The sequence below is a fragment of the Galleria mellonella genome, unplaced genomic scaffold (genome assembly GCF_026898425.1).
Source record: "Galleria mellonella isolate WM207_F2 unplaced genomic scaffold, CSIRO_AGI_GalMel_v1 utg64, whole genome shotgun sequence".
In the NCBI taxonomy this organism is placed as follows: domain Eukaryota; kingdom Metazoa; phylum Arthropoda; class Insecta; order Lepidoptera; family Pyralidae; genus Galleria; species Galleria mellonella.
Window position 1 is genome coordinate 719,356 of NW_026442133.1, and position 72,089 is coordinate 791,444.

General features: G+C 32.2%; 1 protein-coding gene across 1 annotated transcript; it reads left to right on the forward strand.

The window, feature by feature from the left end:
• Nucleotides 1-10,847: 10,847 nt before the first annotated feature.
• LOC113512622 (sodium-dependent dopamine transporter-like) lies at nt 10,848-41,266 on the forward strand. Its single transcript, XM_031906943.2, has 10 exons — nt 10,848-10,996; nt 28,568-28,811; nt 29,612-29,754; nt 30,654-30,694; nt 31,244-31,336; nt 34,239-34,502; nt 36,775-36,982; nt 37,684-37,900; nt 38,273-38,529; nt 39,387-41,266. Exons 1-10 carry the CDS (start codon nt 10,916-10,918, stop codon nt 39,852-39,854), a joined length of 2,016 nt encoding a protein of 671 aa, XP_031762803.2. The 5' UTR covers nt 10,848-10,915; the 3' UTR covers nt 39,855-41,266.
• The last annotated feature ends 30,823 nt before the right edge of the window (nt 41,267-72,089 follow it).

Sequence of the window (72,089 nt, forward strand, 5' to 3'; positions counted from 1 at the left end):
AAAACGTATTTGTGATACTAAAACAAGTAAATAGAGAGACAGGCAAAATTTATAAAAAAATAATATTATTTTATTATTAGGTCTTATTGTTTATTTTTCTATATATGTATCTATTATAAATATAGTGACAATCGTTGACATATAAAGATATCCCAGGTTATATACAAGTCTCGAAAATATTTAAAACAAACAAGGAAAATAATTTTGGGGCTAGCTCAATAAATGTGTGACAAATTTTGTCCGTCTATATTTATTATTATTTATTATTATTAATGTAGCAGTGAAATTACGCGATAGTCGGATAAACACAATGAGCGTCACAGTTTATTTTCTAATGTCCATTCACTATACTCGTAATATATCATATCTACCTTAAGGACTTCTATCTGAGCAAGATGTCATATTCGTAATTTGTGTTAGATTAGCATACTCAACTCAAATTATTTTTATAACTACATATATACTAATGTATTTTTGTATTTTTATACAAATATGTGTGTGCGTGAGTGCGCGCGTGCTTGCGTGCGTGCGTGTGTGTGCATGTGTGCATGTACGTGTTTTCGTGTGCGTGTGTGCGTGCGTGCGTACGTGAATGCGCGCAGGCGCGTGTGTTTATTTCTGGATGGATTTATTTAAATATGTATATACTACTACATCAAAATAGTAATAAAATTACGTTTCATAGAATCCTCATTTAGAATAAGTCTATTTTATTGGTTTTCCTACTTTTGAATACCACGCGGACAAAATAACGGGCAAACGTTAGTACTAGTACCATTACATACTGGTATGGTATGCATTGGATTTACGAATACAAATTTAAATAATCCAAATAATATCATAAAAAAATAATGTGTTCTCCCAATATTAGTTGAGGCATATACATGCCAACCTCATTTCTTAGTCATTTTTTGTTTGCTCAGGTGATAAACACCACAATATGGTGTATAACGTTATGTTTGTGACTCACGTATCAAATGTTCCTTTTACACTTTAAAAGTAAAGATTTTTAAACAATGTATTTATAAACAAAGCGCGACATAAGGCAATATTACACTCTCTTATACATAGATTTGTGGTCGTGAGTTCGAATTTGACGTAACAATTTTATGCGTGAATTTATACGATGCGTATCTAATTATCATTAAATCTATACATTTACAATAAAGCAATTAAGAAATTACTTAATTGCAACTTACAGTAATTTATTTCATGTTTAAAGTTCTGACGATATTTGTTTTAGAGATACATTCGCTATTTTGTTTTATTATTATTATTTTTAGTTATTTTTTAGTTTACCATAATGTTAACAGTCAGTCATTGCATCTGACTATCCCATATATATATATATATATATATATATATATATATATATATATATATATATATATATATATATATATATATATATATATATATATATATATAATATATGTATGCGTGACCTTATGAGTATAAAAATATATACAATTTCTATCCTATCTTACGCACTTTCACTGTTTGTTTATCTTAATCATTAATCTTTCATTACTAATTCGTTCTACATATTCGAATAGCGTACTTTAATTTCTTCTAACCTGCGTTGTTTTTATTTGTCATTAAATATATAAATATAATATAAATGTAAAAAAAAATTAGAAAAGACGAATGTCTCTCATAATTCGATCAAGAATTACAGATTTATATTTTTATACTATATAAAAAAATAACTATGTACTTTATTATTAATGAATTATTCAAAATCTACGAAGAAAAGTACTCATACATTTTAAACATGAATATAATATAAATAATAGCCGTGTGGTTTCGGCATAGAACAGGCCACCCCTTCCTTTTTCCGTATGTGTCGTAAGAGGCAAACAAGAGAGGGCGAGGAATGGGCAGCAGTGTTTAAAACATCTCTAAAGCCTAACTGCGGTTGCCAATCCGCTTATTACTACTGGCAAAACCCTCTAAAAGGGAATGTTATGTCCAGCAGTGGACAGTTAAAGGCTGTTATGATGATGATAATATAAATAAACAAATGATTTTTTTATCAATTGTTACTATTATATCTAAATATTAAAATACATATAATATATAAAATATATTATTTAGTTTTATATACTATATGTTATAATGCAATACTTAAATAAATAAATAAAATAATATAAGAGGTATACCACCCATAATAGTCCCGGCATAGACTGCCCTTACCTTTTTCGTGGGTGTCGTAAGAGGTGACTATGGAAATTTAAGGTTCGAGCGCAGCAGCATTCCTTTTAAAACATCAACAAATCTTTACTGCGGTTATCAACAAGACTGCCAATCCAAACAACTAATTGCCAAACCCATCAAGGAGGAGCCCTATGTTTAGTAGTGGATAGTTGACGGCTGACATGATATTGATGATAATGATGCATTCATTTATATCTTCATATTAATGTAACAACTATTTACTTGTTAATCAATTGCATTACGCTTAAAAATAGCAATTAGGTAATAATAATAAAAAAAAATATAATAATAAAATAAAATAATAAATTTGAGTAAAAATTAAAAAATAATAATAAATCTTTATTTTCAGGTATATACTCATAGTTTACAGTTACATTATTAATTATACAAACTATTATTATTTTATTTTAAAATACACATTATTTACAAAATACTAATTTAAATTATTTCATTATAAAATCTTTTGTCGTCAGGTATGCAGTGAGGAATACAGTCTTTACAATATGATTATTTATTGTCATTAATCTTTCATTAAATTTTGCCTTACATTTACGTAAAATACCAATAATTACCAAGTCCTTATATGCATTCCATCTTGACGCTAAGTACATAGTCCAAGACACGTATCAGTCAAATTAATATATTGCTCAGTATCGTCAACATAATATATAGTTACAAATCCAATAACCACAATACGAGTATTGCGTCAATATGTTAATTGATACTAACCATTGAAAGCAAATAGAACTGTGAATATCTCAAGTGTATGAAATATCAATGGCAATATGATATTGTAGTGTAAATTCTACGCGATAGTGATATTACTATGTATTGTATTTGTTACATACTGTCTATATTTAGTGAAGTAGATTCCAAAAGGAATTGAGTAAATCGATTCATAATTACTGACGTATTATTTCCATAATTTTTCAGATAAATTATTATATATTTTTTTATACCACTGAGATGGCAAAAAAGCATACGGCCCATCTGATGGTAAGCCGTTTCCGTATCCTATAAATGCCTTTAATACCAGAGGAATAACACTTGAGTCCTCAGTGTCAACGCATGGGGGGTATCATAAGCGAAACAGTATACTCTGTTATGATCATGGTACTGCTCATGTCTATAGGCGACGGTTACCACTTTCCATCGGGTGAGTCGTCAGCTTGTTTGTCATTCTAAATTGTATAAAAAAAAAACCTTTGCCGACCTTAAAGAAACCTCTTTACACCCCTTTTGACGAACCCCATGCTGTAGTCTCTTAGGAAAACTTTAATTTATTGAATTAATTGATTGATTCAACTGCTTGTTTTGTTATATTAAAAATGCAGGCACTAATTTCACTTTTATTGTCTATTTTCAACCGACTTAAAAAAAAGTAGGTTCTTCAATGTTGTTTTCTTATACTCTATCAATTGTGAATAGATTTCGAGAATTCTTTTCTATCTGAAAGCATTTAGACACTTTGGTTTCGTGGAAATTTTATGAAAATTCGTTCAGTAATTTAGTTTTTAAATCAAAGTAATTGGTTTTGTCGTAGTTGCTTTTTTTTATATTATTTTTTGTTAATAAAATAAAGGTTATTTATTAAATACCTGCTTCCACAAAAAAAGGCCGGCAGCACGCCTGCAATGCCTATGGTGTTGCGGGTGATCATGAGCGGCGGTAGTCACTTACCATCAGGTGAGCCGCATGCTCGTTTGCCTCTGTGTTATAAAAAAAAAATGACAAGTATGTACATTTGATCAACCATTTTTTATCTATATCTCTCAGTATTTCTATACAATAAAACTGTCACTAAATTGTATGTACCCAACATACAAAATCTACCTACTGAACAGATTGTGATGGATTTTTATCTAGTGATAATTTAGATAAGATCACTCAAATAATATAATTTCAACCGTGTACTACTAAATGGTCCCTCAGTGTCCCTCTTAAAACATCACCAAAGCCTAACTGCAGTTGCCAATCTGCCTACCAAGTGTGGCGACTACTGGCAAATTATATGGGAACTACTAGGTTTATATCTTATATTATATAGATAGAGCATTGAGCCCTAAAAAACTGGTCAACTTTTATCAGCTAATTGTCAAATTAGCTGTCCCTTTTTTTATCAGTGTTTTATAATATATATACTTACGCATTAAATGGATCTGGACATATTATTTCATAAATAAAATAAGTGTTTACGCATTAAATGTATCTGGACATATTATTTGATAAATAAAATAAGTGTTTACGCTTTAAAAATATGCAGAAGTTATAAGACACAATAAATATAGAAGTTATAATGGAATCACTCATAACTTTTTTTTTTAATGGATTGGTTACTACGCCCGCGCTATTGGTATACACCGACGAGGCATCAGTGAAAGATGATAGGTGAGAATGAATGCAGGTCAGTTGGCCCACCATGGTGAATTCGACAAGAATTAAACATGATGGTTTCCAGGGGGAACCGCGTGGAGGTCAACCTGAGAGGGTATATTGTAATGGGGCTATTAGACCCCATTACTAACAATCCCTTTTTCCCCCCTCATAACTATTTATCACGCAAAATCGTATGATAGAGTTGACCCGTTTTTTTCGAAGCATTTCTATGGAGACACTGTATCATATAATCTAAGGTTTATACATAGGTTATTGAAGATTGGGAAGACGCCGGTGCTTCTGATTAAAAATCTAAAGCAGTTCAGAATGAGCACCAAATCCCTTTTCATAATGGCGATAGATAAAAGAAAGATCGCTATGTTGTTCGCCAACTTCCGGTAGGAGATGGCTACTTAAGAGGAAGGTTTATAACAAGGCCACTTTGTTTACAATTTGTTGATTGTTCTTCACAATTTATAATAGATATTAAATCATTAATACATGTTTATAATACACCTAGTGCCTAATTAAGCGCCCGTATTTTATGATAATGCTTCTAAACAATGATATCACGTGTTGAGGTACACGTCGTTTGTTGATAATTTAGTGAGAATTATTTTTCTATTACTTAAAAATTGTCATAGTTTAAAAAACGACCATGATTAAGGTTATGTCTTGTAATATTGTTACCAGAGAAATAATTTTTAATGCCACTGTGAATATTTTTTTTTATACAACTTAGAATGGCAAACAAGCTGACGGCCCACCTGATGGAAAGTGGTAACCGTCGTCTTTAGACATGAGCTGCACCATGGACATAACAGAGTACCTATACTGTTTCGCCCATGATACCCCCCGTGCGTTGCCATTACTGAGGACTCAGGTGTTATTCCTCTGTACTTTGTAAATTCACGCCATATCCCACTCTTTAAACCGAAACACAGCCATGCAAACACAACTGCTTTACGGTTGAAACACGAATGGGACAGATGTATCTAAGCAAACGATTTTTGTACAAAGTCTCACTTTTGGTGAAATATATAAAAAAACTTAACGTTCAAACAAACAGATTAACCTATTATGATATGTCTGACCATGCTCTATGTGAAAAAGGAGTCAATGCCTCTGGATGTAGCTACATGTCTGAGAAGAGTTATGAACAAACCGAAATACAGCCATAAAAATACAACTGCTTCACGGCAGAAGCACGAATGGGGCAGAGGTGCCCAAGCAATAGACTTATGTACAAATTCTCCCTCTGGTAAATATATGTAATGTAATGTAAATGGTGTATGAACCACTACTTGCAACCACGTGGTTGCAAGTAAAGGACAGAAAGTAGTATGGATATAATAATGTCTTTGACCTCATTATTCTTGCTTTATAAACCATAGACTAAAATAGTATCTATGGTATTTTCTTTCTAGGTTAAAAAGTAATAAAACGCGCGGTATAATTTGTGGTAAAACGCGTAACCTAGTGACATGAATAATTGATTTAATTACATGGGTAATCGGTATATTCATTTTAATTGTGAAATTGCTATATGTAACATGTTGATAATGTGAATTAATATGGCCATCATACATAAAATATGTTTAACTTATATTACAAAAATTATGCCACTTATATTAATTTGCAGTTGTCTTTTTTTTGTGACTTTAACACGACCTTATACGGTTGTTTCATTTTGTGTGTATACGTACTATGAACAAAAAGATAAAATGCTGGGCTACCTTATACGACATGACAATTTTTAAATAGCATCCTAGAAGAAATACAGAGGGCAAAAGAAGAACGGGAAGTCCGAGTAATAACTACATGAGACATAAAGAAAACACTAGATGTCATGTCGTATAGGGAGATCAACGTTATAGCTTAGAATAGAACTGGCTGGAAGAAAATGCATGAATTAGTTGCACTGACAAGAGGAAACTTCAAAGAAAAGAAAGAGACGTACTATCTGTACATTGGATATTGTATATATATTCGAAAATTTTTGAACTTATTGTTATATATTTTTTTTACCCAAAGTACATAAAATGATCTCATACTGTTGCAATCGTGACAGTGTAATCAATACAATATTATATAATTGTAAAGTTAGTTAATTTGACAACTATCCACAACATAATCTTAACGTAATTAAAAATATATTTTAAATATTTTTTTTTTTTATAACACAGGGGGCAAACGAGCATGCAGCTCACCTAATGGTAAGTGACTACCGCCATCCATGCTCACCCACAATACCAGAGGTGCATTGCAGGTATGCTGCTGGCTTTTTAAATAGAAATATACTCTTTTCTTCAAGGTTATGATGTCGTGTCGGTTTGGATATACTGCTGCTGGAAATTGATTCCAAAGAACCACTCTTTACGTGGAAGAAGGTGCCTTGAAAAACGCACGGTGTAAGACTGCCACTCATCTAGATGGATTGGATAGAACTTCAGTTTATTTATTTATTATTTAAATAATTAAAAAATTGGCCATTATGTTTACCAAGATCAATAACATTAATTAAATATTTTTATTAGAAAAACATCACCAAAGGAAATTGATTTATCTTTTTCTAACGCCCACTAACTTTACGTTATCACATTAAATTTGATCAAAGTTTTTATTACGTTACTTGTTAATTTATAATATTTGCCGTCCATTTATTATCAAGGGTACACAGATTTAATTTATTGACTTTATTTTTAGCCACACGAGAGTAAAGTTTTAGCTCGAAATTTATGAGTATTATTGGTTTTAATCCCAAATTGATACTCTTTCCAAAATATAGATTGTAATTTTATTCTTTATAATTTTTTTTCTTATATACTGAATTTTCATTTTAAAGAAACAACAGATGAGTTGTTCTTAGCTGGTCTCAGCTTAAATTGCATTCCAAATTGAGCGGTACATTAATAAAGAAATGACTATTCATAAATCTTTATAATTAAGTATACTTGAATATTTATAATATATTTTATTGAACTATAAGTGAATGAAATTACATTTGTATGAATAAACATTTTTATTTATTTAAATGCTGAAGGGAATATACTTTTGATATGGATTTGACAGGTGTGCAGAAGATTCTTAGTGATGAGAGCCTGAGAGCTTTATTGCTAGCAATATACATGTTACCACAGGGAGACTTTGTATAAAAGTCGATTGCTTGGGTACCTCTGTCCCATTCGTGTTTCAACCGTGACGCAGCTGTGTTTGCATGGCTGTGTTTCGGTTTGAAGGGTGGGATATGGCGTGAATTTACTGGGTACAGAGAAATAACACCTGAGTCCTCAGGAATGGCAACGCATGGGGGGGTATCATGGGCGAAACAGAATACTCTGTTATGTCCATGGTACTGCACATATCTATAGGCGACGGTTACCACTTACCATCAGGTGGGCCGTCAGCTTGTTTGCCATTCTAAGTTGTATAAAAAAAATGTTAGGTCAACCTCCATCTGCAACTGCAACCATTCAAGTTAATTTTTAGTAAAATCGTCAAGTTTATAAATACTCCTTTCCATTCAAAGGTTGCTTGGAAGAAATCGCTATCTTAATAAGTTTACTATTGTAATCTTTTGAAGGAAACAATATATAATATATATCTATCTATCGATTTATACTAAGATTAAAGCAGGATTATCATTCATTAAAACATAGATTAGTCCTATAATTATTGGTCCTATAATAATTTTATAGTTGTATCGCACCAATCAAAGTGAATTAAAGGTATGTATGTATGTATGGAGAATTTTTTAACGACAGCTACACGAGCTTATATCGCTGACGCTAATTATATCTGTTTCCCCACATATGGAACTTGGAATATTAAACATGTTGACGGATTATTCTAATGGAAAATGGTGATTGCCCCTGTAGATATGAACATCACCACGGACATTTTTTTTTTATATAACTGAGAATGGGCAAACAAGCTGATGGCCCATTTGATAGAAAGTAGTTACCAATCGCCAATGCGCAAATAGCACTACGAACATTGCAAAATGCATAGCAATGCTCACAGTGCCCTTATGCGTTGCTATTACTGAAGGTTAAGATATTATGTCTTTATATCATGTAATTTTACTACCATATCACACCCTTCAAACCGAAACACAATCATGGGATACTATAGTCATGCTTTGCCATTTCTGAGAGTTCAAATATTATCTAACCACTTACCATCAGGTGGGCCGTATGCTTGTTTGCCACCTCAGTGGTATAAAAAAATATCTTCTTATCCAGGAAATTTTCAACTAATCCACTTATTTCTCTCTTCCTATTATTCTAAGATATCAAAGTCGAATGTAAAAAGGCATGTCTACAGATGGTCAAGATGATAATTTTCATCACAGCAGAGTTCTTTATATTTGAACTACATTATCCGCTTATTAGATGGTTGGGTATAGTTACTTAAATTAACTATTAAAATATATATAAAAGTTATCTAGTCAAATCATATTAGGCGCATAACAAAAGATAACATTAAAATTATACTGTTACAGATATTATTGGAGAAAAGAAGGTATTGTTAATAATGCAGACTACCAGTCCCATTACTAACAGTATATATGTATACCCTGTCAGATCGACGTCCACATGGACCCCTCTGGAAACTGTAATACTGAATTCCACGTGTATTCATCACGATAACCTAATTGACTTGTGTATCAAAAGGTGTTTGATTCTCACCTATCATTCCTCACTGATACCCCGCCAGTGTATACCGTTAGCGCAGGCGTAATCACTATTCTATTATTATCCATAAAAAAATTTGTTACAAATATTTATTTGAATTTAGTACGGAGACCGTTTTGACATTTTTTTTCAACAAAAATGTGTCCTATTTTATTGAATCAGAACGAAACTATTACATTATTATATATCTATTATATTATTAGTCCAAAATTTCATTTAGATTATTTATTACCACATGTTTATTAAATTAAGCTTTTAATAAATGGATAAAGAAAAAAAGAATATTTTCTTGCTTAAACAAAAAGTCGAACCAACGTTGGTGTCAAAAACCGGAAGTGTCTCATTCTCTTAAATCTGTTGCACCAATTCCAAGACCCTACCGATGGTGTCCAGTGACCATAGCGATGATAATTATCAAGTGTTTTTATTTTTACTTAGCCGTTCATTATCATAACAGAGTGGAAGCGGCGTAGCGTAGCGTGCGCGGACGCATCATAGTGATGGGATCGCACGATAGACTGGACTTCCGTGTTTAATTTTCACAATTCTACTTAGTATTGATTAATTATTTTATTTATATCAGGGATATATATTATATTAGTAATAATATCTATATTTATAGCTAAGTATGTCACAGATTAATAAATACGAATGTATATTTTATTATGAATACATAATAAAATATAAATTTAAACTTCATACAAATTTTATAGACCTCTTTTATAGTAAAGGGAGCAAGTTAGCATACAGTTCACCTAATGATAAATACCTACCGCCGCCTATAAGCACCCGTAACACCAGAAGAATCACAGGTGTCCTACCGGCCTTTTAAGAAAGAATATGCTCTTTTCTTGGCCTTAATTAATTTCTTTTATTATCTCGCAAAATTGTATTTTATGCGAAAGTCGTTGTATTGCAAAGTTTTTTTTTATTATTATTTTTTATATTGCTTTATTGTTTTATAAATATTTTACTGAACAAAGTATTATTTTGCAGAAGTCCATATCAATTATTATTTGATTAGAATTATTTTGTTTATTTCTGCTACCATTAGTATGTGTGTGACTACTAACACTTGAAAATTTACCACCACTATTATTACCAGAAGTTCCACAAACATTTCGTTCACGCAGATTTTGCGATACGTGTTTCACCTCTAAACCAAACACCTTTACTCAAATTATTAAATCGCTGCTCGGAAAGTAGTGGTAACCGTTCAACAACTATGTGTATGCCGAACGCAAAACGTGCGTGAATTTAATGACAGTCGATTTCAAATACGTAATGAACAGGTAACCACATTTTGTTAGAATAAATACAGAAACATGCTCTTCAATTTATTTTTTATTTGTATTAGTGTTGAGTGACTTACGGTTGGGACGATTATTTGTGTCTTTACATTTTCATTGGGTTGAAACAAACTATACACTATTATTCAATATGTATTACATTCATAGATCAATAAATTTATACAGTATAATAATATCGATTATCGATGATCACAAATGACACATCACTTCACTCTCTAACTCGCCTTCCTTGACAGCGATCAGTGTTACGTGCCGAGCGCATGCGCGCGATCGTCTATTTCAGTGGGTTTACAGTTGTTATAAAATTATATTTATATGGCAGTGGTGATAAAACCGTGTAGTGACTTCCATTGTAACAGGAATAGAGGCTGTTCGAGGTCCACGCAACATGGCTGGGTAATATTCCTTATTATAATCCTGTAAAATTGAAATGACCTTGTTATACATCGAAGACTACAATGTCTATTTAATATAACTTATACAATTGTCGTGTATAACAAGTTAACATATAAATGGGAATTGTATCCTTCCAATACATAATTCAAGTACCGAGTGTCGGATTTTTATATAACCGAACTCATACGGACTCGATAGCCCAGTGGTCGGCGCGTTGTTTTGAGTACACGAGGTTTTGGTTTCAGTTCTCAATGAAATCAACTTAAGAACTATTGTATATTGCCTCGTATCCAAACTACTTGAGTGTTAATATAAACTAAGAACGTTGTTTTGGGTTCGACTTTTGCTTTAGGAAAATGCAATTAAATCTTAAAATCACATTATATTACAACTTTACTCATACGACTTGGGACTAAAAATATATTGCTCAAGGATAACATCGACTTCTGTACTAAATTTCATTGTAATTCGTTCGACTGTTTGAGCGTGATTAAAAACAAAACAAACAAAACTTCCATACTAGTAGTAGAACTGATCCAACCCCTTAACATTGTACTCTACCCCTTAAATAATACACTATACGCCCAATATAACAGGCAATCCGCTACCCGTATCAAATATCGAGAATGCCTAAATAAACGCACATCTAACTTAAAAAATAAAACTATATTACTTTTTATCCATACTAATTATTTTAACATTTAACTTTCCTTATTTTTTTTATACCACAAACATAGTAAATAAAGCATACAGCCCGTCTGATGGTAAACCATCACAGTAGCCTATGGACGCCCGCAACACTAAGGGTGTTACGTGCGCTTTGCTTACCCTGAATGTACCTTATTATATTCATTTTGAAGAATAGAAAAAGAAGAAGTATTTGACAGGACGGAAAGGGAATAACCTTTATACTTCATCTGCATTTATATCTTGTTTACACGCCCTTTCTGGAGGCTTTCAACTTATCCATATTTGAGGGAAGATTCAAAATTATGTTTTTGTTAATTGATAATTAATCAATTGATAATATTTCACTATAAAATCTAACGTTATTAGTTAAAATTCTCAAGTAGGTGTATATATTATTGCACGTGATTTTATAGAGCAATACCTGATGGTATGCTGTTATTTAAACTAAAGGCTTGATTTATGAAATAATAATACACAAAAAATTTTCCACGTTCATATTTTTATGAACGTGCACTATCTGCAGGAGGAGTTAAGAGTCTCCGTAACCGTCACGTATTACCAGAGGAGAGGGGATTGTTAGTAATGGGGACTAGCAGCCCCATATTTATATTGTCAGGTCAAACTTCGCGGTTGTCTCTGAAAAACGCAGTCGTTAATTTCTGGTGCATTCATCAGGATAGGGCTACTAACCTATCTTCACGTTTACTTACCATTCCTCTTTGCTACCTTATCAGCTTTAACCATTTTTAGGCGGTATTACTACTTCTTTTCTATGGTATTATATGGTATGGTGCGCCGCCAGCATATAGCGTTAGCACAGATGGGGTTACTATTCCATTATCTTTTTTGATAATAAAAAAAACTTCCTTTTTATCCATTAAAAAATCTGCATATGTGCATAATAAGAGTTATATAAGTCGACAAATAATTTGTGTAAATTGCTTTGTTACACAATCCTGTCTACCCCATAAAGGTTCTGGCGTGAAGATATTACATATATACTAAAATTAAACAGATAAATGTTATTGATTATGTAACGTCAAATTAAGTTATACTCAAGCAGCATATAGAATGGCAATTTAACGGCCATTAGCGACATATATTTTACTCATAATAAATTTATGGGGGCAAATAAATTATGCATTTTGTATTATTAAACACTGATAATAATATATTATTTAGAAGTATTTATTATTAGAAGAATTTATTCATTATTATTTTATTATGAAGAATTGAAGTTGACAGTTGAAAATAAAGTTCTGACTGTAGTGGTGTAGCGATTTAAAATACTGCCTCATTTTCTGATAGTTACAGGTTCAATACTTGCACGATACAAACATTTATATTCATGGGTATATTTGTTTTTAATGATCTGGGTGTTTATATGTATAATATGTATATACTTACAAAATTTCAAATATGTATCTAAGTATGTATATTAGTTATCAAAAAGCAAAATAACCGACATAAGCCCGAAGAAAAAGTAAGCTGAAGTGGCAATGAGCTGGTCAAATAGCTCGAAGCATCGACAACTGATAGGAAATAAAGGTTCTTGAATGGCGACTCCGTACGAGCAAACAAAGACGCCCCCCCCCCCCTCACTAGATGAAGTGACGACCTCAAATGCATTTTTTTTTATGAATGAAAATGGTATGGTAACTCCGTCTGCGCTAATGTGATACGCTGGCGGAGCACCAGTGCAGGGTGATAGATGAGAATGAAAACAGATCAGTTAGGCCATCATGATAAATTCATCAGGAATTAACCATGATAGTTTCCAGGGGGAACCGAGTGGAGGTCGATCTGGTTGGGTATATTGCTAGCAATGGGATTCTTAATCTCCATTACTAACAATCCCTTTCCCTCCTCAAATGCATTGCAGGGAGTCAGCAAATGCATGGCTTAGGACCATCCCTTATAGCAGTCTATGGGGGAGGCCTATGTTTAGCAGTGAACAGATAATGGCGGAGATGATGATGATAGCAAATAGCAGTATCCCATCCTGTACTAATTTTGGATCTAGACTATTTACTATTCATTAATTTGACAGGACAAGTAGCACTTGCGTTGAGCTATAAATATTATGTAAATGATTTGGAATACATCATTAATTTTATACCGTCTACGTAATGTCTTTAGCTTGAATAACTGACACGTAAATTTCTTGAGTAACTATGTCATACAGAGAAACGTAGTGTAGGAAGAAATCTCACTAGATGAAACGACGACCTGAAGTATATTGCAGAAACCTAGAAGACAATTGATACAGGTGGCGCATACATTTTCATAAAGAATGGTCCAAATTATAAAAACACCTTATATAGAGAGGTACATTTGATATGATTACAATGACAGTATTAGAACTTAGTTAACCAATGTAACAGAAATAATTTAAGCCTAAAGATATTGCTGATTTCCAACTATATTCATTAATTAACATTATGTAATGCAATGACATAAATGCTCCATTGTTTTACTGCGAATATTAACTTTAGTATTAACAAGATATTGGTGATGACGCATATTGGTTGGGACAATTTTTTTTTATACAACTTAAATTGGCAAACAAGCTGACGGCCCACCTGATGGAAAGTGGTAACCGTCGCCTATAGACATGAGCAGTACCATGGACATAACAGAGTATACTATTTCACACATGATACCCCCCATGCGTTGGTATTCCTGAGGACTCAGGTGTTATTCCTCTGTACCCAGTAAATTCAGGGTGGGAACCCTTCAAACCGAAACACAGCTATGCAAACACAACTGCTTCACGGTTGAAACACGAATGGGACAGAGGTACCCAAGCAATCGACTTTTGTACAAAGTCTCCCTCTACAATACAATATCATTGACAAATTAGTTACTCGTAATATTTAATACAAAGGTCGTCAGTTGAACATTTGTTATTGAAGTATTGAACTTATTGTACTAAATAGAGGGTATTTTACAACTACCGTTTCAACAACTTACTAGTCCCACCTGGTCACAATACTAGGCAATAGTCTTTCAACGCTAAATAAAAATATTTGCAATACGACTTTTAAGATTAAGCCTTTTTAAAAGGCCGGCAATGCATTGGAGACTCCTCTGTTGTCGTCAGCATCTATGGGCTGCGGTAGTAAAGAAATGCCACTTGCCATCAGATGGACGACAACTCAGGTTATGGAATGAGCCCTGCCGAGGTTTTCCCAAGAGACTACAGCATGGGGTTCTTCAAAAGGGGGGTAAAGAGGTTTCTTCAAGATCAGCAACGCGCGCGTAATACCTCTGGTATTGCAGGCGTTCATAGGCTACGGTAACCGCTTACCATCAGGTGGGCCGTATGCTTGCTTGCCACCTCAGTGGTATAAAAAAAAAGATGAATCGCATGCTCGCATTATTTGTCGTTTTTTCAATTAAAAAAAAAAATGTTATTCGAGTTTTTCTATTATATACTGATGTATTTTGCTTTATTAACAATATCATATTATGATATTCTAAAACAAAAAACGAGTGGTGGCATTCTTATACCATAACTATAAGAAAAACAAATTTCTGAAGTATATTGTTTCCCTCTTTTTTTATCAATAAAGGATTCTACAGTTGAGTTTGATACGATCTGATTAAAAATAATGTTAAATGGCTGTGTTTCGGTTTGAAAGGAGGGGTATGGCAATGAATTTACAGGATACAGAGGAATAATACCTGAGTCCTCAGGAATGGCAACGCATGGGGGGTATCATGGGCGAAACAGTTATACTCTGTTAAGTCCATGGTACTGCTTATGTTTATAGGCGACGGCTACCACTTTCCATCAGGTCGGCCGTCAGCTTGTTTGCTATTTTAACTTGCATAAAAAAATTCAGAGAAGAAGTTTGCTGGCCCATGAATAGTTTAAAATGTTTAGATTACGTATTTGGAATGGCAATATAGATAATATAAAATTTTGCTCAATAATAAATAGTCACAAGGTTTCAGCAAGGCTGTGTGGTCCATGCTCTTCGCCTGTCCAATTTTGGACGAATTTAAGTATTTAATTTAATAAAAGTTTAAAAGTAGAATTGTCGGAGTTGTAAAACACTTCATACCAAATGATTATCCAATTTCACTATTAAGTCTATGTAACCATTGTTCTTCAAACTGTAATTTTGCTTCAATGAATGATTCCAAGGTCATTCCCACTGAGCTATAGTAAAGATACGCTGTAAGATTATAAAATACTTGTACGGAAACAAATTATACTTGAATTCTAATCGATTTTTTTTTACGTAACTAATACTTTATGCTTCGTTTGTTTCGCTTGGTTACCTGGTAATATCAGTGAAATTGTAGTTTTATTCGTATTATCGTTATCTAAAACTACAAGGAAACCTAACGCGTTCGACCGCGCGGAACCAGTATCCCTTATTCCAGTGGAAATTTTCGTAGATAATTTTAAATTTGGAATATTACATTTTAGAGATTGAAATCTGAAATATCAGTATCTATTTTGGGGAGTATTCTATTAGCAAATCTGAGAGTTTGTTCATCAGGAATATGAATTGAATAACTTATTTTCAATAGACTTCAAAAAGAAGGATTTCCTCAATTCGGCTGTATTCTATTTATGTTCGTTACCTCATAACTCTGTAATTTTTAAAACGATTTGCCAAATAATTAAATAAAATTTGCAGCAACCTTTTGCCATCAGACAGACTGTATGCTTGTCACCTTCGTGGTTTGATCGCATAGAAATTTTATCAAAATCGGTTTAGTATTTTAATTTTTAAATCAAAATAATCTGGTCTGTAGTCCTGTCGTAAGTTTAGGTTTTTTTCTGTTCTGACCGAAAGACAGCTACTTAAACACAGGTGCTTGCTGACAAGAATACATGTAGGACACAAATCTCCCTTTGATATGTAGAGATGTAACTAACTCAGAGAAAATATATATTTATGTATTTTATTATATGGTTTGTTACATCAGCATATCTAATTGTTACAGACGACAGAGATAGATTAATATATTATTTTTATACTTGAAGTTTATCATAAAATTAATTTGCGGTAATAAAATAAATAAGAAATTATAAAAACTTTATTGCGTAATAAAAATAATAAAAAGTGAATATTTTAAAAGATTATGCTATATAAAAAGAAGCTAATCATTTTCATACAGACAATCTCGTAGACGTACACACATTTGTTTATTATCAAGTAGATAAGCGAACTGATGCGACGGTCTACCTGACAGGAAGTAAATTAACGTCGCTTATGAGTACTTACGTATACCATATCAGCCCTTAATTGTCCCCAGCTGAACATGAGCCTCCTCTGTGGAAAACGCCCGCCAAGCATGGCAACTACTGGCAAAATCTTCCTTAGGTTTTGTAGTAGTTGCCACGCTTGACAAGCGGATTGGAAACCGCAGTTAAGTAAGAGGGACATTGCTGCCAATCACACGACCATTAAGTTCCCTTAGTCACCTCGTACGACATCCACGAAAAAAGAAGTGCCCATTCTATGCCGGGACCACACGGCAATTTATCAGTGCATTATCAGTAAATGTATTAACTAAGAGACATATTTTCTCCCAATTTTTTTTTAATGGGTGAAAATGGTATGGTAACCCCGCCTGCGCTACCGGGATACGCTGGCGGAGCACCAGTGAAGGGTGATAGATGAGAATGAAAACAGGCTAGTTAGCCCATCATGATGAATTTATCAGGAATTAACCATGATAGTTTTCAGGGGGAACCGCGAGAAGGTCGACCTGGTTGGGTATATTGCTAGCAATAGGATTCTCAGTCTCCATTACTAACAATTCCTTTCCCCCCATTTTCTGCCCATTGTTTACCCCTTTTAAAACTTCGATACACTAAATTGAATAGAAATTTATACATAATAAATTTAAATCAATTTTTAATATTATACTAAGATATTAGTAATATAATATACGGTAAATCAGTAGGTGGTTTAATTATTCAACCCTTATCATTAAATATCATTGAATTCTAAAATGCCAAGGTCTCGAAGTGACGCAAACTCTTTGATCTTTACAAGCAGTAACAATTCAAAACTATCTCCAACTTTAGATGGACCATTATACCCTGAAGGTCTCAAAGACTGTGTAGTAACTGTACACAGTAAAACGCTCAAGATGTCTAAATTAATACTTACGTGCTACATTTGTAGTATTAAATCAAACAATTAATATAGTTCTAAATTCTGAAAATACGTGCCTCTAAAAATAATTCTTGGATTTGTTTAATTATAGAAATACGCGTAATAATATATCACGTGCAAAGTTTCAACACACTTTCTTGTTATCTTCCAACTTTCGCGTCACAGTTTGAATTTTTTTTTTCATTCAGCAATTTACTTTAAAACATAGCGGGTAATTTATTCACGCAGTGTCATAGTTACGCCTCTTTAAAATTAAAGACACGCTCAAATTTAATTAAAGATCCTCTTTCGACATCTGATATGCATATCGTTTCGTACATTGAGTGCGTTACAGATATTTCATTCTATTTGTTTTTTTTTTTTAACAAATAGGTTTATAAGAACTGGTGATTGGTAAAAAGGGGTACAAAGTTTTTGATTCACGTATTAATATAACGATTTTTATATATATAAATTAGTTTTTATATATATAAAATAGTTTACGTATGACATCTCGGGTTCGATTGTCAAATCGACCAATTTTAGGAAACAATCTTTTAAAATTCAACTTTATTTACGTAACTCTTTTTTGCACCAAAAACATAAAAATATACAATGGCAATTAGAAACTTCAAGTTATTACTAGTCTCTAGCTGCGACTTTGTCTGCGTGACTGTGTGATTGACTGAGACAAATAGTAACTTATTTCCTTCTACATCTACGTGTATATATTCCATTATTCAAAGTGATTAGCTATGCTTAGTTAATGGCTGTTAAGACGCTTAAAGGTAACAAACAAACAAACAAAACGGACAAACACATTATCACATATATAATATACCTTTTTAATGGATGACAATGGAATGGCAGACCCCTCCTGCGCGATCACAGGCAAAATCCCAGTGAGGTATGATGAGTGAAGATGAAAAGACAGGTCAATTAGCCCATCGTGATAAAAATTAGGCACGATGATTTTCAGGGGGGACCACGTGGAAGTCGACCTAGTTAGGTATATTACTAGCAATGGGGCCCTTAGTTTCTATTACTAACAAGCCCTCCCCTTCATTTAAAATATTAGTAAGGTTAAATATAACTTAATATATTCATAAGTGATTATTTTCGAGGCTCAACTATTAGAATTATTATGTAAGCACTTATGTTCTTTTCAAAAGTCGACTTTAAAAAGAATTATATTGTTAATTCTACTATGTTATGTACTACTGTATATTATGCGATATCTCTAATAATAGTACTCTACTTATCCCGCTTTGGAAAATATTTTAATGACGTCACATCTCCGCAAACAAAAGTCTCGCTTGAAAGAAGTCCCTTTGAAAATAACTTGCAAGATAGTCGAGAAACAGTCGTTGATTGGAAGCGTTGAAATGTTGAAAGATCAAATAGTTCCTCGGAAGGTGAGTAATAAGACAAAACAGATGTAATAACAATAATCGGAGATCGATGATTAATATTGTAGGTTATTGAACTTTTATTAATAATTATCATCATTATATCAGCCATTAATTGTCCACTGTTTAACATAGGCCTCCCCTTATTGGGGGGGGTTTAATGGATGATAATGGAATGGTAACCCCACCCGCGCTATCGGTATACACCGGCGAGGCACCAGTGAAGGATGATAGGTGAGGATGTAGTAGGTCAGTTAGCCCATGGTGACAAATTCAACAAGAATTGTTCACGATGATTTCTAGGGGGAACCACGTGGAGGTCGACCTAATAAGGCATATTGCTAGCAATGGGGGGGGGGTTACCAATAGATGCTTGGTAGACGCGTTAATAGTCAGGTTTTTGGAGATATTTTAAGAGAAACGCTGCTGTCCATGCTTCGCTCTCTCTCTAAGTAGCTTCTTACGACACCCACGGAAAAGGACCACGCGGCCAAGTACCATATCAACTGTCCACTGCCGAACATAAACTCCTCTTGGTGGATTTTACCAGTGGTTGTTATGCTTAGCAGCATCCACTGGTAAAATCTACCAAGTAACCGCAGTTGGGCTTTATTGGTGATTTACGAGGGATGCTTCTGTTCATCCTTCTACCTTTAAATTCCCTTAGTCGCCTCTTTCGACACGCACAAGAGGGGAAGAAGTGGCCCATTCTATGCCGAGACCACACGGCAATGTAACACTCTAATCAAAAATATTAAAAAAAAAGTGTTCGATTTTTATTGTTTTTATTACTATAATATATTTGATGATTGAGAAACAGACAAAGTTTTAGAAATGTGACCCATTTAATTTGGCATAGCATTAATTAAAAATAACTCGACTACATTTGATTTCTCGGAATTCGTTAATCGATGAATTCATTAATTACATATCAAGTTACTCATTGTAAGACAATACGATACAAATGAACGTTGTTATTACTTATAAGTTTGTATTCTTGTTTTTAGACAAAATAATTACGTACTTCAGAATACGGTCTCAGGTTCGACTTTTAGTGGGTTGAATTTTTCTTATAAACACATGCACTAGTTAATTTTAAACTTTCACGTTGTTTACACATATTTTATGTACACAATCGGAACTTAACGAGATGTAAAAATCTTTACACGTCCAAGACCAGGTCCTATCGTGACTACGACGTGGTACAATCCACGTTGAAATGTCGGTAATAAGAGAAGCCGGTATGTATATAATATTTACCTGTAAAGGTTTTTTCATCGCGTTAAGTCCCGATTGTGTATTTAAAACATATGTACTGTAAATGGCATCACCCTTTAATCACCGTACCTCTCGCCATAGAGCTAGAATGCACCACCATGTCTTGGGTGCGTGACACACTACCAAAGTCCCCGTATCTAGTTCATTCCTAACTCATACATCTGGGTTGTAGACTGAGGTATCTCTTTCAGTTCTCCCTTTACAATATAATATTGGGCTTTTTAAAAAACGTGCTTATAAACATATAAAATGCCGGCAACGCATAAAGAACTCTTCTCGAATATTAATAATAATATAATCTCCTATATATATTCAATGTTTAAAAAAGATTTTCTAGATTAATCACCTAACAGTATGAAACATACTTTACGACCTATTCTCAAACCTACCAAATATATATATAAAACTACACTACTACTACTACTACTAGTAGCACGACTACAAATTGTAATATGAAATTTATATATCTCTAATACATAAAATTCTCGTGTCACGGTGTTTGTTACCAAACTCCTCCGAAACGGCTTTACCGATTTTTATGAAATTTTGTGTGCATATTGGGTAGGTCTGAGAATCGGCCAACATCTATTTTTCATACCCCTCAATGATAAGGGTGACCCACCTCTAAATATATATTTTTTTTATTTTTTTAACAATTTTTTTTAATTTTATTTTATTATCATTCAGCATTGAAAAATACACACAACTTCAAACTTTCACCGTTTTACGATCAATCCCTGTTTTTTAATCGCGGTTTTTATATTTCGCAATAGAGTTGCAAGATGGCAATCGAATATAATAATTGTAGTATGAGAAATTTTCATGTATAGTTCTACAAATAATGTATATGGTAAAACAACGTTTGCCGAGTCAGCTAGTACTAACTAACTAGCTTTCACAATACTAATATCGTTTTCTTTGCAGACCAAAGTCTGCTTACTTGTGATGTGATATCTCTATCAGTTTTGAAATTATTAAGTTCAATAGGGTAAACTATATTGAATACACCTAAAAGCGAGCCGTATGGCGTCCTAGTATTATAAAAAGAATCTTCGTGTAACATGTAAGGTTGCCAGTAATTATATTTCAAAATAGGCACCTAAGTATCTTATTGCAAATTACTATGCATAAGCACTAGTCAAGGGCATTTAATAGCAGGTAATTACCATCGAGTCATGGTTACTATGGTGCAAGACAGTAATATAGTGAAATACTTATAGAAGTTATGTATTTTCAACCGACTTCAAAAATGAGATTCTCAATTCGGTCGTATTTTTTATATTTGTTACCTCATAACTTTGTTAGTGTTACAGTGATTTGGAAAATCCTTTTTTCATCTAAAAGGATATAATACTTTTAAATTGATGTCATTAAAATTAGATCAAAATTGATTAAGTAGTTTAGTTTTTAAATCAAAATAACAGATTTTGTCACAATTAATAAAAGTTGTCTGCTTGGCTATCTTTTTTTTTATACAACTTAGAATGGCAAACAAGCTGACAGCCCACCTGATGGAAAGCGATAACCGTCGCCTATAGACATGAGCATACCATGGATATAACAGATATATATACTGTTTCGCCCATGATACCACCCATGCGTTGCAATTCCTGAGGACACAGGTGTTATTCCTCTGTACCCTGTAAATTCACGCCATATCCCACCCTTCAAACTGAAACACAGCCATGCAGACACAACTGCTTTACGGTTGAAACACGAATGGGACAGACATCTTTGTTCCATTCGTGTTTTTTTAATATTTCGAAGTAGTTGTGCTTGCGTATTGCATTTATTTATTTATATATTATTTTTGAGTGAAGCTTACAACTGTAATAACTTAATAATCAACTATACATGACAACAATAAGCTGATTAAAATTTGTGGGTTGAAGGGAGGCAGTGAAATTATATGGTATAAAGGCATAACACCTTAGTCCTCAGGAATAGCAACACATTAAGGGTATCATGTGCAACACAGTATACACTGTTATGCCCATATTACTGTTCTATATTTATAGGCACAGGCTTATTTGCCATACATAATATGATATACTAAAATATAAGTATATAAGTTACATATTAAAAAAAATATAAAGTCCTTTTTTGTGAAACAGAATTTTAAATTATTCATAAATAATTTTGAATCTTAAATAATTTTGACGTTCCATTATTTTGCATATTTTATTTTATATAATTTTTATCTCTATTAAATATAAAAATTAAATAAATTAATTTATTAATTTATTCATGTTATTTTTTTACTTTATTTAAAATCAAAATAAAATAAAGGCGAACAAGTGATCTATTAAAAACTGGTTGTGTCGTCGTCTTAGATTTCAACGATAAAAGTAAATATTTAATAAGTGCTTACAATACAGTTAGTGACAACCTCCGTAGCGCAGTGGTGGGTCTGTCGCTTTACGTTGATAAGGTCCCGAGTTCGATTCCCTGTCGAGCCAATTTAGGAATCGAACTTTTCTGAATTGGTTCAAGTCTGGGTGTTCTGAGTTATGAGTAGTATATAGATATTCTATATTTGTTTCATAATAACACAGGGTAGCTTATAGCATATCTTGAGGATCAGGTACGATTATGTGGCACATTAGAAAAAATATATTGTATACTTATTATACGATACTTGCATAAGTCTACATAAATATTTATTTATTTATTTATTTATTTTTTGGAAAACGTACAGCTGAATTACAGTCAATACATAATCAAATTTATATCTATGTTAAGCCATGAATCGTTTTCACATTTGCGTGATGACAATGATCGCGCAATGGCGCAGGCGATATGGCGCAGGTAACTAAACATTTAGAAAAAATATCCGTATAAGTTAATTCTTGACAGCAAATCTCCTCTTGAAAAATTGTTTTCCTTGATTCTCTTGATTTTTTTTTATTTGACGTTGGAAAACCGAATCAAAATTTTGTCAGTCAATAAGGTTTTATTGGTCTACCTCAAAATATTGATATTCTATGACTGTGTTTATTATTAGCTGTAGTATGACTCCACTCGTGGAATGGTATTGTAGAAAAACAATATAATATAGTAGTTTTTACCAGCAACTTTTTAACTACATAACCACGATTGACTAGATAAAATATAGCGTTTGTCCTTTTCCAACATATTTACGTAATATGTGTTAAATTTTAGGACAATTGGTCGAGCTCTTAAGGCACCAAGAGGTAACAAACAAACAAACTCACTTTCACATTAATAAGAAAAACCGTTACTATTTTTTTATTATTATTAAAGGATGATAATGAAATGGTAACCCACCCCGCCTGCACTAATAATATAATGCTAGCGAGGTACCGGTAGGGAATGATAGGTGAGAATGAAAAGGCAGATCAATGAACCCATCGTGATGAAATACACTTGTAATTCAACAAGATGGTTTCCATGCAGGACCGGCAGGACTGACAGGTTATATTGCTAGCAATAAGACTAGTAGCCCGCATTACTAACAATCCCTTTCCCCACTACTATTATGTTGTAACATCAAAAAAAAAAAACATAAGGACAGTGCATTCAACGAAGCGACAAAAACTTAGTAATGAATTCATAAACCTTGACCGATAGAGCAGTAAACATTCAAACAACATTAAAGTCTCCATTTAAAATGTAAAATTATGAATAATTATTATAACAGCACTAGTGTTCTTTTATTTCAATTTATTTATTTATTTATTTAATTTTTCAGTTACAATTTGAAATGATATGGAGGAAAAGGATTGTTAGTAATGAGGTTTAACAAGCCCATTGCTAACATTACACCCTCCTCCAACAACCTCCAGGTCAACCTCCACTAAATAAAATAATATATATATATATATAAAATAAAATAGGTTGTGTAAATATAAATTTATATTTTATTAGACACCGGAATATAAATCGTTATAATCTTTTATTTATTTATTGAAAATAAAATAAGAATTTGTTTTAAGTTTCATAAATACTTACGTTACTTTACATTACTTACAACTGCGTTATCCAACCCGTCTGCCAAGCGTGGCAACTATTGGCAAAACCTCCCAATTGGGTGAGGCCTATATTCAGTAGCTGATAGTTAACAGCTGGTATGATAATGACAGAAGTTATATTAGATATAAAAAAAAAACAAAATAAATAAATAGAAATTTACAAATTTTACTGAAATAATTGTGCATTTGATCTAATAGAAATTTATCAAATAGATGGATATATAAAATTCTATGAACTACACCGGGCCCGTGTTTCCTCCATTACAATGGAATAATGTGTCATTTGATATCTGTATCATATTCGAAGTTTAGAAAACATTGTACTTCCAATGAATACGAGTATACGTTACTTGATCTATTGTGGGATGAGCAATACCATTCTACAGTTGCACATTGTAGTGCATTGTAAAATCTTTATTGTACATATTTTACATTGCACATTAAAAAGATTTAATATACAATGGTAAACATATCCCATAAAGAGACCTCTTGTAGTCAACCTTTGAGAAGCTGAAAGGAAACTATAGAATGTATATATATATATATATATATATATATATATATATATATATATATATGTGTGTGTGTGTAGATACATACATATATTCATAATTGGTTTGATGAAATAAGAGTTTCAAAATAGAATTATACGATATTTGCTTTAAAGATCTTCATATATATATGTATTACTTTATTATAGATTTGCTTGTGCGAAAATATTTAGTTTTTGTTTCCATGTAAATGCGTTTATACAATATATGCAGATCGTATGACTGCCTATTTTTATTTATAAAATAACACATTAATATGGAAAAGTTTTGCTGGAAGAAATCTCTTATTAGAGATAAGCTCGCCTTTGTACATTATGTTTATTATAAACATAATGTACAAAGGCGAGCGAATTGTAATTACCAGTATGTTTTGTGTACAATAAAGAATAAAGAAAGAAATAAAAAAAAAAGTTTGACCAACCATTTAATCTGTATATTAAAAGAATATTTATGTTTATTAATATTATAATATTATTAATTATTTTTAGTGTAAGCAAAAACTATAGACAACCCTTTGCCTCTGTCTTAGTATACCTTCCCAGAATCTTTATTTTATATCTCTTTTCAAGGTCACCGGTTCCATGAATAAAAACATCTAATTTGGCTTTTCTTTTTATTTGAATAAATATATCTTAATCATCAATCAACAGGAAAATTCAAAAAAGAAAATACCAAAGGCATTGAAGAAATAAACAACATGTTTATTAAATAATTTATTCCTGTAAATATTTATTGATTAAATTTTATAATAAATATTTATGTAGATAACAAACAGCCTCCATATTTTTCATATGATATTTCTATCGACTGACTTCAGAAATATGTATGTATTTAGAGTTTTCTCGATCAAATTACAAGTAAGTTGAACGTTAAAAAAATAAGTTAATTTATAATACGTAATACTAGAAAATATTGTTAAGAGAAATGATGCAATTGTAGTAGCGAATCGAGAAGTTGCAATGGATTATAAACTGTTTTGCACCACTGCATTCCAATTTGGTTGAGATGTTTATTTTTTATTCCACGTTATTATGGTGTAATATTATAACTTACTACGATTGTATACTAAGCATTATTATTTTACTGCAGAGGTGTACAACATTTTTAAATAACCCGTAGGTCATCCAAATGGTTTTGTCGTTCTATAATCAAATATTTTGGTCTACAAAAATTACGTCTAACTTGACATGAACAGTAATCTCTCTTTCTCTCTCTTCGTCCATTTCATTACTGAAGGTCGTGCCCTTGAAAGGTGTCTTTTGCCTCTCATAAATAGTATATATATAATAAATATATATATAGTCAAACTAAGGATCTTCTATCTGTATCGATTAAAATAGACTGCGAGTTTACTAAACTTAATATTTTTTATGTAACATAGATCGGTAAATAAGTGGGACATTAATACATCGTTATCGTTATCATCTTTATCATACGAACGCTTAACTGTCCACTGCTGAACATAGGCTATCCCTTTGGAGGGATTTTCTCATTAGCTGCCATGTTTGGCAAGCGGGTTGACAACCGCTGTTAGTCTTTGGTGATATTTTAAGAGGGACGTTGTTGACCATCCCTTTACCATTAAGTTCCCTTAGTTAGCTGTCACAAAACCCACGGGAAAAGATGGGGTTGCTCATTCTATGCCGGGACCACATAGCAATGTATTGTATATATATATATAATAAATTGCTATAGTCGTAATGATATATGTATATTATAAGTAAAAAGCTTGCACAATATGTTTTTTTCTGGAAATTTTTTAAATAACGTGACATTGCTTAAGAGAGGGCTTTTGGGAATTCCCACAGGACGGAAAAAAACGAGTTCCACGTTTGCAAAGCGGCAAGGTTAAGAGGGAGGCTACGAAACTTTTGACATCAAAGGTTGACGCCCTTGTATCTCACTTCAGTGGTGATTGTTCACACACAAAATTTTATATTTATAAAAATAATATTTAAAAAAATGTACTAATAGGATTATAATTAGTACTAAATAATTATTACATGTTTTTAGAATACCCAAATATATAAGTTACCTATTTAAATATTTACAAATATATGTAGTGATGTTAAATATATTGTATGTGGTAATCATATATAATAAAAGAATAATTTCACTAATGATATATATATATATATATATATATATATATATATATATATATATATATATATATATATATATATATATATATATATATATATATATATATATATATAATCATTAGTAATATAAGTACCTTAACGGCTCAACCGATAACTATGGAATTTGGTATCCACGTGCTAAATGATATAAAGAAGAATATAAATTGTTTTTTTAATCCGGTTAGTAAACATATCCCGGTCATGTGGACAAAGTCGCAGATAAAAACTAATAAATAAATTAATATATAAAAATTATATAAGTTATACAACTATGTTTTAATTTCTACATTACTAAATACAAGTTGAATTAACAAAATGACTATCGACCTCTGTTTGTTTCTCAGTTTATTCCTTTTAAACTACGTAATGGACTTTGACAAGGATTTCATTGTAATTTGGATATTTTTTACGAAAAAATGTATATACAATTGCACATTAAGAAAAGTCGGGGCATTTAGTTAATTATGTATAATATAATGCAGAAATCAAACAAGTACATAACAAATAAAGTAATTTCAAACTATTAATAGAACCGGCGTACATTAAAGAAGGTCGAATCACAATTACCTGCAAATATGAATTTGATAATAAATTAAAATTATCATTATTAACCGACATCAACAAAGAAGATTGATGTTTTTGAAACAAATGGGCTTATTCCCGAATTGTTTTCATACACTACCCATTGATATATCCTGCATCATGACCTCATATACTGTGACGCTTATAATACCCTTCATAAATTACATTTTCGAAGGATTACAATGTAATACTTCCTAATCGTATAATTTTATGAAATATATGTTTTTAAAGGTACAAAATATCCATACAGCCCGTTTGATGGTAAACAGTCACTGTAGTTGTCACGTGTATGTTACTTACCCTATAAAAGTACAAAGTTTTTTTAATTTACAATAAAAAAAAATAAGGAATGTATGTAAGCGCATTACTTCAGAGCGGTTACACCTGGTTTTATTTATTTATTTATTTATGTATGGTTGCCTTCCCTGTCCTCAAACGCTTTCTTTTTTTATCTAATGATTAGTAAAAAACACCACACGGCATTAAATTTGCTATTTGCACAAATTTCATTGGATAATAAAAAAAAATATGCAACTTAGAATGGCAAACAAGCTGACGAACAACCTGATGGAAAGCGGTAACCGTCGCCTATTGACGTGAGCATTACCATGGACATAACAGGGTATACTGTTTCGCCCATGATACCTCCCATGCGTTAGCGTTCCAGAGAATTTTGGAACAAATAATAAATATACGAATGAAAGAGTGTGGGTTACATTGTAAAGGGGAGACTTGGTCTTATTTTTTAAGTTAAAGGGAGCGGCTAGTTCTCTTGATAATACTGTTATTATTCTTTTCAGACAGTGAAATCAACATGCGACTGCATAAAAACTCAACTGAGCACATTAGCCATTTCGCTGACGCTATTCAACTCGGTGCGTCTCCCGAGAGAGGCGTTCAGATATGGAGCTGTTCCGTACCTGGTGGTCTACTCGTTTTGGCTGCTCGCAGTCAGTATGCCAACAACGCTGCTGCAATTGGCTATGGGACAGCTAAGTCAACAAGATCCTGTCGGCGTATGGAGAGCTGTTCCGATATTAAGAGGTACGAGTTTTATCATAGATTGCTTTATGGAGGTAGAATATAAAAGGAAAATATAATATTTATTTATTTAAACTTCAATGCACAATTATATAAGTGAATGTACATACGGCGAACTTAACACCTAATAGCGTTCTCTACCAGTCAACCATGACGCAAGCGGAAAATTAAGTAGGCGGTGCATTTATTACTAAAATATATATTATAGCAACAATATTTATATATATTTTTTATGACACAGGTGGCAAACAAGCATACGGCCTATCTGATGGTAAGAGTTACAGTAGCCTTTGAACGCCTGCAATACCAGGGTTATTAGGTGCGCGTTGCCAACCCTGAAGAAATAATCTCTTTACCCCCCTTTTGAAGAACCTTATGCTGTAATCTATTGTTAAAATACTTAATAAATATTCACAAAATTCGCAGTATTGTAGCATACATAACATGTATGTATATACAGAGAAAATATTAAACACTGTTCAAATATTATTTTATTATTTATCGATTTTAAAAAAATATAGATGTTCTCAATCCGTTTTTCTTTTTTTCTCTTTTATTAACCTTATTTTTAGAAATTTTTTTAACTTCTAATGTTCCAGTAACAATCTAATAAGGATCTTAATGCATTTACTATAAAACACTTTTTTCAAATAATCCTTTTAAATGATTAAATAATTCTTTAGAAATATTAAACATAATTTTTTTATTTAATTTGACATGTAACGCATATACTGCCATGCTACCACAGTTCGGAGTGCGTTTTATGTTTTCCAATGAATTAAGCTTAATTTTTTTTTATCCAGGTATTGGTCATTTGAGGCTACTAACATCATACGTATGTTGTGTATTCAACATGATGTATGTAGCCCTGTCATTGGCCTTTTTACTATGGATAGGAAAAGGCACATTCCCACTGAAAGACTGTACGAAACTGCACATAACTCCGGTAAGTTTGAATTTTTTTTTTACAAATATTTATTTCCTGATACCAGCAGCGTATATCAAATAGCGTAGATCGGGTTACCATTTAATTTTAAAATCCATTGTAGTAATTAAACAAGTATAATAATGATATAGAAATTGCTAGACAATTTATTTAAGTAAAAAATCTAAAAAAAATTTTTGTTACTTTAGTAGCATCTCTGCAAGATTGACGATAAATAAGGTCATCACAGAATACACTGTGACTCTCATATATACCTTATAGATATCTCTCATCCATTACTTTTCTTATATATATATATATATATATATATATATATATATATATATATATATATATATATATATATATATATATATATATATATATATATATATATATATATATTATGCTACGATAATAACAAGCAAGCATACCACCCGTCTGAAGGCAAATGCGGTTACACTAGCCTACGGATGCATGTAATACTGGGAATGTCACTGCGCGATGTGGACCTTTAAGAAACCTTAATATAGCATTTTTTAAGAACCCCATATAGTAATCTCGGAAGATCATTCCTGACCTGAGTGATAGCTCTGAAATCATTCTGCTACTAAGGTGTGGTGTAAGGTAAACGGTACCATGGTACTATATGTATATATATGCATTACTGAGATGACTGGGAGTCGGTGAATGCAGGTGGCTCACGACCGTTCTAGTTTTTGACCGTTCTTATGGCAATCTATGGGAGAGGCTTATGTCCAGCAGTGGACGGATCCATGCCCGCATTTCATTAAGTTCCACACCCTTTTCACGGAAACATACAATTTGAAATAAAATTGAAAAATTAAATCCTACCTAATATTACCCTTGCATATTTGTTTTGTATACAAAATTAAAACGATTTTGTTTGATTTTTTCAGCACGGGTATGAAAACAAAATGAGTGCAGCTGAATGTTTTAAGTTAGTATGTAACATTTCTTTATTTGAGTTTTTGTTTTTATTTAACTGATCTCCGTATTTAAGTTGACCAGAGGAAGACTTTGTACAAAACTCGTTTGCTTGGACACTTCTATCTTATTCGTGTTTCTACTGTGAAGCAGTTGTGTTTGCATGGCTGTGTTTTGGTTTAAAGGATGGAATATGGCAGTTAATTTACAGGGTACAGAGGAATAACATCTGAGTCCTCAGGAATGGCAACGTATGGAAAGTATCATGGGCGAAACAGTATACTCTATTATGTCCATGGTACTGCTGAAACACAACTGCTTCACGATTGAAACACGAATGGGACAGAGGTACCCAAGCAATCGACTTTTGTACAAAGTCTCCCACTGGTATCTGCGAGATGACGCTGTATAATTTTATTTTTTTTATTATTGTTAGGTAGGCAAACGACCTGATTGAAAGTGGATACCGTTGCCCATTAATACTTGCCTAATGTTACATATGTCTAATGATAAATAAATACTTAATAATAATTCTTTTTAAATAATTGTCGTTTTGTTTCAGCTCAACATTCTTATCATCATTCACAGATAACCCTCAGTACTTTGGTCTAATGGCGGTTTTGATATTTATTTTATGGTTTTTCGTGCCAATACTGTGAGTAATATTGTTAGTACTATTTAAAACCAATCGTTTTTGCATACGTGAATTAAGTCTCAAGATTTAATAAAAAAAAATTTTACATGTGGACTCGGCATAGAATAGTCCAACTCCTCTTTCCCCGTGAGTGTCGTTAGAGGCGACTAAGGGAACTTAACCCTCTGACCGTGTATTTTTTGTCACAACATCGCTGTGAGAACAAGTAGCAGTATTTATATATATATATATATATATATATATATATGTATATATATATATTCTTTTTTTCTTTCTTTTAGTACGAGTATGCGACCATTTAGCGAGATTTTGAGAAACAATATTAATCTACCAAAATAAAAAACGCGGGATAACAACGTCTATAAACATAATAAATGTGAGCATGTCGAATTCGCTGGATGCATAAATTAAAACTACATAGTAGATAGTGTATGCCGAAATCGCGGGATCTCCGGTCAGAGAGTTAAAGGTCGAGGGATGGGTAACAGCGTCTCTCTTAAAACATCACCAAAATCTACCTGTGGCTGTCAACTCGCCTGCCAAGCGTGGCAACTATTGGCATAATTCCTCTCATGGGCAAGGCAGGCTCAGCAGCGGTTGAAGCTGATAGCTGATGATTTAATTAAAAAATCTCTATTATTGTATTTAAAAACAAAATTCCCCCTTTGATGTGTTCTATCTATAGATTTTCATACTACAAACATATTAAATTCAACAAATTTAATATTTTCCCAAATGCATTGCAGGGAGTCAGTGGATGCAGGTGGCTCAGGACCGTTCTTTATGGCAGTCTATGGGGGAGGCTTATGTCCAGCAGTGGACTGACAATGGCTGAAATGATGATGATGATGATGAATATTTGTCCTACTTCTGGTACAAAAAGTTATTTTGATTTTAAAACCTAAATTATTAAACTGATTTCGATATTTTTTTATTGGACGAATTCTGTCAGATAGAAAAGAATTTTCCAAAATAGTTTATATATTTATTTATTTACATATATATATATATATAAAAAATTGAGGTAACAAACGTTACAAAAAATCATTCGAGTTGAGACTTCAAACAGAAGTAGGTTGTAAATAACAAATAAAATTAATCCGAGAGATGGCTATAGGCTCACTTCGCGCCATGTTAGACTCTAAAATGTTCTACGAAATGTTATAAGTTTAACATTGAATATTATAATTGCCACAATTGTGATAAATTACAAATGCCTATTTCTACCTCATCAGATATTATAGTCGTGAGCATGTTTTTTTAATAGTATAATATTTACCTATAATATGAACTGTTACCTACGGAAACAACGGAACGTGTCATATCGTTTTCGTGTTTAATTAAATTCGTTTACCTAAAAATAAACAGCTCTTAATTCGCTTTATTAACATTAATTGACCCAATTTAGATAATCAATGTAATTAATGTGAAAGTTGAAGCAATTTAGAGTTTTAATTAGGTACATTATGTTTTGGAAAAAATATATGAAAATATATAATTATATTATGGAACTATTTATAATAAAAAATTCGTTTGCACAGTATAAATGCCGTATGGGCCCGGCATAGAATAGGCTACCCCTTCTTTTCTTTAACAGTCGAAGGATGGGCAGCAGCGTCCCTCTTAAAACATCTCCAAGGTCTTACTGCGATTGCCAACCCACTTGCCAAGCGTGGCAACTATTAGCAAAACATTTTAATAGAGACATGCCTATGTTCAGTAATGGACAATTAACGGTTGATATATAATAAGTACATAATTTATTTGTATCGCTTAATTACACAAATAACAATAAACACAGATAGACATGCACAAAAGAGTGAGAGAAAAAATAAAAATACAAGAAAAAATGGAAATACATTAAAAAGTGACAAATTATTTTCTTCATTTCGTATGTGCTGAGTAACGCAAAAAGTTTCAAGAAGTTTAAAAAAGTGGAGGAAAGAATATTCCCAGAAAATTCACTGATTTTTATAGGAAAAAATAAATAAACACTTTAACATTTTACTTTTCAAAAAAAAAAAAAACACCAATTTCGATCGTGACTTAATCTGTATTATGGTACTAATGTGAAAATAAAACAAACGTAATGTTTTCGCCAGAACAATGCATGCTTGTTCTTATGTATTACTTTATGCATTAACATATAAGTATAAATATCATATTATCTTTGCTATATATAATAGCAAATCTTTACTGATACTTACTATAAATATTAACATAAGTGTGTTTGTTACTTTTTAGCGACTTAACGGTTTAAAAAATTGTTATGAAATTTGATATACAGATATTACGTGAGATATAGTAGACCATAGGTTACTTTTGATTACAGTATAGAAAGAACGTATCCTGGTTGCGAAGTTATGTGAAAAAATTAATCCACTAACAAATTTAATATATATAAAGGAAATAGAATATAAATATATTTTATTACATCTACAAATATATATGAAATACATGTCCTGTGATGACATATCAGCATAGTACCTCTCCATTTTTGTGCAAACCGATTATGTACTTTTAGAATAATAAGAAACCTGTTATTAGTTTTAATGTTTTAAATACTATTCTGTAATTATTAACTGTAACGCCGTTGACTTTTAATAAATAAATTTAATATCATCTTGGGGGGTTTTGCCAGTAGTTGTCACGCTTGGCAGGCGGATTGGCAACCGCAGTCAGGCTTTACAGATGTTTTAAGAGCTAAGCTGCTGCAGATCCCTCGGCCTCCCTTAGTCGATTCTTACGACATCCAAGGGATTGGAAGGGGTGATCTATTCTATGCCGGGATGATGCAGCCAATTTACCGGCAAATTTAATATATTAAATATTAATTTAATTGTTGTAAAAAATTCGCAATTTGTTAAATCGTTCGTCATTAATTTTCTTCTTTATTTTTCAGTTTATACCGTCTACACAAAACGCTGAGAATATCACTGGCAGTCATTGCTCCCATTGTGATCATCATGACAGTTGTTATGTGTACATTTCTATCTAACACCGAGTCGTTAAGAACAATGTTCGAGTCCTGCGAGGAATGGATGCCGATATCTCAACCATATATCTGGCACAGTGCATTGATACAAGCTTTACTGTCCACTCAAATTGTAGGTGGTTATTTAATTAGTGGAGGGGGAACTGTGTATAATTATTCGGATGTGAGATGGTAAATATAGCTCATTTTTTTAATTTCATTAATTCTCTACAATTCTCATATGGACATCGTTAATTGCCCATTATTGATCGTATCCATAGTTTCTATAGATTATACTGGTCGATTTTAAACCACCTGTTTTTTTTTTTTTCTTAAATTAATGATTAAAGATTGGTAACCTGTACTGTGTAAATATGCTAGCGGCGACCAGTGAGGGCTGATGATAGGTGAGGATGCCAGCAGATCAGTTGTTCGTCGACAGAGGTACGCTGCTGTCCATCCCTCGTCCTCCCTTAGTCGACTCTTACGACACCCACGGGAAAAGAAGGGGTGGCCAATTCTATGCCAGGACTACAGGGCTAATTTTCATTTTCAAAAAAACACGTTCATGAACTATTGATGTCTTGATCTTACTAGAATACAGAGAAAATCTTAAGAAGCACATTGTGATTTATGGGACAGATATAGAAGTTTACGACCTTCATATATAGATACACCCAAATATTTACGTATTAACTTACGCACACGCACACACGCATACATACGCACACACATACACACGCACGCACGTACGCACTTACGCACACACAGACACACACACACCCATACAAACACCTATGCATATCCAAACTCACATTCAATGTCACATTTAATTTAACCCTGTTCGCCGCACTATAACTGTTAAATTTCTAGCTTTGACTTCCACGAGACACACGAGGCTTTGCCTAGTGTGGGGTCATAGTTATATTGTACTACAGGCTAATTTTGTTTAAGGAAATAAAATTTATTATTATTAATAATAAAGAGTAATACTATTGTTTAATTACATATGTGTGTGCATGTATATATAGTGTGCATACTATTAAATCTAGCTCTATCTACGTCTAGTTGCCTGGTTGATTGGAAACTTTGCAGACCAATTTATTTTGGACGACAATAGGTTCATTATTCAAGCGTTAAACTACGGTGAAACTTCGAGAGTTGCCCGCATCGTGTACCTTATTAGCTTTTACCGATATAAATTTATTAGGATGTAATAAATGGATGCTCGCCTACTTCGATGGAGCTATGCATGAATGAATGGCTGATTGAAATTCCGGCTAAATAAACCCTGTGTGATAACACCAGTGGCATTGACCTTTAGAGTTTACGCTTTATACTCGTAGGTACAGGAAAAGCTAACCCCTCTTCACCTTCCATGCGAACAAGCAATAACTCGGATATTGTTTGGATCGAAGCTGACGTGATACAAGCAAATATGTTGTTCATAACTTATATAAAATAATAAAAATCTATCTTATTAAATCACATCATATACATCCTTACTAATATTATAAATGAGAAAAAGAGTTTGTTTGTAATGTAATGTAAATAGGATTCTATTTTCCAAACTTAGCATCTCATTTGGGCTGTTGTGCGTATGAGTCGTGGCTAGTACAGCCAACCTAGCTCCGCCCAGAAGCACAGAAGCTTCCTGGGATCTTCGCAGGCCTAAGAAGTGTTTGTTTATTACCTTATAGCGTTTTAACTACTTAATTAATCACTATGAATGTATTGGTGTACACGTACTATATGGGATGAAGAAGGTCTTTTTATCCCGGTTCGTTAACATGTCCCGGTCACGCGAACGAAGACGCGGGTAAAAGATAGCGTTTAAAAATTTATTTTTACTATTGAATTAATACTACTGGGCATATGCAAAGCGCCATCTAGTTACAGGTTAAAAAAACTTATAGTATAGATGTTAAATAATAATAATAACTTATTAACATATAGACTTAGACATCTATAAATGTAAACAGACATATTAATGTATACAAATTTTATATTATGCATAGATTAAGCATAGTATGCATTTTTTATGCAAAGACCAAATTTGCAACTACGAAAAGTGAAGGTAGTGTGATAATTACATTACTAAGGTTATCATGTAGACTATCATCATTGAAATATAGCCACGCAAGTATAGCTTAGCGGCAGAAACATAAGTGGGTAAGAGGTATCCGTGTAAACGACATTTGTCGAGTGCCCTCATTTCCACTGGCATAGTATAACGTATTCTTAGATTACCAGCACTGCCAGATTGGATATTGCATTTGCAAATCTGTGTAAAAAAATTTATCATTAAAAATGTTAGAGAAATTTTTGGAGAAAAAATTTCGATTTTTGGGTAAAAATTAATAATCGCATCTGGTAACCTTGTTCATATGTAATACCCTCCTATATTTGGCAATCGAAATAATAAGTCTTAAATTTTAAATAATTGTAAAATTTCTGTTTATAGGGTGTCAACATCAGTTATAATTACAAATCTGATATCTGGCTGGCTGTGGGTTTTGGTGTGGGAGTCAATTGGTGGTGATAGCAAGAAGGATACAAGTTTTATAGCAATTCTAGTCTTAATATACCAATCTAATGTAGCAGGAAGAAGGTCGAAAGTATGGCCAATGATTGCCTTTGGGATTGTTACTGTGTCTGGCATAATAACACTGGTTAGTGATAGCTTATTTACTATACTAAGTAAAAATAAATTTCTTGCCATCAATATAAGTACTAGTATAGTACTCAGTCACTTATGTTATCAGCTATTTGGCTTTAATGATGTTTAAAATATTTAAAATTTATATACAAGATCAAATTTATACAACTATCATAAGGTAGTGTAACTACTAGTGTAACTAAACATTATTTCTTCTTTAAAGAAACATGTATTTCACTAAAAACTATAAAAAAAAAAACTAAAAAATATTTGAGTCTTCACACTAATACGGAAATTCTTATCTTAATAAAAATTGCTGTAGAAATTTCCTCCTGCATTTAAATATCCAAATTAAATTTTTTTTTAAACTAACCTATCCAGTGATGTGACGTTGCAAGTAAGTATCTCTATAGAATTTATTTTTCTGTTTAATTTATTCTACCCTCCAAAAATAAACATAATATTGTCTGGTATACATATTGGGAATCTAAAATTGGCTAATTTATGGTGTAAATATAAAAAAAAGAAATATTCTAGATATTGTAGTTGATTCCAGATGTAATATTAAAATAAAAAAAAAAATAGCCTCAAGATTTTTTGTCACATATCATATTACTTATGTACCTTTAATTTTACTAATACAATATACACTTAAAAGGATTCTAATGATCTTTGTCTCATCATAACTCAAAATTACTTTATTTTTTTTTTCAGCTGACTCTCCTGTTCCCAGTATATGATAAACTACACCGTATCGCTGGTGGTAACTGGAGACTTTTCGCGGCAGCATCATCGGCTGTTGGCACCATACTGACCGTTGCCGTTCTATCTAAAGGTCTCGAAGTGGCCACTATTTTGGATGACTTGGTGTTACCAATATTAGCAGTCTTCACTACTGCAGTTGAAGTTGTCGGTTTCGTCTTCATCTATGGTAAGACTTGCATAACCATAACCATTCATGTTTCAACCGTGAAGCAGTTGTGTTTGCATGGCTGTGTTTCGATTTGAAAGGTGGGATATGGCGTGAATTTACTGGGTACAGAGGAATAACACCTGAATCCTCAGGAATGACAACGCATGGGGGGGTATCATGGGTGAAACAGTATACGCTGTTATGTCCATGGTACTGCTCGTGTCTATAGGCGACGGTTACCACTTTCCAATCAGGTAGACCGTCAGCTTATTTGCCATTCTAAGTTGTATAAAAAAAACCTGATAACCGTTTATTATAAGGCTATCCATATATTTGTTTTCTGCTATATATTTCATGTCATCTAAAATAGTTCTTGTATTTACTTTACAGGATGGTTCTATCTAGCAGTGGATATAGAATTTCTAACGGGGAATAAATTACCTTGCATTTGGATTGGAACATGGTGGACAAGTCCAATTCTTCTACTGGGTACGACAGGATGGTGGCTCCGTGGTATACTTAGAACTACATGGAGTTATACACAAACACTATGGCCTTTGCTCGGAGTATTCGTGGGGATATTAGTTATCATGATTGTAATGGCAGCCATAGCTGTTGCTAAGGAGGAACAATTTAATTTTGTAACGGTAAGGTTTATTATTGTTGTTGGTATTGTTATTAATTAACTCATTATTATTATTACATCGTGAATGGTGTAATAATAATTTACTAATAATAACGTAACGTAATAAGCACGAAGAATAGAAAAGAAAAAAAATATATAGCAGAAAAATACAGGCAATCACATGAACAAAGTTTGCGTAGAAGAGAAATGACAAAAGGTGTTTTCTAGGTGGCCTTAGAAATGAACTAGCATAATAGTTGTTTAGTTTATAAAGCAAGAATTTTTTATGTAATAAAATTAATATAGAACCAATTTGAGAGTAAATTGTATCAATTGCATAAAGAATTATCAAAATTGGTTTAGAATTGATGATGACACAACAAATAAAAATAGTATTGGTATTTTCGTTACCTAGATTAGGCATTAGTTTGAATTTTTTTTTACCAGAGGGAGACTTTGTACAAAAGTCGATTGCTTGGGTATCTCTGTCCCATTCGTGTTTCAACCGTGAAGCAGCTGTGTTTGCATGGCTGTGTTTCGGTTTGAAGGGTGGGATATGGCGTGAATTTACGGGGTACAGAGGAATAACACCTGAGTCCTCAGGAATGGCAACGCATGGGGGGTATCATGGACGAAACAGTATACTCTGTTATGTCCATAATACTGCTCATGTCTATAGGCGACGGTTGCCACTTTCCATCAGGTGGGCCGTCAGCTTGTTTGCCATTCTAGTTGTATAAAAAAAAATTTAAATTGAAACGAAAAGTTTTTACCGCAATTGGTTTTAAAATCATAAATTAAATATTAATATCAACAACATGCTATCAATAAATAAATAAATATTAATATCAATAACAATATCAACAACTTATTTTTCAGAAACTAGCATCGGCTTTCAGTCCATCCCGGTTATGGGGCCCCGAGGAGCCAATGGCGAGATACGTATGGATGTCACAGCGTTACTCTCATGAAGTTACAAGCTCCGATAACGATATCAACTCCGAACCAGTTAATTACTCCCAAATAATATTTAGTAAAGACAACGAAAAGATAAACAACGATAACTGGGCAAAAAGCAATAGTATATACCAAAGAAATTTCAATAGTATTTATAACAAAAATATATATTTAAATACAAAAGACGTAGAATACAGTAATCCAACTATATATACTACTTATTCTGTACCAAGAGGCAAGAAGAAGAAGAGAGAAGAAGAGAAATTTCGATCTCCAAATGTTTGTATAGCAAAAAATGAAATAGGTGGTCCGTTAAGTTGTAATTGTAATAGACATTTTACGTTAAATGTACCAGATTTAAAAAAGAACGAAATAACAACTAGTCTATAAAATTAATGTCATTAATAAATGTAAGGACAATAACAAGAGATCGTTTTGGTTGAACTCTGAATAAAGAGTTTCAAATTTCGCTCGGAGTTGCCGTGGCGATGAATAATTTTCAACAATTGGTGACAGTTGCCAGTGATATACTGAGTTTGTGCAGAAACACCAAGTTTTGTTGATTGCGGTGTTAGTTTTAGGAGTTCAAACGTACAACGATGGTCTTGCCTAGTCTAATTTATTGTTATGTTAATCTAGAATTATAAATAAATATCATACAATTAACTAATAAATTAATAAAGTAATAAACTGCTTTTAAATGAGTAAACATGCAAATCTTTTGAATAAGTCCTGCTTTTTAAGTTTGATTGAATAACATATACCAACACCTTTACCATTGTAATATGCCTTTTTCTGCATTATATAGTAAATACCTTATGAGTTAATCTAGAATAGGTTTGTTTATCTCTGTACCCAATTTTGTTCAAATCCGTCCAGCTATTTAAATTATGCGTTCAGAAAACTAAACCACATTTTATTTATTTAACTTTATTGCACCTAAATAGTGTAAATGGCTTAATACCATATTGAGTTTTTTATCAGTTAATTATTAACAAAATTAACAGAAAATATAATTAACGATGTAGCATATTCTTATTCAAAATACCTGAAATATTTAATCAGTGCGTGTTGCTAATGAGGACTTATGGAACCGAACATGGTCCTACACGGTTTTCTGTATCCAAAAGTTTCAAGTTACTCAGCGAGCTATGAAGAGGACTTTGCTCGAAGTTCTTTGCTAACCAACACCAATGGGGAAGAAAGGTTCTTAAAGAACGACCTCATAGGGGTAAACGCAATGTAAGGCGACTTCTTATTAGACGAAGTGAGAACCTCAAACACATTTTAGGGTATTAGTAGGTGCAGGTAGCTTAGTGACTGTTCTTTGTATGGGAGTGGCCTATGTTCAGCAGTGGACAGATAATGGCTGGTATGATAATGATGATGATTTTAGTATTAATGTATAACAAACATCTACACAAACTTTTTTATTTATAATATTACGAGGAGTTGTATGAGGAATAATACATTTGTATTTTGAAAAGTTTGTAAATCCATTAATCCTACTTTTTGTTCTACTCATTCACTTACAAAAGTCTAGAATTACATCTAGTGTCCATTTTCATAAATTTTCATAGACCTATTTACAAAGGTGCTTGGATTCCTTATTTTATGCTCAGGCCTCGAGGAGCACGGAGTTCTAGCTTTATTATTTTCATTAAGGACAAAGCGTAAAATAATGACCAACACGTGCCTTATCCTAATCAAGTAATGTAAACTGTACTTAAGCGTTGACAGAGAAAAACTTGAAACATCTTTGAGAGTCAAAATATACTAGCCATCTTATTTGGTAAACTTAATTAATTTTTCATTTAGTATTCAGTATATTTATATTGCCGTATGGTCCCGGTATAGAATGGCTCATCCTTTCCCTTCCCATGGGTATCATAGGAGGCGGGAAAGGGAACTTAATGGTCGAGAAATGAGCCTCTCTTGAAACATTTCCAAAGCCTAACTGCGGTTACTGACTCGTCTACCAAGCAACTATTGGCAAAATCCCCCATATAGTGGAAGCCTGTATTCAGCAGTGGCAGTTAAAGGGCAGTGAAGGGGTAGCTCATTCGATACCGGGATCACACGGATAGTTTTTTGTTTACATATTACATACAAACAAATACAGAAATATGAATACGAATGTTTTATTACGCGTGAATCGAACCCGTGATCATTGGAAGATGAGAGAGCGTGTGAAATTGCTACACCAACAAGATCTTCAGTTAGATAAATAACCAAAATTAATGGTGCTATCCAAAAATTCTGACCGCTACCACCGACACCTACAAAGTTAGGGTGCCCATCAAAATAACTACACAAGTACACTTGAAAAAAACGAAGGGGAGATCCTCACAAGTAATACTTTTCAGAGTTTTCCACGAGATTTATGTTAAAAACTTGAGCAATTTTTCATATTTTTTTCCCTCGACCCGCGTGCTCGTTCGCCGTGTAAACGATGATCATTTTCTTATTTTTCCTTGGGTCAGAACTAAGTTTTCATCTGTCAGTTGTACTCGCTTGATATCATGATCTTACTGTGTTAGGAAAAATTTATCCTATTTTAAACTTATATCAGATATCACCTTTTACACGTGATTATATTGGGCAAAGTGGCTAGCAAGAGATAACTCGGTCGCAGAAAAAAGGCTTGGCTCTTCAACCATCAGAAAGGACGAGCATTCTGAATACAGCCGAATCATTCTATCACGCAAGAGGCAAGGACAAATACCTAGTCCTAGTAGCTTTAAGTCAATTTTTACTAATTAGAGAGGTATTATAAGGAGTAAGGACGCTTATATCACAGTTTATAAATTTTTTGATCATGATATTTTATTCTGATAAGATGAATTTTAACCAAGCTCGCGGTAGATTACCTTGTATCATAGTAAGAGCTTGTCTTCAGAATTCAGACCAAAAATTATAAAAATGTAAGAAAGGTTTAGTATCTAATTTAGTTTCTAAGTTAGATTAACTAACTAATGACAGGTGATATGTGTGTAGCATGTTGTGTATGTATGGTATTATGCAAGTGCAAAGTGCGTGATATTTAATTTGATATCATTGGCCTAAATTATGTCTTCTCTTCTTCTGAATAGGACTGGTCTCGGTTTACCTGATGCCCCGAGTCTAATTTTTAACATAATTCCTGATTGCGATACAAAACTTTTATTTGGTACGTTTTTATGGGGTTCCGGCTTAGAATGGGTTATCCCTTCCATTCGTGTCGATGTTGTAGAAGTCGATTAAGGGAATTTAATGATCAAGGGATAGGGAGCAGCGTCCGTCTTACAATATTACCCAAAGCGTAACTGCGATTGCCAACCCACCTGCGAAGTGTGGCAACTATTGCCAAAACTTCCCTTATGAAGAAAGCCTATGTCCAGCAGTGGACATTTAACGGTTAATAATTCAGTGGTATTCCAATTAACCTTCTGTTTGTTACAAATTATTAATGCTTCGAATTTGATGATGATTTGGTGCCACTTTGAAATCACAGAGCTTCCCATCTCTGTGATGCCACGCATTAGAAAAGAGTTTACTAGGTTCTCTCTTAGACCTCTGAATCCCCCTAGAAACTCGGTACTCGAGAACAACGGCCGACTTTCCCCCCATCATCTTCAGAGTGGTACTCTTCCCGAATCGTACCCTGCAATTAGAAATAACGTGACATCTATGGATATATGTATATGTTTCTGGATGAAAATGGAACGATGCGTATGTCTATATGAATAGTATTTCTATATATAATATTTAAATTTAACGCAAACAATATTTATATCCTAAATAAAAAATAAAGTAAACAGCAAGTGAAGCTGTAGAATATATAAGGTAATAAAAATTATAAAAGTTAACAATATTCCTTTTTAAAAGGACGGTAGCAACTATGGTGTTGTGGATGATTATGGGCGGCGGTAGTCACTTGAAATCAGGTGAGCCGCATGCTCGTTTGCCCCGTATTATAAAAACAAAGATGCGAATACCCGTAACTGACAGATTTGTATGTAGATAAAACAAATAATGAAGATATGGTATATATAAAGTAAGCAATATAGATAAGTATGTTATGATTTCCAATAATCTGTAATAACGAACGTACACGAGAAGACACGACTCTTGCCTTTTTTAATATGAAAATAACTCGACTGCAGCAATTTGAGTAATACTTTTAAAATTTTAATTTGTCTTGAACAACAGTGATAAATCCTCGAATAATCCCTAAATCAATCGTGAATTCTAAAAGCAGATAAAAACTTCGCTACGAAATAAATTGAATGATAATTTGTTCAATGTCGGGACATAAGGAAAAATAGCGTTTAGAGACCTGAAAACAAGATAGATAACTGGAGATAACGGTCGAGACGATGCCTCCACATCGAGTCTTTCAATTGGAAATTTTATCGATTCTCGATGCGGGACGAATTACGATTTTACTCGGGATTTTAGTAAACAACTAACTGATTTGAACTTTAAAAAGCAAAGTGGATTTAATTTTATAGTTAGTAAACTAGAGGATTTTAAAATATTTAGGTAAAATAGTTTCTTAATATCTGAGTACAAACATTTCCCCCAAAAATTGTACGAAAGAGATGATACATGATCATTTGTATGGAGACTATCTCGACGTTTTGACTAGATTACACAGCTCGTGGTCACGAGTTGATAGGTTTAATTCATCAAATGAATGATTTACAGGAATTTCTAGGTGAGAATATTGCCTCCGTATTGGTTATTGGGTGTTTCAGTTGGAAATTGCATCAATACTCAATGCGGAACGAATTATTATTTTGCTCGGGATTTATTGAAATATAATTGTGACTGTAAAATTTCAAAGAGATTTCATACGATATGTAGTGGCAAACAAGCTGAGGGCTCACCTGAATAAAAGTGGTAACCATTGCCTACAGACATAACCAGTACCATAGATATCACAGAATATCCCATCATGCCCATGATGCCCATTACGTTTTTTTTTTATTTCAAGGAATTAAAATATGCCTATATACCTTCAATCCAAAATAACGAAATGAGATGAGTTTTCGAAAAAAAAATAAAGGAAGTAAATCATTTATTACTCGTATTATACAATGTTTTAAATAATAACACTAACAACTAATTATAAATAGTCTCCCAATGCACAGCATCGAGGCAGCGTACCCAAGATGCTGGCAGCATTACCTCTTTGGATTGCCAAACTTATCTTTTGCGCAAAGTAGCTACTAGCTCTTGGGTCACCAGTAACCTCGATGAGGCGCGTTGCAATCGTGTGATAAAAACGCTTTGTATCTGGATTCCATGGGCCCATGGTGTCTACAGCAAATGGCAGGAAATAATAAGACCCCTCGAGATGTATTTTTCAATCTTTACGAATGTTATAAATGTGAAAGTCAGTTTGTTTATAATTTTTAGATCCTCATGGCTCAACCAATCGTTTCGAAATTTTTATATTAGTGCATATATACTACATATAGATTTATGAAGGGAATAGATATAGGTTACTTTTTATCCCAACATCAGCATATTCAGGTCACGCGTACAAGGTTGCGTGTAACCAAATTGTATGACGATTGGTTAATCCATTAGAGCGTCGAGAGATATCAAACTTACTTACTTATATATTCCAAATCGGTTTATAACTGACGAAGTTATGAATTGATAAACTCCTCTTTTTCGAAGTCGGTTAAAAATCAGGTATTTAGGTATTATTTCCTCGTAATCACGTCGCGTTAAGTCCGATCGTAATTTTAAAATATCTGTGGACTTAGTTCTATAATAAGTAATAATATCAAAAAGCATAAACTTTTTTTTAAATAAACTGGTTCCAAAAAAAAATATTAAATAAAAACCAAAAAGTGAAAATTAACTGACATTAAATTTAATTTTAAGTTTTGAAGAAATATGAATCACCATATATATGAAAGGCTATACAATTTAATGGTTGGCGTCGATTTCCTTAGGATCCCATCATCAGATCCAGACTAGTCGGCAATGGGAGTATAACACTTACGAATAAAAAATAACTACAAATCAATTCACAATTGACGGAGTAATCGATGGACATATTTAAAAAAAATAAACAATCGAACATATACCATCCTTCCTTTTTGAAGTCGGTTAAAAATATCACAAAAGTATCTATCATCCGGTCTACATAATACGCGGTGCAGATATAGCGGTAGGAAACGTAATAACCGGTGTATAAGAAATCTCGAGGGGTGAGGTAAGTTACGACCACATTTGTCCCTGCCATGCGACCTAGCCTATCTGATTGTACGGACATACTGGTGCCACTAAAATGTCGCAGTTGTATGTAGATATTCTCTTAAATTATTTAATTATTTTTCCACTAATGTCAAAAAGGATGACATTCTTAATTCGATTGTAGTTCTCAGTGTAAGATACGTGATATACTTACCTGTTCTGAATTGATTTATATGATTGTTATATACCATGACGGTTTATTTTTGAAATTATACTGTTTTGTTTTTTAGAAATTAATGAAGCAAATTCTAATAAACTTTTTTTAATATTAATTAATTATTAATATTTATAAAACTCGTTATAACATAATTGTAACATGTTGATAATCATCCTTACTAATCACATTATTATTATAAACGCAAAAGTTTGTGAGAGTATAAAGATGAATGCTTGTGTCTTTTTCATGTAAAGTTTACATTCTAACTTAACACATAAGATACTTTATACACTAACGAAAGCAGACAAAGCCACGAAACACTGCTAAAATTATACACGTGAAAAATAATAATAATTTTTTATCTGTTTACGCCTTAAAGGCTCAATCGTTGTGAAATTTAGTATACGATAAGAAACGAAGAAGAAAATAGACTACTGTTTATCCCGGTTATATAATAGAAGTCGTTTATAAAAGCTAGTACTCTGTTCTCATTTATCAAAAGTTTAATTAAAAATAAATTGTAAAAATATTGTGTCACGAAATATAAATCGTGCGTCATTTTATCGCCCCCGTTTTATAAGAGGTCATTATTAGTTGCTATTAATTTGAGGCAATCTGCCCTCTGTTGTCCGGTTTTTGTCACGTACTTTCAGGAGTTTCACGACTAACCACAATGTGTATTTCAGTAATCTCTGTTTTTTATCAACTCACTCGACAGCGGGTCGCGTAATGTGCGTGTGTTACAGTTATTTTATTACATCTGTGGTACAGGTTCAATGGTTGTTACTACATAGATAAGAATTTAGTTACAATTTTTTTTTTTTTATTAGTTCAATCTATTTGATTAAATATAATGATTTCATTTTTTGTTGGTTTGTTTTGTATTAAATAAACCCACAAACTACTCAACCGATTTTAAAGATTCTCTCATCTATAGAAAGCTACATTATCAGCAAGTAATATAGGCTTTATAGTATTTTTTTTTTAAATTAGAGATCTCTAAAAATATTATAATAATGTAATCCTAAGTATTAAAAATTTGCTTATTAAAGATAATACTTTAAATACAATTCAAAATAAAAAAGACATGATCTGGGAAATTTATAATCTAATTATTTGTAATACGGAAAAAATAATAAAATAAATTAAATTATAATAATTATTATTATTGAGTTATGTCATATTTCTAAAAAATATATGTCTAAATTCTAGATGGAGTGACGACCTGAAATGCGTTGCAGGGAATCAGTGGATGCAGGTGGCTCAGGACCGTTCTTTGTGGCAGTCTGTAGGGGAGGCTTATGTCCAACAGTGGACGGATAATGGCTGAAATGATGATGATGATGATGATATGTCTTAATTCAGTCAGCTATTTTTTGACAAAAACATTTGGTTGACAAAATTTTAACCTATTTTTGATACTCGATCATTTACTATATAATTACTAGTAACCCGCCCTGGCTTCGCGGCATTCGTTGATAATATAGTTTTTTTTTTCTATAGGAGAATGACTTTTTAAATCGATTAAATAATTTTGAATTCATCCATTATAAACAAACAATCAAATCTTTTCTATTTATAATATCAACATATAAAAAACTCCCTTTTTCCAAAAAACGTCAATACTATTTTACCTATTGAACTGTTTCGCCTCTTTCTTTTAATTGCCCAATTCTAAAGAATGTGACAAAATGGTAATTTAATTTGTAATAGATTTCAGTTTTTATGAAGAAAATAGGAAAGCCTTTTGACGTGATTTATCGAGAAATAGTTTTACGTATCCGAAGTCATAAAACATGAAGCATGTGATAGTCATTTTACTTCTTCTTATTTAGGAGTTTTCTTTTTGTCGGTGCAACTAATTCATGCATTTTCTGCCAGCCAACTCTATTCCAGGCCATATCTTTGACCTCATTATACGACACGATACCTAGGGTTTCCTTTATCTGTCCCATGTAGTTATTTGTCAGTCTTCCCTTTCCTCGTTTATCCTCTATTTTATTGTCTAGTATGCTCTTTACAAAATCGTTCTAACATATAAGGTGGCTCAGCATTTTATCTCTTTTATTCTCTGTTCACTGTCTCTCGCCTTGTGGTCCTGGCGTAGAATAAGCCACCCCGTCCTTTTCCGTGGGTGTCGTAAGAGGCGACTAAGGGAGGTTGAGGAATAGGCAGTAGCGTCCTTCTTAACATATCTCCAAAGCCTAACTGCGGTTGCTAATGCGCCTGCCAAGCATGGCAATTAGTGGTAAAACTTCCTAAGGGTGAAGCTTATGTTCAGCAGTGGGTAGTTAAAGATTGATATTATGATGATGATGATGATTCTATATTGTTTTTATTAATATTCTTTTCCCATTCATCCTTTTCGAGACTTATGTTGGAGTTTTAATACTGGCTGTTGACACTGAGGTTTTTTAGAACAATGTATTATTTTTAAGTTTGTTCTATGTCAGATTTTTATAAGACATGTCTCGTATTTTTCACTAAACTTATTATTTTATATCACAAATATATATTATATATATATATATATATATATATATATATATATATATATATATATATATATATATATATATATATATATATATATATTTTATAACTGCATCCTGCTATTCACAACCGTTTTTTCTGTCCAGTTTATCATTAATTATTACCATAATTATCTTTCGTCTTTGTAATACTAGTATAAATGACCTATACTTACTTACTCTATAATTCAGTATATAATTAGTTGTAGACTATACAAATTTTAATTAAAAAGGGGTTACTCCGCTAAACGAGATAACTCACTGGTACTGGCTTTATAAAACTCAGTAAAGTTAGACCGCAGTCGCTATGCCATTCCAGGTAAAATGTTGAACGGTAATTAAGACCAAATCTGCACTAGGCGACAGGTGGTGTCTTATTAAACTTACTCTAGAACGTTGCGCTCTAATTTATGTAACTATCAGCCTAAGATGTTACCTAACTCGCTACAAGTGGAATAGTTGAGAAAATTATAATAGGAGGGTAGATAGGTATGTAAGTTATATACAGTGAAATCAAAAGCAATAACTTCCCCTTATGGAAATGTTCTACAAGTCATCATATATATATATATATATATATATATATATATATATATATATATATATATATATATATATATATATATATATATATATATATATATATATATAATATCATGCAGCAGGATATATACTACTTTTTATCCCGGTCACGTGGTCGAAGTCGCCGGTAAAAGTTAGTAGACTATATTTTATTCAGAACGATCAAAATAATTATGTCGGTCACGAGTTCTTAAAAACTAGTAACTCGTAATTAAATTAAAAGAAGATAGAAAATGATAGATTAATTTTAACAAGGATGTGCCTACCATAATAATGTAATTGCCATTTTATCCGGCACGGCGATGAATAATTCGAAGTTACCGGCACAACTTCATACAAATGGCGTGGTTGACTTCGGTTGTTCTGTGGTGTTAGCGATAACCTGGTAGCGATTTATATAAAATAAAATCTAGTAATTATAATGAAATAATATAAATTTATTTATTTATTTATAAAACATACACCAATAATATGTTCACGATAATTAAACGGACAATGTACAATGTTATAAGTAAGTAAGTAATAAAAAATTACTATTAAAAAATGCTCAAATCTAAGTTTACTTGAATAAAAACATTTCTTTCTTTCTAAGCTTAAGGCAAGATGAACATATCAATTAGAGGTATATACAGCTTCTCCTATATATATTATAGTATAAAATACATGTTTATTTATTTACACTTTATTGCGCCACTTATAAAAAAAATAAGTATAGTAAATTTTAATGAAAAGTAATACAAAAGGTGGCCTTATCTATACTTATAATAAATCTGTAGAAAATTCAATTCTGTACATGAAATATATTTCCAAAAATAACTATCAGGGGATTATTAGCGATCGATATTGATGCCAAAAATGCAATCAGTAAAATTTTTGTCTATTTGTCTATCTGTCTGTATGTTCGTTATAGAAACAAAAACTACTCAACGGATTTTAACGAAACTTCGTACAATTATTCTTCATACACCTGGACAGGTTATAGTATTTTTCATCACGATACGATCAATAGGAGCAGAGCAGTGAAGGGAAATGTTGGGAAAACGGGAGAAGTTACTTCATTTTTAAGCTTCAGTCGCGTGTGCAGCCTTAATGGCCACTTTTTAATATGTAAAAATGTCCATCCGTGCGAAGCCGCAACAGGCCGCTGGTCATTAAATAATATATTCTAAACAACCGACAGAGAAAATGAATGAAGTAATATATAAATGTTAATTTTAAATAATTAATAAATTCATGTAATTAATAAACGCGCTTATTCTTCACTGTGTCCGTTTTAATTTATATATATATATATATGTATATTATATATATATATATATATATATATATATATATATATATATAATAGTATATTTTGTGTAACGATTATTCCGCTTGTCACTCACAACTTAACTGCGACAACTGAAATTTACTGCGTTTTGCGCGATTGTTGCAATCCCCCATTTCGGGTTATTCCCGTGCACCCATTCGTGGTTCGTTAACTTTGTTATACGAGAGCTCTATGCTTAGTTCATGATTCCGTTACGAATAAACCTGAGCGTGGATTATTTTTAGTTTGTTACATTGTGCAATTCATGCAATATGTTAAAAACTTTTCTCATTGGTTTCATGTTTGTAATACAGTATTCCACGTTTTTCTAACTGTTCATAGAAGATTTGATCTTTTAGCATTTTTTCTATGCATCTGTGTATGTATACTAAAGTATGGATTAATTTGAATAAGTAAATTTTAATAGAATGCATAATTTATTCAATATTTATTAAAGAGGGAGACTTTGTACAAAAGTCGATTGCTTGGGTACCTCTGTCCCATTCGTGTTTCAACCGTGAAGCAGTTGTGTTTGCATGGCTGTGTTTCGGTTTGAAGGGTGGGATATGGCGTGAATTTACTGGATACAGAGGAATAACACCCGAGTCCTCAGGAATGGCAACGCATGGGGGGTATCATCATGGGCGAAACTGTATACTCTGTTATGTCCATGGTACTGCTCATGTCTATAGGCGACGGTTACCACTTTTGGATTACAATCTTTTGGAGGAAACAATGAAGAGTAATCTATAATTTCAATTAATCATTCATAATAGAATATGTACAAGCTATTTATATTATTTAAGCGAAACGGTGAGATAATTTCGCAACTAAGTGTAATATATCGGTGCGTTTAAGTTCAGCAATATATAACATAGTGATGCGTGTAATATTTGTATCCGCCATGATTTACTCCCTGGCCATTTATCATAGGTAACTGTCACACACACCTACTCGTGGAAATGGCGAATTGGAGTAGGTATACGCTTTATGAGTTTTGTGTTATATGTATACAATAGATATAGTATAGTTGTATGTTACATTAGAACGGTTTGTTTGTAGTTACTATCCATATATCATCATGTCTGACACTAGTCTTTACCCGCGACTTCGTATGCTTAACTGAAATACATTGATTGATGATAAATTTTGAAGCGATTAGTTGGGTTGTTAAAGTATGAAGGGGTATTTAAAAAATACTGCAATTGCAGTGAAACCAGTTATTTTAATTAATATAAGAACTACTAAACCGATTTTAATAACATTTCTATGATACCAATCTGTAGGAAAAAAAAATAATTTCCCAAATCGGTACACATTACAATTGATGGAGTAGTGAGGAACAAAAATAAAAAAAACATACAAGCGAATTGAGATCCTCCTTTTTAAAGTCGGTTGAAAATGACAGAAAAGTAGTTGTTTATAAATAAAAAAAAAATCTTAAAAATAAAAATGTGTGACGCAAAAAAGACAGTGGGAAAGAACATGTGAGATACGTGCGGACTGAGAGATAATATAGTAACAAATAAATATTGTATTGATTTGGTCATATAATATAAAAAAAATATATTACATTTGTATGAGATAGAACCTAAACAGAGTAAACGAAAAAATCATCAAATGATGTATTCATTGACCTTATTTTTTCAATATTTTAATGTTAAAAATATTGTGTTTCCTTTAAAGTATTCTTAACTCTAATCTAGAATACATTACAAACAACTGCGAATAAAAGAATACGAGAACTTAACTACCTCACATTAATTACAGGTACTTGGTTCTGTAGGATTAGCGAGTCAATGAGAGACTTATAGTCTTGGACTCGAGGCTAGTCTAGAGTCTAGACTCATTCTGAAACATCGGGGATAAACGAGACTGTGCTTGCTTAATTAACTCTAGACCAAAGTATGGAAAAATGGGATTATACTGAAAGTATTCGATCTGCTCAAAGTTATCAAGTTAAGGTTTAAACTAGTCTTGTCTTAATATATAAAAATTACGTGTTAGTAAATTTTAATCTCTAATCTTTAACTGCTTGACTGATTTAAATGGAATTTTATAAATAGACATTCAATGTTGCATCTCTGTACATCTTCTACCGAATTTTTCATGGGGAGTGTTCTGAGGAATTGTTCGGATTGATACCTGCTGCTGATTTTCACTACCGTACAACCCGTCACAAACTAAAGTCTCATCCCAATCATCTGGACCGTCTTCCACCGTGCGTTTTTCAAGGCACTTTCTTCCACGCACAACCATTCTTTGGAATCAACTTCCAGCAGCAGTATTTCCGAACCGATACGACAACATAACCTTCAAGAAAAGTATATATTCCTTTTTAAAAGGCCGGCAGCACACCTGCAATGCCGCTGGTGTTGTGGGTGATCATGGGTGGCGGTAGTCACCATCAGGTGAGCCGCATGCTCGTTTGCCCCCTGCGTTGTAAAAAAAAAAAATTCCAATCATTTATTGCACAAATATAAGTACATAAATTAGATGAGAATATTTTTTACAAGTCTATTATTCTACATTCTACTACAACAGCATGTAGGATTTAAATTCGATTTATTATTGTTGTTATTTATATAGTTGTTATATTTTTTTTTTATATACAACTTAGAATGGCAAACAAGCTGACGGCCCACCTGATGGAAAGTGGTAACCGTCGCCTATTGACATGAGCAGTACCATGGACATAACTAAGTATACTGTTTCGCCCATGATACCTCTCATGCGTTGCCATTCCTGAGGACTCAGGTGTTATTCCTCCGTACCCTGTAAATTCACGCCATATCCCACCCTTCAAACCGAAACACAGCCATATAAACATAACTGCTTCACGCTAGAAACACGAATAGGACAGAGGTACCCAAGCAATCGACTTTTGTACAAAGTCTCCCTCTGGTATATTATTGTTGTTGTATTGTATTTATGTAATAATAATTTGTAACAATAAAAATCATATCACATTCATAGAGCCAATTGATGATTCAATATCATTCATCAGTACATGACTAATATTTATCATTATAATAGTCATGTAACATTTGGCTGTCAAATATACATTTGTTTTTTTTTAAAGACTACTTGTCTTTTTTTCCTTTTTCTATTTCCTATTTTTTTTTTGGTATTTAAGTGTTTGTTAATTTAAATATATAAATATACTAGCTGACTCGGTAAACGTCGTTTTACCATATACATTATTTCTAGAACTATACATAAAAATATATCGTACTACAATTATTATATTCGATTGTCATCTTGCCTCTATTGCGGTATATAAACATCGCGATTAAAAAACAGGGGTTGATGGTAAAAGGGTGAAAATTTGAAGCTGTATGTGTTTTTTAATGCTTAATATAATAAACGAAAAAAAAATAAAAAAAAAATTGAGCGGTGGGTATGAAAAATAGATGTTGGCCAATTCTCAGACCTACCCAATATGCACACAAAATTTCACAAAAATTGGTAAAGCCGTTTCGGAGGAGTTTGGTAACAAACACCGCGACACGAGAATTTTATATATTAGATAACTTGCTTCCTGGATTAAAGTTAGTAATAGTTTAACAACAGTCAGGAATAAAGTTACAACTGGAATAGATTCACAATAGTTTACATTGACAAGTTACACTAATATGCATCTATCAGGACAATATGGAACCATTATGATGCCATTCCAAAGTGCGAAACGTCTCAATTCCAATACCAAATGGAATTTATTTCAAGAGTAACGCCATTGATAGGGTATATTGCTAGCAATGAGGCTGTTAGATTACATTTTTACTAACAATCTCTTTCCTTCCACATTTGCGGGATTCGCAAATAACTTTATAAATTATGAAATGTTATAAATTACTGCAAATATTTATGTCGACTTTACTTAGATTTTAAATTTGGGGCCGTCTGAATAATATGACTAATTTGTTTTAAATTACTCATGAACTGGCTGTAACTCACGGCTTTGTCGATAATTAATTATGATAAAATATATCTCTGATCATCTTCGTCATCATTATTTCAGCTAATCACAGTCTAATGGGGGAAAGAGTTTGTTAGTATTGCGAACTACTAGTACCATTGCTAACAATATACCCTCTCCGTGGTCCCCCTGAAAACCACCGTGCTGAATTCCAGGTGTATTCATTATGATTAGAAGTATTATTCATGCAAACTCTGTTGTATTTATAAATGTATAAAATAAATATAACAGTACTGAATATACTGTAACATACATGCAATGGTAAACATTTGTATTTGAGTGTCTTGTGATTGCATGTCTGCATTGTACTTTTCCTTTTTTTGCGCAAACCAATTTTATACTTTTATAATAATAAAAAACCTGTTATTAGCCTTAGTATTTTAAATACTAGTATGTAAATCTTAACTATGACGCCGTTGGTTTCTAATAAATAAATAAATGATGGGCTAACTGGCTTGCCTTTTCCTTCTCACCTCACTTGTGCCCCGCCAGCTTATACCGATAGCGCAGGCGGGGTTACCGTTGCATTAATCATCCATTAAAAAAAATCACATTCTACTGTTATACACAAGTATTTTAAAGGAAAGTTCTTAAGAGTGATATAGGATACATTGATCGTAGCCAGTCTGCACTGCATAAGAACGTACAAGGCCACTACCTATTCATCAAATGATTCATCAAATTTAAAAAGAATAAAGTTTCTTCTCAATTCGACTATTATTTTGTATACCACGTAATTCCTAAATATAATTTTACATTTTAAAGCTCTTGTATGAATACGAACTACGAAATAACTAAACTATAACGAATAACTAAATTGAAGATGAAATTCCTTTAATTTGAACCTAAAAACAACCAAAATCTAATGCATTTAATGTGTTAATTTAACCGCGCATCGAATATTCATGATAATGTTCATTGTAGACGTCTCTGAAACTGAAGATGCGCGATACATTTTGTATAAGACTTCGTTGTGCACTTAGCTCGACGTTGTAGGTTAGCAAACCAATTGTGTATAAAATAGTAATATCTTATAAAACAGTTAGTTATAAACATCTAAAATCCTTATACTGTTATTTTAAATATAAAAATGTTATTTTTGAAACCTCTATTATTTTTTTAACGATGTCTATGTACTAGGTATGGGTAATATCCGTACCACCTCGATTGGGTTTCTCTTGACGTAAAAAACGACATTATGCATTTCAATATCGCCTATACCAGTCGAATATCTCCATTCGTTCCAATCGAATGCTTTATTTCAAGATTATATATTGGACAATTGGTATATATAACATATATTTTATTGGACTAATATATAGAATAGACATTGTAAATAATATATATATATATATATATATATATATATATATATATATATATATATATATATATATATATATATATATTCTTCGTCCTTATTACATAAAGTATATGCATAACGGGAATTTCATAAACTTACTATTCTCATCGTTTCCGATAACTGTTTCTACTTCATCCGGAAGTTTTCTTCAGTAAATATAATTTGATTTATTCCTTATTTATTTATTTAATAGCCATACCTCGCAGCTTTACCCGCGTGAAACAGTACATTAAGTATCCCATGTGCAAACTTAGAATATAATTTACGCGTGTACTAAATTTCCTTTAAATCCATTCAGTAGTTTTTATCTGAAAGAGTAACAAACATCCGTCTATCAGACCGTCTGTCCGTTAATTTATCTATACAAACTTTCGCATTTATTATATGATTAATATTTATAAGACTTTGTTTTTTTTATTATGATACATAGGCTCTATTAAGGTCTTACATTAAGATAATGAATACAGTGATTGCTACAAGTATATGTTATAAGGCATATGCTAATATGAATATGGTTGATAATATATCTATTTAATATATATTTAATCAATTGATAGGTACATAAAATTATTATAAGTTTCAATACCGCAGACTGGGATGAAAGGGATTGTTAGTAATGGAGACAGAGAATCCCATTGCTAGCAATATACTCAACCAGGTCGACCTCCTCGCGGTTCCCCCTGGAAACTATCATGGTTAATTCCTGATGAATTCATTATGATGGGCTATCTGGCCTGTTTTCATTCTCATCTATCACACTTGGCTGGTGCTCCGCCAGCGTATCCCATTAGCGCAGGCGGAGTTATCATTCAATTTTCACCCATCAATAAAAAAAATACATCAGACAAAAAGAAGAGAGATAAAAAAAAATATTCTATATAATCTTTATAAAATATCTTTATTCTATCTTGTTTCTTGGCGCCTTAAGACATTTACCAATTGTATATCATATATTTCTTTTTTTTTTTTATTGCACAGGGGGCAAACAAAAATGCAGCTCATCTGATGGTAAGTGATTACCGCCACTTATAAGCAACATGCAACATTATAGATATGCTCAACCTAGCAGATCATTCCACACTACGCTTACCGGTACGTGGTCTCCACATCAAAATAAAATTGCTCCAATAGTTGTCAGTTCTATGACGTATATGACCAATCCACTGTCACTTTAGCTTGCAAATTCTCTATGTTAAATTTTGGTTCTCTGATAAATTACTTCGTTTCGCATTCGAACCTTCAGTCTATTTAAATAAAGATTTCTAAAAAATACTTACGACAAATTACTTTTATAAATATAAAAAATGTAGACAGCGGCATTTTAGAATTGACCCTATTGTAATTAATTTTAACTCCGCCCTCACACGTACCTATTCAATATTTCGTTTTAATAGTAATTTTAAATATAGACACAAAACAAAGTTCAACCCTTTCTATACTTTGTAATAACATAATAACCATTCCCCAACTATCGGGTTATTTTGCAATTAATGAAACTTCAAATTACAGGCCATGGGAAACTTTGCAACATATTGTGTAGGTAGGTAAAATTTAACTACGGTTCATTTTGATTAAATTTACTCGGTTGAATAAACACAAAGTATTTTCATGTTACGGAAACTACCTAAATATGATTAATATGCATTGTTTTCGTTAATATAATTTGCGTGGCTGCCAACAATAAATTGGAAACAAAACGCCAGGTACGTACAGGTGAAACCAAAATCATGAGAGAGATTTTCCTAAAGGAACATGGATCGATAAATGACGAAAATGAGCCCTCCATAAATATACGATTTTTGATTAATAAAATTTCTGTTCTGATATTATATTTATTTATTTACACTTTGTTGCATAACTTGTATAAATAATTAATACAGTTAATTCTAATAAGATGGTAATACAGAAGACGGTCTTATCGCTGAGTAATTTCTTCCAGACTACCTTTGAGTAAAGAATATTGAGAAAAAAGAGAAAGGGTAATAAAAGTAAAAGGTGACGTAGGTATTAGTATATATATACTAATATATACATAAACAAACACATACTTAATAGCATACATACAATAGGAGAGAAAAGATATAAGAGAGATTTCTGTTTCACTCTACTTATTGGGAAATAAGTATATATATATATATATATATATATATATATATATATACTACGACAAGTTTTAGATTAACATCATGTGACTTTTATTGTTATTTCAGCCATTAACTGTCCACTGCTGGATATAAGTTTTCCCAATAAGGAGAGTTTGAGAGTTTTGGCAGTAGTCGCTATGCTTGGCAGGCGAGTTGGCAAGCACAGTTAGGCTTTTAGAGATGTTTTAAAAGACGGATGCTACTGCCCTCTCTTAATTGCCTCTTACGACACCCATGGAAAAGGAAGGGTTGGCCCATTCTATGCCGAGGCACACACAGTTCTAAAAAATATGTAATATTATTATAAACAATATAATATACAATACCGAGTATTGTATATTATATTGTTCCCAGAACTGAAAGTGTATGAAAAAATTAACAAAATCGGTGAAAATTCACCAACTGGTTCCAATTCAACTTCCAAGATTTGATATAAATGAACTAACTATTATGACAAAGTTAAATAAAAGCTTGTAAAAATATGTTTATGTTATTCGATCAAATAACCAATCTCATAACCTATCTACCTATAAATTGTTATTGCAAAATTAATTGGCGAATAATTGGCTGCGCCCGGTTGGGTTACGTCTGGAGGCGCTGCTATTGACTGCTAGTTAATTAGAGCCGGGGAACAATGTGGAACAAACGATGCATTCGGCTTAATGGCAGAATGGTCGGTGGTAAGAGCTCCACCGTCTTACCTACAGCTAAAAGCGTTTACAGATCTGTAATGTACTTACCACGTAACTGCGTTTTATCGTGTATTTTGTGTAATATAGTAGATAAAATTTTGTTCCACAAAAACTCCGGCTTCAATTGTGGTAAAACCTGTTATTTTAATTTAAAAACTAAACTACAGAAACGATTTCGATAAAATTTCTAGAAGACTGGTCTGTTAGGATATTCTTTCAGATAAAAAAAGAATGTTTTAAATCGGTTTACAATGAGGTATGAGGTAACAAACATTAAAAAAGAAAAAAAATATTCATCCGAATTTAGAACCTCCTTTTTTTTTAAGTCAAATGAAAATACAGAATGTTTCATAATGTAATATTATCCACATGTATGTATTTGTACACAAAAAATTGCGATGTAAAAAAATTTGTATGAAGCTATAAGATTATACTCCTTAATTGTTTTGTTGTATATTTGCATCAAAACAATTACAACAATGCAAATAGGTATGTGAATTTACTGGGTACAGAGGAATAACACCTAAGTCCTCAGGAATGGCAACGCATGGGGGTATCATGGGCGAAACAGTATACTCTCTTATGTCCATGATACTGTTCATGTCTATAGGCGACGGTTACCACTTTCCATCAGGTGGGCCGTCAGCTTGTTTGCCATTCTAAGTTGCATAAAAAAAAGGTGCATATATTTTATAAATTTACAAGTAAACTCAACCTAGTATATCAAAAAATCTATACTAAAATTCGATTTAAAAAAAAGACTGAGATATTGTGCAACTTTTACAAAAAACTGCAGATAAATTAGTCAAATAATTCATAATTAAATTATTGTACGTGAAATGTACAAATAATAAGACAAGATAGAAAATAGCACTCAAAAATAACGCATTTATCTAAATAAATTCTAATATACTAGTTATTTACATTCATGATTAAATGACATCCTGAAACAATCATTCATCCATTCATATATCCATTCATTCACAGGATGCAAATCGATTGATTCACCTAGTTTATTTAATTGTATTTTCGGCAGACAACATAGGAATACCAAGTTTAAATGAGGTCAAGGCTACAAACATTTCACATACAAAATAAAAATTATATCGAATTCAAAGTAATTTCTTAGAAATTTGATATTAGATAAATCGATTTGAGTTTAAATCTAACAAAAATAATGTCTGTTGTTATAACGCTTGCATGAAAACAATCTCTTCCATTAATAATGTACAACAAACTTGCATATTCTTTGTTCTTTTCTACCTTATTCCATATTTTTATTCGTGAAAATTATGGCAGCACCCAGGAAAATTCCTTCATGTGGATATGACCTGAAATACTTCAACGCGACAGGAACAATATCCACGGGGAAACAGCAACATTGTCGCTTGGCATTTCGTTGGTATTTTACAATAAACAACGCAAGGTTTATCTCGCTACAACAATAGATTTTAAACCGTCCACTTTGCGAAGAATCTCCCATTGAATTGTGGTATTTTCATTATTACTCGTATTATAATTTTATTTGAGATAAATTTTTGACAGTGACTTATTTATGTATATTTATTATTTTAAAATATAAACTATTTCTAAATTGAAAAAAAATGGGTTGTCTTCCACTCTCCTACTTGCTGTACCCAACAGGGTCCATAACCGAAGTTCAAATTTTATCTACTAATCACATTATGGAATGCAATAACAAATAAATAAATAAAAATATGACAGAAATAACATAGTATTTATATTATATATAAACAAGCCACGAACGTGCGTACAAAGTTACGGGCATAGCTAATTAGATGAAGCCACCTCGAACGGAATCCTAAAGACACTCAGTATACAAAACATCATTACGTCCACCGAAATTAGTTGCAATAAACCTTTTTAGTTCGTAAGGATCACCGCAAACAACTCACTACAAGTAACGCAACGTTAATCAAAGCCACGTACACGATTTATCGCGCACCCAAACCTAGGTAAACGCAAGAAAAAGGGTCTTCTAGTTAGTAAACGAGAAATGGGGGTTAACTGCTCGAGCAGATCAGGTAAACGTATAGAATTAATCACACCTCAACGGAAAGGATCGAATGCTAGTCAGCGTTCGGTTACGTGGGGCCATTAATAACGCGAGAGACTATTGACTAAATCGCTTTGTTAATTTGACAAAGGCTACCTAGCGCCACTGAATGAAAAATGTTTCTAGTATTTACTCTGATAAGCTTGAGGTAGTTTTTGTACGCCTATTTATCTAATTTTAAGTTAATCTATTGTAATTTTTTTTTGGTAAAAAATATATATTATATTCTTATATATTATGATCGTTACTACAATCTGTAATATGATAGTCAGTGCATTTGTAAACCGCAATAAAATAATTAAACTGTCATAATAAAAATAACTTAAATTATAAATAATAAAAAATAAATAAGATAGATCAAAAAAGAGAAGAAAAACCCTCAAATAACAGACGCAGTAAATAAATTGATTACTTAATAGGCTACATAAAGTTTACAGGCGTCCATAGATTAAGACAAATATTTACTACCATAATTACATATTATATACTTATTTGCTATCCATTGCACCGAAAAAAATACGAAATACTACTTATAATTAGCCTTTTGGTGCCAGCATAAACTGGGCCACACCTTTTCTCATGGGTGTCGTAAGAGGAGAGTGAGAAAATTTAATAGCCAAGGGACGGGTAGCAGCGTCCCTCTTAGAACATCACTAAAGCCTAACTGCACTTGCTAAACCGCCTGACAAGCATGGTAACTACTGGCCAAATCCTCAAGAGAGAGGCCTATGATGATAATTACTTGTACTATATAACAGTAAGAAGTTGTAAAGATTTTTGTATATTTCAATCGAGACTTTAGACTCGATTGAGATATATAAAAACTATTAGATATATTATTGATAGATTATCGAGATATACAAAATGGGTTCGAATTATTGTGTAGCACTCTTCCTTCTACACAGAAATTTGATATATATATATATATATATATATATATTTCTTAAAAATAATAAACTGAATACGAAATAAGTTATAACACTTCTTTTTTATGACAATAGATAAAAGTCAACGGTCGTGTTTAATGTTTTAATTCAATAAGCACAAAGCAATTTATTTTAATTTAATAGCCGTTTTGGTCCGCCATACTAATGGCCGCCTCCACTCACTCGCACCAAACCTTTTCCCAGTCAGAATAGATCCTCATTCAATTATCTAAATGAAATCCGAATCAGTCTTGTGATAGCACGACGTTAACACAATTTGTACCAGTCTCGGATCAGTTGAATTAAGAATCAAAGTTTTAGGATGATGTAATTCAATAAATTAGGATACTGGCTGTTTCCTTTTTTCATTATGCTGAGTGGAGATATAATACTGAATTTCATTCTAAACCTTGTTTGCATTTCCTTACCTCTTGTAGACTTTCTTTTCTATCCAACCACCTTATACTAAGTAAAAATACAAACGAATCTATTGATAGAATAGTTATTGTTAGCAAGCTGAAGAAATAGAATGATATGGCGAAGTTTGCTGTCTTGTTCTTTTGCATGTGAGCGTTGATCGAAGCGATATAGATTAACTTGCACCTTATCTAGATAAATTATATTTATCTTTAGCAATAGCTACTCATACACCTATTTTACTATTTAAATCGAAATACATATATACTAGTATAGTTTTTTTTTCTTTTTGCTATTTCAAATTGCATAAAAAAGATGAAAGCAATAAACCAGTCTGTATGAATACAGGAACGATATAATTTACCTACGTCCATTTTTGTATGAAATATATTGCCGTCATATTGCAGATACCTATTTTCCTGTAAAATTTTTTTTTCATTATATTTCACATTTAGATAGGTATAGAATTTAATCCAGTTTGTAGTTCATAAGACTGTAAGTCGTACGGACCAAAAGTTCGTAAGTTATTTCAGTTAGTAAACTATCGATAGCGGATATTAAAACTGTGGAAATTAAATTAAATTTTCTTTTTATTCTGGTCTAATAACTAACGGTTCCAGAAGTCTGGTGTAAAAGCTTCAACAATAACAAAAAAGTGGAGGAAACTAGGTTTATTAATTTCGTTAATAATTTCATGTGTAATCTCTTAAATTATCATTACACTAAAAAAATAAAGTAGGTACAGTACAGTATACGGTTCCAGAAGTCTGATGTAAAAGCTTTAACAATAACAAAAAAGTGGAGGGAACTAGGTTTATTAATTTCGTTAATAATTTCATGTGTTATCTCTTAAATTATCATTACACTAAAAAAATAAAGTAGGTACAGTACAGTATACGGTTCCAGAAGTCTGATGTAAAAGCTTCAACAATAACAAAAAAGTGGAGGGAACTAGGTTTATTAATTCCGTTAATAATTTCATGTGTAATCTCTTAAATTATCATTACACTAAAAAAATAAAGTAGGTACAGTACAGTATACGGTTCCAGAAGTCTGATGTAAAAGCTTCAACAATAACAAAAAAGTGGAGGAAACTAGGTTTATTAATTCCGTTAATAATTTCATGTGTAATCTCTTAAATTATCATTACACTAAAAAAATAAAGTAGGTACAGTACAGTATACGGTTCCAGAAGTCTGATGTAAAAGCTTTCAACAATAACAAAAAAGTGGAGGAAACTAGGTTTATTAATTACGTTAATAATTTCATGTGTAATCTCTTAAATTTTCATTACACTTAAAAATAAAGTAGGTACAGTATCTAGTACTTTTCATCAGTGACAGTAGTAGTTTGTCTGCCATTCTAAGTTGCATAAAATAAACTTATAGAGCAAAATTTATTACTAACATAAATTTGTACATATGTTTTAGCAAATTGTACATTTACAATGGAATTCAATAATGTGCATAGTTAAGTTTGAAACGCATTTACGCTATGAATACAAAGTACAATTGTTATTACAAAATATTATATCTAACAAAGGTAAATAATTTATTGTCACAATTCATTTTATCAATGAAAATAATATTAATTATTGTTCTAATTTCACTAAACGACAAATTGAACATAATAAATAAGTAAATCTAAATCGCCATGTGTGCTCCGGCATAGAATGAGTCACCCCTTCCTTTCCAGTGGGTGTCGTAAGAGGCGACTAAGAGAGGGCGAGGGATCGGAAGCAGCGTCCCTCTTAAAACATCTTTAAAAGCCTAACTGCAGTTGCCAAGCGTGGTAACTACTGGCAAAACTCCCCTTATGGGGATAGCTCATGTTCAGCAGTGGACAGTTAACAGATGAAATAAGAATATTAAAAGTAAATATAAAGTGGTCTGTTCGTTTGTGTTACGAACTAAATAAGAAGTTATTTTTCATACTTCCATAAAATACATCAAGTCCTGATTCCAGTTCGGAATCGAGTACGCGCCGGATTCCAAGCGTGTTCCGGATATGACGAACAAATTTCTGATATCCTTTCCAATATTTATTTTAGTTGCACGGAACTTGAGAAGCGGAGTGTATAAGTCATTTTTGATATAACAAATTTTCAAACTTGCAAGAGTTTTATAGTACTTTACGAAATTATATATATAAGGTAAAAATTCGATATAGTTTTCTGTTTATTTGTTAGAAATGGAATGGTCTGTTCATTCCTAAGGAGGATAATAGGTTAGGATGAAGTTAGGTTGATTAGTCCATCATAACGAATTTACTAGAAATTAATTGCCATGATTCTCAATGGGAAACGTGTGGAGATTAACTTTATAGGATAGTCTATTAGATATATATGTATATATATTAATCTATCTTCACGCCAAATCCTTTGTGCTAATAATTGGGTCACCATTTCCTATTACTAATAATTTCTTCTTTTTCCACATAGAACTATGGGCTACGAGCCCAATGAATAATGTATCTTATTTCCCTGCCTTGTTAAAAAACAATTTGATTTAAGATTATAATTTACTAGTTGCTTCCCGTGGTTTTGATCACGTAATGTAGTATATGAAGTTTATATTAACTCAAAATATAACCTACCTGTGTACGAAATTTATATAAATTCCTTTCACTCGTTTAAGCGCGACTGAGTAACAGACATACAAATATTATAACATCTTAACAAATTTTCACACTCATAATATTATTTTTTTCTCTTTATTCCTTTCTCTTATTTTACTTTTAATTGTACTTTTGTAGGTCGTTTTCTGTTTTATTTTCTTTTATCTGCTGTTCTAATTTATATATATATATATATATATATATATATATATATATATATATATATATATATATATATATATATATATATATATATATATATATATATATATATATATAAATTAGATATAATTGTTGCCAATCCAGACTCAGATGTTATTCTTCTGTACCCTGTAAATTCATGCCATATCCCACCCTTCAAACCGAAACACAGCCATGTAAACACCACTGCTTCACGGTTGAAACACGAATCGATCAGACATACCCAAGCAATCGACTTTTGTACAGTCTCCCTCTGGTACTGCTACATAATGCTATATGCTACTTAATTTACACTTACTTATACAATTGTGCATTGAAGTTTAAATACATATATAGTAGTAGTTTTTTTTTTACAACACAGGGGGCAAACGAGCATGCGGCTCACCTGATGGTAAGTGACTACCGCCGCCCATGATCACCCACAACACCAGCGGCATTGCAAGTGTGCTGCCGGCCTTTTAAAAAGGAATATATTCTTTTCTTAGTAAGATTAGTTAACCAAATAGACCCATTTCTACTGTAGATTCAATGAAATAAGTAAATAGAAGAATAAAATAAACAAATGCTAAACCATATTCCAAAAGCCAAAGAATAATATAAAAGCTAACATTGTCCACTTACAAGAGCTGTCAAACTATCTATGCAAATAAAAAGAAAAAAAACATCAAAGCACACGAAATATAGTTCTAAAAAGGAATCACAGAAAAACATAGGTATAAGTTTCGACGGATAATCACAGAACTATCCTTTCCTTGTCGCTTAACAAAGGTATAAAAGTGCTCAAAGCCACGCGTGGGCAGGTAATCGCCACGTGACAAGGGTACCAGACACCTGGGTACTTGAAATATTATACTTGAATTGAATGCCCTATTCTGAGGTTCGATTCATTTGAAATAGGTAATTCGGACCCTTTTAATATCTGTATCCAACTGAGGGATTATTGTACAGATTGATAATAAACGTATGTTATATTCGTAATATGTTTTCATAATGGAATAGACAAATTACATTTCGAATGTTAGGAAACCTACAAAGGATTTCCCATTTCCGATCAAGACAGTAATATTATAGAAAAAGGAAAACTATTATTGCTTTATCTATGGTTATGTGCTAAGCTAAAATTTATAAGGGATAAACAATATCTCATTCGTGTTTTTGCCGTGAAGTAATTTTATTTTTATGGCTATGTTTCAGATTGAAGAGAGGGACATAATATTATATCTGTGCAATTTATTAAATAGCGAGATTTTTTTGGAATTTTAGCTTTCATCACTCACTTTACCTCACACTAAAATCGCTGATTCGAGGTTCCCGAAAAGTGTAATATCGTTATCTATTTTTCATTATTTATATATACATGTATAGAAAATAAATAAAATAATAAATTATCTATATAATTTGCGAATATTTGCACCAATTTTCAAAAATATACTCGTAATACATATTAGATAGTATGAAATCTCCTGAGATTCAATACTTCCTTGTAATTGTGCATTTATTTACAGGGATTTTTTTATTTACAGGGACCAATATATATATATATATATATATATATATATATATATATATATATATATATATATATATATATATGTGTTGTGCTAATGGGAGAGTGTAGTGCAGCGAAAGTATTAAGACATATTGCAGATTATAATCAATAATATTATATTATTTATGTATACGTTATATATTTTCTATACGTATAGATTATTAGTTGTTATTTTCTTTACCTATCTCAATTATGAAGTACCGCGTTTGTGATTCACCGTTCATCCCAAAGCTTGGCTGGTAGAGAAATCCGCCTTTTGTACCATATTTTCCTTTGGTCAATAAAGTTACTCCAATAAATAAAAAAACAATATCCATGATGATTCCATTAGATAGGCCATCAGCTTATATAATGTCATATCATCCAAAAAAAATTGGCCATTTAAAAAATGAGTACAGTCAGGTAAAACGAATGTTGGCATAATCCTAAACGAATCGCTCTCTTATGTAATCTGTTTATGGCACAATAAACATGGTTAAGCTATAACGTCAAAACATGAAAAACGAAGGGTACTTTGGTATCGTTATATGTCAAATCCAATGGCTCTTGCCTCAGCTAAATGGCCCGCTCCGAGAGTAAGCTACGGCGATTATTTTGACGAGTGAAAAAATAAACTAGTGATGTTTGTGACGTGTGTGTAATTTATTAGTTTAATGTTCTTGTTATAAATATACGCACACAGCTGTTTTGGACAATATTTAACATTAAAAATAATGCAGTAACTAACTTTCAGCCCCGGCTTTGTATGAAGAAAATGAAGCGAATTCTTTCCTTTACAGTTACTGTCTTCTGTTACACTCGATCACTTTTTATGTGGAAATTTTTTGAACAGATTTTTTCCTTTTTTCCATACGAGTTTTTAACTATTTTCTTATCTTTTTCCTGGAATTACAAATACAATAAAAAGAATTAGCCAAATAGTTATAACTGGTCTAATATGGGGAGAAGGGATTGGTAGTAATTCGGACTACCAGTCTATTGCTAGCAATATACCCTGTCAGGTCGACCTCCACGTGGTTCCCCCCGGAAACCATCGTGCTGGATTGTATATTATATTCATCACAGTGGGCTAACTGACCTGGTTTTTCATTCTCACCTATCATCCCTCACTGGTACCAGCGTATACCGTTAGCGCAGGCGGGGTTACCATTCCATTCTCAATAGTAATTAAAATAACATTGTCCTATTCCAATCTTAGCAAAGTTTGTACTAGATAGAAATAATTAAACCATTTTTATATATATATTTTAACTCTTTCTTTCATAAAAGTGACAGTTGCTGTTGTATCATCCGTTAACTATTCACTGCTGAATATAGCCTCCCCCATAAGAAGGGTTTTTTCAGTAGTTGCCATGCTTGGCAAGTGGGTTGGCAACCGCAGTTTGGCTTTTAGTTATATTTTAAGAGGGACGCTGCTGCATCCTTCCACTATAAGCTCCCTTAGTCGTCTCATAGTAATGGAAGTGGTAGTTTATTCTATGCGGGGAGATACACGACATAAAAATAATTACAATGCTATTATTAACTTTATATTACTGAATACTTATTTTTCCACCTATTTTATTTCATATAACAATAATAAACATTCTAATACGTAAAATAATAGATATAAAAGCGAAATTATTTATTCAAGTTAATCCAAACAAAATATTGTTTCATAGAGAACACAAACACTCAAGTCGAGTTAATAAAATCAGGCTCTACACTGACCCTCGCATTTACTGAGACAAAGTTCCATTTCCCGGGTACTATAAAGTCCGATACGACTCTGTCGCAGTATCGCCTGTTGCTTTTATTTTCATTTACCCAACATAACTTAATAAAGTGGTCTCTTCGCCCACAAAGAGTTTTGCCGTTTCATTAAAAAAAAAATCATATTTTGTGAGAAGCTTTGCCTTTTGTTTTCTCTGCGCGCCCCATTAAAACTGAGCACTGTGTAACTCGATTTATAAAAGGCCTTATGGAATGGCGTCTGATTTGAAAAACTTAATAAATTAAACTAATTTATCTTTACAATATGGCGTTAATTTTTCAATAATTTTCCAAAGTTATTTCAATAATGTACTCTACAGATTTTCTTGTTGACTTTTAGTATCAATAGAAGTACTGAACTGATATTAAATTTTATTACTACTGTTGAAAATAAGTATACGGCCCGTCTGATGGTAAACAAGGTTAACGTAGCCTATAGACGCTCTGTAATATCAGGGATATCATGCATACGTTGCAATCTGTTAAGAAACCTTAATACACCCTTTTTGAAGAACCCCAAAATTTTAAATAAATGATATCAATAAAAAAATAATAATATAAGATAAACAAAATAGTGAACTGTAAAGATTATAAAAATTTATCAAATTCAATTCAGAATTATTGAAGATATCGCTTAACATACACACACATACACACAAACGCAAGTACCACGCACGCACGCACGCACGCACCCCCTCGCGCACGCTCGCACGCACGCACCCTTTTATTCGTTAATTCTTCAATATGTCGCCAACTGTCCTGTTTTCATCTTCACCTGTCATCTCACACTGGTGCACCGCTAGCATATATTGATAGCATAAACGGGATTACCACTCCATTATCATCCATAAAAAAAAATAAACAAATTCACTGTCACATTTATGAATTAGTAATTATATACATAGAATGGGCCACACTTTTCTTTCCCGTGGGTGCCATATGAGGCAATTAAGAGAATTTAATGGTCGAGGAATGGGTGGCCACGTCTATCTTAAAACGTCACCACAACCTAACTGCGGTTGCCAACAAGCCAACAACTACTGGCAAAAGTCCTAAAGAGAAGGTCTATGTTCAGCAGTGGACAGTTGATGAAAAACCACATTATTTGCTTATATTTATTTTTATTACCAGAAGGAGACTGTACAAAAGTCGTTTGCTTAGGAACCTCTGTCCCATTCGTGTTTCAACCGTGAAGCAGTTGTGTTTGCATAGCTGTGTTTCAGTTTGAAGGGTGGAAATTTACAGGCTACAGAGGAATAACACCTGAGCCCTCAGGAATGGCAACGCCTGGCGGGTGTTATGGGCGAAACAGTATACTCTGGTATTTCCATGGTACTGCACATGTCTGTAGGCGACGGTCACCACTTTCCATCAGGTGGGTAGTTAGCTTGCTTGCCATTCTAAGTTGTATAAAAAAAAATTGTTGCGAGTTACAAATACAAGAAAAAGCCACAAAAATGTAAAGAAAATGAAAGTTTCTCGACGAGTTCCTTTGAGTGTGCGTCATAAGGATTCCCCTTACTTTTTGAGACAATAAGTACCTACGTAAAACACGTAATACCTTTTTATTGTTCTACCTTATGAAAGTATTCGTGGAGTCGTAACTTCTCATATGGTTCGAAACTGGGGTAATGGAAATTTACGAAGTTTGAAATACCTATATTGACTTCTACAAATAAAGCTTTTCACGTGACTCGAGTATAACGGTAGTGAATTATTCTACGAATCATTACATTAAAAAAAAAATTATCTGTAAACTTATAAAACTTATAAACTACAATTCCTATTATTAGATAACTGTTATTTCATTAACGACTTTTGTTTTAAAGATGAACGTAAATACTACAATGAAAAATAAATTGGCGTATACATTATGAGTGTGTTGATATCGTTAATTGTACTCGTAAAATATATTTCATATTATTACTATAATACTTCTATTATTTAATTTAATGCTTTTTTTTATTTAAAAATATACATAATTTTAGATACAATGTACATTATTTCTATGAATAAATGACGAATGACTTCATTTTTTTCATTTTAATAAATTATAAAATTATATTAATATCGTATAAATTATAAACTTAAATTTATTGTTTAGCTCGTGTGAATTAGGTTAAAAAGTAACTTTCTAATTTCAAGCATGGTCCACGAAATGTACGAAACTACAAAACATATAAAATAACAAAAATGATATAAAATATAATAAATTAAAATAAAGAAATATTTTTTTTTATAATTTTATTGTCATTAAAATCTATATTTATTTAATTTTTATTTCTTTATTATTAAGATTCTATCGAGCAAAAATTGTTTTTATTAGTAAAAATCATGAATAGGAGGAATATTTGTGGTAACAGAAAATTAAAGTATTATGTAACTGATATGTTCCTTCGTAGGACATTGGCGGACGGTTGCTGTACGTAAATGAGGTCGCAGGTTTGACTCCCAGTCGGGTGAATTTAAAAAATGTTTTTTTCTGAATTTACTCGGAACTGCATTTTCTGGCTTAAGCCCCAAAATGTTGATTGCCTAATACCTTATACCTCAGCGTATTCTAACTTGAGGAACCTGCCATTGATGTAATTATGTTATACTTATTATTATTACTATTCTATTCCTTTGTTCTTTATAAATTGTGCTTATTTATCAAGCCTCCTAAAACTTCCGATATAAAAGACGCGTGCCCTTAATACAGTGCAGTCATTCTTAAAGTTTAAAACTTTTTTTTTATCATCCCCTAACGCTCTCACAACTATACTTTAGGGACGTCAGTTTCTATATAAAAGTTTTATGGCTCGGAAGAAAGGGTTCGGCTATCAAGAAAATACAGTCCAACTTTTTGCATCAACTTTTTACAGTTTATTACGTTTTCGACTATTGTAAAGTGATCCGGCAAATGGCAATTATCTTGTAACTTTATTGTGAACAAAACAAAAAAAGCATCGATAAATTGTTTTATTTATTTGTGGAAATTTAATGCACTTAGACAGTGTAAAAGGGGACGTCATATAATTTTATAATTAGCTTATGACAAAACGTTTCCATTGACACCTCATTTGTCAAATTATGATAAGGTAGAAATATGATAAGTTTCGAAGATACGAGGAAAGTGATGTACATACATTTACATTACGTACTCACATCTACATACATACATTATATACATATCTACTAATCAAAATCATAACCCTTCTTTTTGCTTTCGGCTTAGTTAGGTAAAATATCAGGTGATATCATCACTAGAGAGTCTTCTCGTATGAATGCTTGCTGAGAGAACTATATTATTATTAGTAATTAAGTATTATCATAGATTTTTGGTGCACTTACAAGTTGTCTTAAATAAATAAATAAAATCAGTTAAAATAATTAATTATATCGCTTTTTTTATGAAACAAAATATAATAATGATATAGGTTTTCCAGTAGCTGACATGTTTGGCACGCTTGTAAGTTGGCAACCACAGCTTTGGTGATGTTTTAAAAGGGATACTTCTGCCCATTCCTCGACCATTGAGTTCCATTATTGTGGGGCATCTTACGACAACTACGAAAAAGGAAGGGGTGGCTTATTCTATGCCGGGACCACATGGCGACGAATCAAAATATATTCATGTATATATATGAAATTTTTAACCATCATTTTACCACCATTTTTAAGCATAAATATGAATTTTTAACCATCTTTTTTTAACCGTACTATTTATTGTTAGCTATATAAAATCATTTACATTTCTATATGAATTTTATTATACAGGAGCACGTGAGCACCCGGTTGTTGCACAAGAAATTTCAAACAAACGTAGAGTCAGTGTGGAGTTTTTAAATTTATTTCAGAACTCGTCGGCGTGTTCGACAATATGTTATCCTTTCAAATTCTATTGGACGGTACAAAAGTATCGAAACTAATATTACTTATAAAAAAATAAATATATTTATTTTATTACATATGAAAATGTAATTATTAATGTTATTTGAAAGAGGGAAAAAAGAACGTAGAAGAGTGTAGAATTCTTAACTTTTTTCTTTCAAATTTCAACTACATGTACTTTCTTAACCTCTATAATGTTGAT

What these genes read in the sequence shown, in the direction of transcription:
- LOC113512622 (XM_031906943.2), top strand. Translation starts at nt 10,916, where the DNA reads ATGGCAGTGGTGATAAAACCGTGTAGTGACTTCCATTGTAACAGGAAT. An exon ending in AGCTGTTCCGATATTAAGAG is followed by an intron (nt 28,812 to 29,611) that starts GTACGAGTTTTA and finishes TTTTTTATCCAG; the next exon opens with GTATTGGTCATTTGAGGCTA. An exon ending in TGTCTGGCATAATAACACTG is followed by an intron (nt 36,983 to 37,683) that starts GTTAGTGATAGC and finishes TTTTTTTTTCAG; the next exon opens with CTGACTCTCCTGTTCCCAGT.